Source organism: Bufo bufo, chromosome 9, assembly GCF_905171765.1.
Source record: "Bufo bufo chromosome 9, aBufBuf1.1, whole genome shotgun sequence".
Taxonomy (NCBI): domain Eukaryota; kingdom Metazoa; phylum Chordata; class Amphibia; order Anura; family Bufonidae; genus Bufo; species Bufo bufo.
The window spans coordinates 69,439,132-69,511,220 of record NC_053397.1 but is presented as its reverse complement, the minus strand read 5'-3'; the positions used below and the strand labels follow the sequence as shown (position 1 = coordinate 69,511,220).

The following is a 72,089-nucleotide window of genomic DNA, read 5'->3' as shown; positions in this document are numbered from 1 at the left end:
GTAAGATAGTCGAGGTACGTGGATATGCGCCCATCCACCTTTGGGGTGGTCGCATAGGCTGAGCAATAAGAGAGAGCGGCAGGTCTCATGCAGGGGTCTCCCCTTTTGTTCCTTAGTTGTGGATCCAGTGAGTCATTGTTCATATTGTATTGTCTTGTTTCCTGTACACCATCCGTGACAGGGGGTCTGTGGATGGCACTGTTATAGGATGGGGGGGGTCTGTGGATGGCACTGTTATAGGATGGGGGATCTGTGGATGCCATCCACAGATCCCCCATAACAGTGCCATCCACAGATCCTCCACCCCATAACAGTACCATCCCCAGTTCCCCCATTAACAGTGCCATCCCCATCTGGGGGGTTTCTTTGCTGTGCTGGACTTTTATAGCCCCCCCAAATTTTACTTGCATCCCTGATCTCTAAAGGGGCGGTTTTAGGGGGCGGTCCTAGGGGTGGGTAGGGGCGTGGCCAGGGGAGGGGGGGTGAGTTCCACCACCTTTTCTCTGAGAAAAAAAGCCCTCATCAGGACCATTTTGCTTGTTCAAGATGCCTATAACATAGGTACTTGTAAAAAAAAGGCTACCACTTATTATGCACAGTGGCAATCTTCTATGAGAAGACACTTTTGAATGCAGTTTTGGCATCTCAAAAGTTTTAAGGTACATCCTTTCGCTTTCATAGATGTAGCACAGATAGTTTTGGTTCCCATTCATAAATATAAACTGAAAAGAATGGCGTGGCATTAACCCTCAGTGGCATTAACCCTCAATTTTAACATCAGTTTGAGGGTTTAGTAAGACCGCAGAGTGCACCTGTCTTTGCTATTTTGTTATATTGCTATATTGATTACTACATCCACATAATTGCTATCTTGTGTAGGATGTCTATTGTGGTACTTGTGGTTCTCTGCAGGCATCTTCCATGCATTTTTGCTGGGGATCGTCATTAGCAACGGGCCACAAGTGCAGGATTTGCTCCCCTATATATATGCACAACTGCATGTGGGTTTGAGCACTTCCTGCTTGTTTAATGCCACGCCATTCTTTTCAGTTTGTATTTATAGAGATGCCTGGAGGTGTATAAACTCCAATTCAAATGTGCCAGTTTTCCATCTACAGGCTACATTTAGGTGCACCTGTGAGGCCTGGGCCATACCAGCCAGTCTTGAGTGGGACTCGCAGACTCCTCCCTCCTCCCATTGCAAGCATGGCTACATGCTGGAGGTAACTGGTGAGTTGTTTGTGAGTCGGCCTCATGCTCCTGTAATTTGCCCACTGGCTCCTGGTAGTGCCCATACGGCGCAGGTAGGTGAGTGTTAGGTTCCCGAGCTACTTGAGAAACCTTGGCGCGGTGCTCGGGCTCAGACATGTTCTACACCGTAGGATATGTTGGCTAATCTCTCAATTTTAACATCAGTTTGAGGGTTTAGTAAGACCGCAGAGTGCACCTGTCTTTACTACTTTGTTATATTCCCATTCATAAAGCACTTAGACATGAAAGTAAGAGCTGTCTGACATAGAAGCCATTGATGAAAAAACATGATTACTGGGCTCAAAAGTAGAAAGATAAGGACTGTAGATCATGTTCTAAAAATAATTTGAAGAACAAGCAGTAGAATTGACATAATTATTCAGGGAAAGGGGAGGACTAGAACTTTTTTGAGGAGTGACTATAGTCTGTATAAGGTACTTTGCCCAGGTTTTATGTACACACCACATATATAGAAGTCACTATTAACTTATCTATCCCACCTGATAATGCTATACTGGCTGTTTATTATGGTGATCATGGTGATCAGCTAATCTCTGAAGGCCTGGTTATTGATCCTCACAGGTGATCAAGTGTAGTCGTTGTGGTGCACATCTGCTCAACTCACTACTGTTCAGCAACCTTTAGACTTAAAACAAGTGAAATGTGTTTTAAATGTAAAATTTCCAGCAGACTGTTACAAATTGAGCATTTTATGGCTCATCAGATACAGTAGAAGTCATTAGAAACCATTAATGGTTGCGAACTGTACACAGAAGCAAATAGCAACAGGTACAACACTACTGGGAAGTTGATGAATTTCATGGGGCAAGTTGCAGTGGTAAAACATTTCCAGTGCAATGTGCAGTTCAGATGAACTCTAGTATTACATTGCGACAACTCAGATGAATGGTTGTACATGTACTACAGGGACAACTTGAGCTCAGAAGAGTCTCCATTCTGGTTCATAAATGGATGTTCTCAGAGAAGACCCTCTTGAGGAAAGAAAGGGTGCAATCTGCAATCACTGCACAGCCCCAGGGAGAGTCAAAAGGGAGAGCCACTGTGATCTGTGAGCACAACAACCATCCCTGGGCCACAACTACCACTCATCCTCCCTATCCTGGGCTTCCTGTATAATAAAATCCCAGGGTCATACCATTTCAAGGGAGTTATTATGTTGAGTTAAGGGTCTTAACCTTCTTTGGCAGGGACCCAGAATCTGCCTGGGAGATAGCTTCCCAAACCACGGCTGTTGTTTTCAATTAATAATGTATTTCCTTGTATTTACTTTATGGTTGTCTGGAAGTTAAATATGTCACAGCTTCATAATCTAAATAATTAGGGAATAATGTACTGAAAGAGCACGTACTCCTGTATGAACACGTCTAATATTACAGTGGTGATATAGATTTTATATCGGGTTTGTTCAAAACATAAAACCGAAAAATACAATAATGTTGAGAATTCTATGTTAGAAGTTTTTGTGTTTTTTTTTTTTATCACGGCTAATATGCATGTAAAGTAACATTTCTTAAAAAATTTGATGGTGTCCTCACCAAAGGCAGTAAAGACTAGTGGCACATCCCCAATGCTGGGTAATTTTTAGGACACGGCCTATTTTTATTTTTTTATTTTTGCTTTTTCTTCCTCGCCTTCCAAGAGCAGGACAAGTTGTATTTTTTACTGCGCCATTTCATTTACCTAAACTTGCACTGAAAAATAGGAAAATACATTTTTGTGGTGTGAAATTGGACAAGAAAGTGTCAAGGCTTTTTGGGTTTAGTTTTTATGGTTTTCACTGTGCACAAAAAATGACATGACAGCCTTATTCTGCAGGTCAGTACGATTATGACGATACCAAACTTATTTAGTTTTATTAAAAAAATAAAAATAAAAACACATTTTCCTCTCTTCAGCACAATATTCTGACAACGCATACCTTTTTATTTTTGCAGGGCAAGCTGTAGTTTTTATTGGTACTTTTTTGGAAATACCTAAGATTTTTCTTATCACTTGTTATTCAAATTTTTTTTGGGGGGGGGGTGAGCTGATAAAAATAACTGCAAATCAGCCATTTTTTTTTTCCCATTACAGCATAATAGACGCAGGGGAAGGAACATATATAATCCCACCCAGAGGAATAATAGATACAATCCAAACGGAAATACAAAATGTTCAAATACCACATCTACAAATCAAAGTGGGATGCAATATGGAGGAGATGGGCTACTATCATCACTATCATCACAAATGGGGATACCGACAGGGGACATAGCTGCGGATCAACAACAAAATAAGGGAATGCAGATTATTAATTTAACTAATCTGCTTTTAACATCAGAACATAAAAACCCTATTATGTAAGGGCTTATCCTTTACACCAGTACCATACCATTTCAGTTGGGTTAAAGATATCAATTAATTTGCAAGGAAACTAGCTCTACATAAGGAACATCTAAATTTAGAGAGGGACCCACATAAACAGACTGAAAAAGAAAAAATAGCAATACAGATCCTGGAGGAGTTAGAGAGGGAACATAGGGGTGAAGTTATTCCACCAAGTACACCCCACAGCACACTGACCCCCCCAATCCAAATGCATTCCACCATTTACTAAATATGCGAAAATACAGTCATTCGTAGATCTTGTTACAAGGGACCTCCAGAAAATCAAAACCAGAAAAGCAACCTTGGGAAAGAACCTAACCAGACAGGAGAAAGTAGCCTTGGACCAATTTATAAAAGAAAGAAATTTAGAAATCAAGCCCTCAGATAAGGGTGGTAATGTTGTTCTTCTTGACAAAGATTACTACCTGGAAATGGTAATGACACTACTAAGAGACACAAAAACATACCAACTACTTAAGGAAAATCCAACAGAACGATTCAAAATGGAATTGAAAAACATCTCAGAAACAGCAAAAGAAAAAAATCAAATAACTAAAGATGAATTCAGGGTCTTATATAATCCCAAGCCCACTATAGCAACATTTTATGCTATTCCCAAAGTGCACAAAAAACATGACCCTATACCGGGAAGGCCTATAGTATCAGGCAATCAAAGCCTGTGCGAAGGGATTACCAGCTATGTCGACCAGATGATCTCTCCCTTTGTCCCCAGCCTCTCGTCATATCTTAAAGACACCAAAGATACACTGACCAAACTCCAGGAAATCCAAGTCAACAGGACCACTATGATTGCAAGTCTTGATGTAGAGGCACTCTACACCAGTATCAGGCATGATCTAGGCCTCGTGGCAATAGAATATAATTTAAACACCAAGGGAACACAGTACTATGAGCACAATAAATTTGTTTTGTCAATTCTTAAATTTTTATTAGCACACAACTATTTTATTTTTGATGGAAAATATTATTTACAGACCACTGGGACAGCAATGGGGACGATTTGTGCACCGAGTTTTGCAAATTTATTTTTGTGGTGGTGGGAAGAGAGAACAGTATTTACAGAAGAGCACTATAATTTCACTAAACACATTTTATATTGGGGTCGATTCATCAACGACATCTTAATTTTATGGGAAAGCACTGAGGAACGCTTTTTTGAGTTTGTTGAGAAACTCAACAATAATGTACTAGGCCTCAAACTTACAGCTGAGATAGATAAGAATAGACTGAATTTTCTTGACCTGACAATTATCCTGAAAACTGATGGGAGTGTAAAAACAACAATATATAGGAAACCCACCTCAACAAATAGTTTACTCCACTGGGAGAGCCATCACCCTACTAAGAAAGGCATCCCAAAAGGACAATATCTTCGAGCTAAGCATAACTGCTCCACAAACGAAGGCTTTGAGGATGAATGTAAACTATTGTATAGTAGGTTTTTGGCTAGAGGGTACCCAAAAAAAGTTCTACATAGAGCATACATCAGAGCTAAAAACAGTAATAGGACCATTTTACTCTCAAATGATAAACAACAGGAAGGGAAAAAGAATAATAAAATAGTACGATGTATAGGGAATTTTGATGGTCAATATGAGAGGGTCCGTAACATACTCAGACGACACTGGCATATACTATTGGCAGACGATGAACTAAAATAAATTATTTCCCCTAATCCTGCCATTACGTATAGAAGAGGGCAAAATATAAAAGAAAAATTGGTACACAGCCACTTCACACGCAATGAAAAACAAGATATACACACATGGTTAAGTACAAAAGGATCATATCCATGTGGTGATTGTATCTTTTGTGAAAGAATGACACCAAAGAAAGAATTTACAAATCCAGTGGACAATAAAAAATACCTAATAAAAGAGTACATTAATTGTAAATCCACAGGAGTTATTTATGCTATTCAATGTGGTTGTCCGAAACGGTATATAGGAAAAACTACACAGGAACTCAGAAGACGTATATCAAAACATCTGAGTACCATCAAGACTGACTCTGATACTCCCCTCTCCAGACATGTACAAACAAATCACAATGGTAATACCCAGACTCTTAAAGTATGGGGAATACAAAAATTGAAGTTGGGTCCCAGGATGGGTAACTTGGATAGAAGATTGCAACAGGAAGAAATCAGATGGATCTACCGTTTAAGAAGCTTGGCCCCACATGGTTTGAATGAGGGGTTCACATATGCATCATTCCTCTAAGAGATTACTAGAATAAGATAATAACAAACAGTATCAAAATAAAAGAAACATACCAGATGTCACATGGTTAGAACTCCTTTTTTCTGAGATTTCTGAGTTTGGTTATCTAATCTAAGCAAACACCTTCAATTGCTTTTCAATGGCTTTTGTCTCAAGATAATGAAATGAGTTAAGAAATTTGAGTTAACAGCGAGAGTTCTAACCATGGTACATCTCAAAGTATTCTATGTATTCAATACAAAAACAGTTGGAAAATATGACGGGACAACGGCAGTGAACATGCGAAAATAAGTCCATTTACCTGTAAAACCACCAAGACCGAGTATGATTCAAATAAGAAACTAAGTCTAATGACATGCGCAGTATAGACGGACGAATAAAAATTATATCAAAGTCTGCACGCCAGCGCAATGAGTAGTGATGTTCTAACATAGGCGCGAATAACGTATTATGAAGGCCAAAAATATAAGTCCAATCAGATGCGCAGTGAAAATAGATAGGAAAATCTTGACGTTGGCACAAAGAATAAGTCCAAAGACATGCGCATTAAAAGATAGACTTAGTGAATGTATAAGTATGAAGACATGCGCAATAGAGAGTGGATGATAGAATATCTGTTGAAGTCTGAGCGCAGGCGAAGTCTGAGCGCAGGCGCAGTGGATGAAAGTATATGACAATTTACTAAGTCTGAACGCATGCCCAATGTATAAATGAGATCGGCGTAATATATAAGTCTATGGACTTATGCAAGATGAAGAAGTATAGTTATAGACAAAGATACTACGCATGCGCCATAGAACTCCACCTTGCAAGCTATAAAGATCAAATCCATGCGCAGTGGAATGATAAGATCAGGTCAATATATAAGTATGAAAACATGCGCAGTAGAAAATGGATAACTAAGCAAGTGTTGAGGTTCGAGCGGATGTGCAAAGAATAATCTACCTGAAAAATCCATGAAGTCTGCACGCATGCTCAATGGAAAAAGGTGACGGGCGGTACATACAAGTCCATAGACATGCGTAGTGGCGAGATGTAGAGGATTCTATGTCTAAGATCTGGCGCATGCATCTGAGGAGTAATACCATTCATTGGACAAGCAAGAGATAGGGGAGTGACTATATGCTCAACACTATATAAAACCACCCCTGATAGACTAGAATGTTAACACAGCAACAAAATAGTTATATAGTAGCCAATAGAGTGACGATGTCATCAGAGGGAGGTATTAAAAGCCGTGGTACCGCCCCCTCACCAGCATACTGCCCGATACCCCTCAGGACGCCAAGTGTTTGGCGAAACATGTCGGGGGGCAGAGTGTGTTAGTGTGAATTTTAGACAGTTTGAGCCTGTGAGAGTGTGATGATGGAGATAGTATAGAAGAGTGAGGCTTAACTAGAGGGAACGCATCCCCCATTTCTAGTGCACTGTGAGATAACAGTGCTAGTATACCACGGAAGTAACCATTCAAAGTAGGGGAGCCCGTGAGGCAGGAAGTAATGTGCGTCCCTTAGTTAGCCCTTGTGACACAACAGTGCAATACCAGCGATTAGAATAATAAAACTCACAGACACAGCTGAGAATTTTAATCGTTAGTAGACAATAGAATATTTTAATAGAGGAAATAAATGTTATGTTTTATACCAGTATGGAATTAACACATGTAAATTAAGAGACAATCATTGGTCCACGTGACCATTTGTAAATAAATAGACAAAATCATGTCTATGAGCCCTACAGGCAGTTTTTTGTTCCTCATGACTTGTTTTTTGATTTGATATGCAGCTGTTAGATCTTGTATAGAGAAAGTTATGTCACTACAAATCATGTCCAATCAACTGAATTTACCACATGTAGTCTCCAATCAAGGTGTAGAAACATTGCAAAGATAATCAAGAGAAATCGGAGGCCCCCAAAGCTAAATTTGGGAAAGGCAACCACTATCGGTCCAGTTCTGCAGTCTTACACATAAATGGCGTTGTTAAACAATGGAAGAAGGAGAGAGGTGGGAGTAACAGCCATGTCCACCATTTTCATGGTTATTCTTTCATGGATCTTTGTTTTGCAAGTTAAATGGATATCTCATACACTATACACTATATACACGCTACTCAGTTTAGCACATAGAAAATGTATGGATGTTATCAAGTGTTTAATGTGCAGCTATTTATGAAGGCTTTTATTCATCCTGGCCATGTTTCTATTTTAGTAATAGTTCATATTCAACTGGGCATTTCATTGCTCATTGAGAGAAAAGCCAGACTGGGGGGCAGAGCCTTTAGGAGAGGCGCTCATGATGGGGGGTGGTTTAAGGGAGCCCCCCGGGGAGTAGGGATAGGCCAGTTTAGTTCAGTGAGGTGGGAACCGGGGGGTTAAATTGTGCAGGCAGTGTGGGGACAAGGAGCCATTTTAGGGCAGAACAACAGCGAGCACCTACCGTTATGGAGTAGCTGGAGGCAGCGTTGGGGGAGCTGAGGACAGCAGCAGAGGTCCACGACACCGGCTAGGTTGAGGAGAGGGTGCAGCAGTTGTTAAGGGGGGAGGCTGGGGCATCAGCATCGCCCCAGCCTTCTTCACGCCAGCTGCGGCGGGCCCCCCAGGGCTCAGTGCTGCATGAGGAGCCCTTCTGTGGACCCTTAACGCCTGCAGGCGGCGGGGAAGGTGCCCTCCCGCATGCCCAGGCTTGGAAGGAATCCTGTAAGTAGGCAGAGCTCACAAGGTGGCCGGACCAGGTCTCCTCAACTGATGGAGGACAGCAGCGCGGGGTACGGACCGGGAACTGTGGGCTCCCTTCTGAACCATGGAGTGGGAGGGGCCCCTCGGCATGGTCAAGATGGCTGCTAGAACTGGGCTGCTGCGTGCCATGTGGCTGGAGGCAGCAGGCTTCTTTCTTCAGGAGTGCAGGAAGGGGTGCTCCGCTCCCTCTGAAGACCTGAGTGAGGATGCCAGCTTCAACGTCCCTGGCCTGATCCCAGCCAGGGGACAGTTCCTGGAAGTTCTTCCACCTGGATCCTCTTCTAGATCAGCACCGAGGAGCGGGCAGCGGGAATCAGGACCGATGGCTGATAGGGACACAGCACCCAGGCAGCCAGGTGAGATGAACTGGGGACCTTTAGCTCAGTTGGTAGCGGGTTCGGGGTATGGGGGGAGGGGCTGGGGCCCCTCCATTGGATTTAGGTAGGGGTTTAGGGCAGTTATTGGGCGGTTTAGCGGGTCTGTTGGCAAGTTGGGGCAGGGGGGTCCTCTCCATTGCTAGCGTGGGGAGTTACAGGAGGTCCTGGTGGGTCCGGCGGTTCAACTGGGGCTTTGTTAGGTTCGCGGGAGAACACAGCGTATGTTCAAAAGCAGATGGGAGGTGCAGCAGAGGATGATTCAGTGATGTTAGACGATAAGGCAAAAGGGGAAGTTTCTGTTTGAGGGACCATTGGGGGCGCATTTAAAACACGAGGTGAGGGGGCAGATTTGGAGAGTGGAGTATGTGGATATTTTTTCCCTGCTCCCCTTGGAAAAGTTTGACCTGGATAGAGCAAGGAAGGATAAGGGTAAGAGGGAGGATGAGGAAAAGTGTAGCTATCGGTTGATACCGCAACGTTTGCAAATTGGTTGTACGCGTACGCGATATTAGCAAGCATGATCAGGGAAAAAGCGCTGGAGTGCTGTTCGACGCTTTTTTGCTATTTGGACACAGTTGGCGAAGCTTACCGGGTGTATGGGGGGCAAGCATGGCTGAGGTATGACGAACAGTTCCGGCAGAGGAAGGCGGTGCCTCCGAACAATAGATGGGATCACAAGGACATTGCCTTGTGTTTAAAAGTAATGGCGCCAGTTAGGCCAGTCAGTCCTTTCGAGGGGAATCTGTGAACAGAGGGTCCGCAAAGGGATTGTGCTTCCTATTCAATGAGGAGGGGTGCAAATTTGGAGCCAAGTGCAAGTTCAAGCACGAGTGTTCTACATGTGGTGGGTCCCACGGAGCTGAACGTTGCTTCAGGGGAAAAACAGGCAAAAAGGGGGAGATGGCAATAGCAAAGGGGGTGATTCCGGTTCGTTTGGAAAGGATGGAACCGTTCCTAAGTAGATACCCCGACAAGGGGGCTGCGAATTTGTTGCAGGAAGGGTTCTCGTTGGGTTTTTAGATACCGTTTATTCCGTCGGGTGCGGTCTTAGTTAAAAAGAATTTGAGGTCGGCGATGGAGCATCCAGAGGTAGTTACGGAAAAATTAAGAAAGTTGGGTAGGATGGCTGGCCCGTTTTTGGAACCGCCACTGAAGGATTTGCTTTTGTCGCCGTTGGGGGTGATGCCAAATAAGGAGTTGAATAAGTTTCGCCTTATTCATCATCTGTCTTTTCCTAAGGGGTCGTCGGTCAATGATGGTATCAATCCGGCTTTATGTTCGGTGGTCTGTACCTCATTTGACGAGGCAGGGTCATGGGTTCGGAAGTTTGGTAAAGGGTCGTTACTAGAGAAGACAGATATTGAGGCGGCGTTTAGGTTGTTGCCAGAACATCCGGATATTGGGGTGTTTTTGGGAGGGGGGATTTTTTGTAGACAGTTGTTTACAGATGGGCTGTTCCCTGTCGTGTGTGTATTTCGAGCTGTTCAGCTCATTTATGGAATGGGCAGTGTTGGATTCGTCTGGATGTGAATTGGTCATTTACTTTTTGGATGATTTCCTATGTATTGGTCCCCCGGATTCACGTGTTTGTTTGTTGTTGCTGCACACGTTGAGTACATTGTTTGGGGGCTTTTGGGGTTCCCTTGGCGATGGAGAAGACAACGGGGCCGGTTACAGAGTTAAGTTTTTTGGGCATAGTGATCGATACAGTACAAATGGAATGTAGGTTGCCCTTAGATAAACTGGACGATCTTAAGGTTGAGGTCGAAAGGGCACAGCGGTTACAGAAGATGAAGCTGCGCGATCTTCAGTCACTCCTGGGGAAACTTAATTTTGCATGCAGGATTATGCCCATGGGGAGGGTTTTTAGCAGGAGATTAGCAAGGGTGACAGCAGGTATCATGGCAGAGCACCATTATATTTGGTTCGGTCGTAAACTGAAGGCGGATTTGCAAGTTTGGAGTTCATTTTTGGATAGTTTTAACGGTCGTTCGCTATTTAATGGGGAAGTGGTGGATTAATTTGATTTTGAGCTTTTTTCTGATGCGGCAGGGGGAGGTGGATATGGCGTTTACTGTGGGGATCAATGGTGTGCGGGGGGATGGCCCGATAGTTGGGTGGAAAAGGGTTGGGTGAAGAATTTAGCCCTGCTAGAACTTTTCTCTATAGTGGTGGCGGTTATGCTGTGGGGGGTGGTTTTTATGAATAAAAAGGTAAGCTTCCATTGCGACAATTTGGGAGTGGTTCAGGCGATTAGCGGGTTGTCGGCCTCCTCGCCTTTGGTGGTGAGGTTGTTGCAGCAACTGGTACTAGAGTGTTTGTTGCTCAATGCATGGGTGGTGCTGGTGCATGTGTCCGGGATCGACAACTGTATTGTTGACACTCTCTCTCGTTCACAGTGGGAGCGTTTTCGGCAGCTGGCCGCGGAGGAGGTAGGGCTGGAATGCCCGAGCTGCTTATGGGACATATTGGAGGGACCATAGCAGGGCTCATTTGGTCCTCTTTATCGCCCGGTAAGTGGGAGACATATTTAAAAGCTTGGCAGTGCTGGGAGGAGGGACATATTGGAGGGACCATAGCAGGGCTCATTTGGTCCTCTTTATCGCCCGGTAAGTGGGAGACATATTTAAAAGCTTGGCAGTGCTGGGAGGAGTGGTGTGCTAGGCTGGGTGTTAGGGGAGTAGATTTAGAGGTGCCGTTGTTATTATTTGTAGGACATTGTAGGGAGGAGGGCTGGTCGATTAAAAAAAATTATAGTTGTGTTGTGGGGTTGGCTTTTGGTTTTAAGTTGTGAAAAATGGCTGATTTTACGAAGTCATTTTTAGTTGTGCGAGCGTTGAAAGGCTGGGTGAAGAATTTAGCCCTGCTAGAACTTTTCTCTATAGTGGTGGCGGTTATGCTGTGGGGGGTGGTTTTTATGAATAAAAAGGTAAGCTTCCATTGCGACAATTTGGGAGTGGTTCAGGCGATTAGCGGGTTGTCGGCCTCCTCGCCTTTGGTGGTGAGGTTGTTGCAGCAACTGGTACTAGAATGTTTGTTGCTCAATGCATGGGTGGTGCTGGTGCATGTGTCCGGGATCGACAACTGTATTGTTGACGCTCTCTCTCGTTCACAGTGGGAGCGTTTTCGGCAGCTGGCCGCGGAGGAGGTAGGGCTGGAATGCCCGAGCTGCTTATGGGACATATTGGAGGGACCATAGCAGGGCTCATTTGGTCCTCTTTATCGCCCGGTAAGTGGGAGACATATTTAAAAGCTTGGCAGTGCTGGGAGGAGTGGTGTGCTAGGCTGGGTGTTAGGGGAGTAGATTTAGAGGTGCCGTTGTTATTATTTGTAGGACATTGTAGGGAGGAGGGCTGGTCGATTAAAAAAAATTATAGTTGTGTTGTGGGGTTGGCTTTTGGTTTTAAGTTGTGAAAAATGGCTGATTTTACGAAGTCATTTTTAGTTGTGCGAGCGTTGAAAGGCTGGCAGAGGTTGCAGGTAGCGGAGGATGGCAGACAGCCGGTGTCTTTTCTCTTGCTGCTGAGATTAAGCGAGCAGTTACAGAAGGTGTGTAACTCAGTGGGGGAACTGCAGTTATTTCCACCGCATTTTATTTTCGGGGTACTGAGGTTGGGGGAGCTGGTTTGTCCGAGGATTAGTCGCATGGGTGGGTTGCTTATGTAGGATATGGAGCTGTTCCAGGATAGGGTGGAATTCATCATTCAGAGGTCTAAAACAGATGTGGAAGGAAGAGGGCGCAGAGTGGTGCTGTTTGCTATTTGGGGTGTTTGATGTGTCCGGTACGTTGTATGAGGGAATATGGGGCAGAGGTGAAGGGGGAGAATTTGCCTTTATTGGTGCATGCAGATGGTTCTTTCCTGTCCCGTTTTCAGTTTACGGCCATCTTTAGGAGATGTTTAGATCAGTTAGGGGTAGGGAGAGCGGGTTATTCGAGCCACTCTTTCAGGATTGGGGCAGCGACGGAGGCGGCTAAGTGGGGGTCTTGGGGATTAGACGATAAAGCGAATCGGGCATTGGAAATCCATTAGTTTTAGGTCGTATGTTCATCCAGAGCGAGTGTGAAATTGAGTTCGGGTTGTAGAATAAAAGGGGTAGGTTAATTTTATGCAGTGTTGCTTCTTGGTGTTTTTGCTTTTTCTCTCATTTCAGGTTCGGAACCAGCTTTGGTTTGAATTTTGGGGCATTCGTTTGTCTTCTGGGGAGCCATCCAGGCAGCGGTTCGGCCAGATGGGCAGCAGCTTGGATTTGGGCGATCGGTGGCGGTGGTAAGATGGTTAGGTCGTAGGGGGATGGTTTGGGGAGGAGTGTTGCCTGATGTACATAGGTTTGGGCTCCGGATGTCTTGGTGCTACACGTAGGGGGGAATGACTTAGGAGCACGGCCTTTTCGGGAATTAGTGCACAACGTGAAGTTTGATTTACTTTGGTTGTGGGCGTTGTTCCTGGGGATGGTAACAGTTTGGTCGGACATAGTTCAGAGGAAAGTATGGTGGGGCGCTCGATTGGTAGAGGGTCTGAATAGGGTTAGGGTGAAGGTTAATCGAGTAATCGGGCGCTTTATGGCGGTGAGACATGTTGAGCTGGGAAAAGGCGTAGGGGGTTTCTGGCGGGCTGATGGTATTCACTTGAATTCAATCGGGTTGGATATGTGGTGCCTGGCTCTACAGGAAGGCATCAAAATGATTTCAAGAATGTGGAGGGACTTGCAAATTTAAGAGGTCAAGCCTGCGCGTTGATGGTGGTGGGAGGTCCTTGAAGTTGGAGATATTCGCAGGTGATGAGGATGGGAGGGCTCCACGGTTGGAGCTGGACTTCCATGGTTGGCAGTCGGTCGTGGCAGAAGTTGTGGGGGTCATCAGTCAATCATTTATTTGGGGCTTCAAGGACCTCCCCCTGTATTAAGTACTATATGTTATACATATGGGGAATTAGGAATTTTCATATGCTGTTGCATATAGGGAATTTTCGGTTATGTTAATTGTTACAATAATAAAAGTTTATAATTTTGGTAATAAAAGCGACTGCTGTGGCCGATTTAATCCAACCCGGTGTCCGTGTTTTATTGGGTTAGGGTTTAGCAGGGTAGAGAGTCTGGGGGTTGTATTGGTTGGGATGGTATTAAAGGGGGCAGGTAAGTATGAGGGGGCGAACGGAAGTACCGGTAACCAATACCTCCGTCATGTGTTTTGGTTTATGCCATATTTGTTACTCGCCGTAAGCAGGATAACATGGACAATGTTTTCTTACAGGTGCTGTCCAAGTTTAGAACTGACAGCACCTGGACTGAACACTGACCCTATCAATTGAATGGGTATTTTCATATGATCGTCTTCCTACAAGGACCAAAGGAAAAAAATCACAGTATGTACTAACTTTGTTCTTTTTTCCCTAAAAGACTGAATCATTAATTCAAATGAATGACTCCACATTGATGCAATCTGTTAAAAACCACATATTTTCTCACTGTCTGCAACACAGACAAGTTTCCTATCACCTATCTGAAACTGTCCCTACAAGAAATGAATGCTGAAAACTAAGTCACATCACCCCATGTCACACTGATTGGATTCTAGAAAGCTGAGACATGGGGATTTGTATGGCAAGGTCATCCAAAGTTGCCATTAGATTATCATAGTCATGGTAATTAGATTGTCATTAGTCATGGTGGTTAGTGTTGACAGAATCGAAGTATCTGAAATGGAATTCGATTTGAAGTTTGGGAAAAATTTGATTCGCCGTGAATTTTCTTGCGTTTCGTGGTAAAAAAAATAAATCTAAAATGCGAGGGGGGAGGAGGCTGTGAGTCACCACCCAAGACTGACTGATATGGCCCAGGCCTCACAGGTGCACCTAAATGTTGCCTGTGGATGAAAATCAGGCACATTTAAATATGGAGTTTATTTACCTCCAAACATATCTATATGGAAAGTACAAAAAATGGCGTGCTGTCAAAAGGCAGGAAGTGCTCAACCCCATATGTAGTTGTGCATCTATACCCAGGGGAGCAGATCCTGCACTTGCTCCATATTTAAATGTGCCTGATTTAGCTATTTACATCCACACATTTTTCTATCTTGTGTAGAATGTCTTTTTGTGGTACTTGTGGTCCGCTGCGGGCATCATCCACTGTATGCATTTTTGCTGGGCATCGCAATTAGCAACGGGCCACAAGTGCAGGATCTGCTCCCCTGGGTATAGATGCACAACTGCATATGGGGTTGAGCACTTCCTGCCTTTTGACATTACACCATTTTTTGTACTTTGCATATAGATAAGTTTGGAGGTATATAAACTCCATATTTAAATGTGCCTGATTTTCATCTACAGGCAACATTTAGGTGCACCTGTGAGGCCTGGGCCTTATCAGTCAGTCTTGGGTGGGACTCACAGCCTCCTCCCTCCTCCCATTGCAAACATGGCTGCATGCTGGAAGTAACTGGGAGTTTGCTGTGAGTCGGCCCTTACGCTCCTGTAATTCGCCCACTGGCTCCTGGTATTGCCCATACGGCACAGGTAGGTTAGTGTTAGGTCCCGAGCTACTTGAGATACCTTGGCGCGGTGCTCGGGCTCAGATATGTCCTTCATATAAGGATGTATTGGCTAAATTCACAATTTTAACACCAGTTTGAGGGTTTAGTCAGACTTGTTTGTTTGCATCCACAGTAGTGCACCTTCCTTATGAATGTTTATCAAAATGACAAAACAAAATAAAGTAAGAAGACCACTGCAGGAAATTAGGTACTTTATTGAACATGGCAATGGTGACAGCTTAAAATGCTAAAAGCAGGTGACAGATTCCCTTTAATACTGAGGCACAGTAATTCTATTTATAAACTAACAGATTACCGGAGATTATGGCAGCAGTTGAACAAGATGAACGTGGCTAGGGGGCGGAACTGTTTGCCGGGGCTGTGGGAGGTTATTTCAGGATCAGGAGGTGTTCTTGGGATTCAAATGAAGGCGGGCTGGGCACTGCAGGGGGGCGTCACTGGGCTCCAGAGAGGGGGAAAAACGCACCTTGGAGCTTCATTAGCATGTCAGAAAAAGAGCTTTTTTAAAAAAAATAAAAATGACAAAACAAAATAAAGTAAGAAGACCACTGCAGGAAATAAGGTACTTTATTGAACATGGCAATGTTGAAAGCTTAAAATGCTAAAAGCAGGTGACAGATTCACTATATTGCCACATTTATCTTATTCAACTGCTGCCACATTCTTAGTTAATTTGTTACATTACTGATACATTTAATTTACACTATGGCCAACAGACAGTTGCCTGGGCCTCCAAAGGAACGGGTAGTTGCTGTAGCTGGCACAAGTAGCAGCAGAAGAAGGGGTGGTGGGAGCAGCAGCAGCAGGCCACAGCTGCCACTGCTATCCAGCTGTTGTGTTTTCATCAACAATCCAGCTGTACTAGAATGCTTGACTCGCTCTTCAACATCATCTCAAGTGATAACAGATACACACAGCAAGGAATCAATGGGTTCCTCTGACACTACACTTAGTTGGCATGGCCCAGGAACTGCCCTTGTGACTTCACCTGTCCTGAACCTGCCTCTTGCTTTTGCTGCTCCTTCTGCTAGCCAAGTAATGATAGCTGTGGGCTCTGCTCCGCTTTTCAGAGAGGATGAGCTTGGTGAGGACAGTTAGCAGTTATAGGCCAGCACAGACTTGGAGGAAAGGTGTGCAACTACCGATGATGACAGTCGGGTGGGAGCACATGTTGCGAGAGGTCAGGGACATACTCAAGAGACAGTCAGGGGCGGACTGAGAACCCTCAGGGCCCCCGGGCAAAATAAATCAAGGGCCCCCTTACAGGCCCCACCCATGCTCTGCTGCAAGCCGCACCCTTGTCCCGCCTCCATGCCCCGCCTCCAGCCACACCCTACACAATCTTTAATAAGATTTCAAAGTTAAAGTGACACAAAAGGCACCAAGACCACTTCAGCTCATTGAAGTGGTCTGGGTACAGTGTCCCTTTTGCAAATCGAACTGCAATGTTATAGAGAAACTGCATTGTTTACGTTCCAGCAATAAGTCGGCCTCTAGTCGCTGGCAGCCACCTGAGGGCTTCCTGGATTAAAACAGACCTTTGGTCCGGTATCTGATGCTGGACGTCCTCACACCCTGCATGATGACCCCCAGGGTCAAATTTTTCCACATAGGAAAGCATTGATTCAATGCTCTCATATGGGGTGATCTAATCTCAGCATCCATTAGTGAGCCTCTGTTAGAAGCAGTGTGGGCATAACTACTGTGAAGGGGGCACATATCTGGGCATAACTACTGTGAAAGGGGGGGAGGCCCTTCACAGTAGTTATTAATCCCTTTCAACAGTCACCCCTTCAGTGAATGGGGGACTGCTGAAAGGGGTTAATAACTACTGTGAAGGGCCTAGCCGTCTGGGCAACCTCACAGATCATCCCCCCACCCACCTTGTACTTGTTCCACTGATCCGCTACTTGCGGGCTACATGGGCATGAGTTCAGTCACTTCGGTGCGCAATCCCATCCTGAGGCGCGTGATCCCGCGAGACCCGTGACCTACAGCGGCAGGTCTTGCGGGATCACGCGCTGCAGGACGGGATTGGCCACCGAAGTGACTCAACTCATTCCCGCTCATCCGACAAGTAGCGGAACAATTACAAGAGGGGTGGGGATAGCCAAATAAAAAAATATTTTGAACCAAAAGGTGTTATGGGGGCTCTGTGGATGACACACTGTTATGGGTGCTCTGTGGATGACACACTGTTGTGGCCCCCCCACAACAGTGTGTCATCCACAGTGTGGATGACACACTGTTGTGGGGGGGCTCTGTGGATGACACACTGTTGTGGGGGGGCTCTGTGGATGACACACTGTTGTGGGGGGGCTCTGTGGATGACACACTGTTGTGGGGGGGGGGCTCTGTGGATGACACACTGTTGTGGGGGGGGGCTCTGTGGATGACACACTGTTGTGGGGGGGCTCTGTGGATGACACACTGTTGTGGGGGGGGGATCTGTGGATGACACATATATAGTAGCATATACAGTGTCATCCACAGATCCCCCATAACAGTGTCCCTGTGAGTGAATGATCCCCAATACACTGCGCATGCGCGAAAAAGACGACTAGGCGCAGTAGAGGTTAACAAAATGCAAACAAAAATAAAGGTTAACAAAATGCAAATATCTAGACCTCTTCAGCACCTCTGTGACGTTTAATTGACAGTATTATGTCTATATCGTGGAAAATAGTTTTAAGGAAATGAAATAAAGATTTAAAATTTTATATTAGTCAGCAGTTCAAGCTAGACGTAATGAAAAACTATCTCCCACGATATAGACATAATACTGTCAAGTAAACGGAACACCAGCATCTGGTGTTGTAATGGCAGCGGGGCCCGGTGCAGTCACTGTATTCTATTACACCGGGCCCCGCTCACTGTAATACTAATATTCCGATGTGAACAACTTGAAATCCTCTGCGATCCTCTCCCTCTCTGTACTCACAACCTCAGTAGCAGGCCGGGCGGCAGCGCAACTCACTGACGTCACGCGCCTGCTCCTCCCACTGTATGAATGAAGTAGGAGGAGCAGGCGCGTGACGTCAGTGAGTTGCGCTGCCGCCCGGCCTGCTACTGAGTTTTAGAGATGGGAAGTTCGGATCTTTTTCATGAATTGGATCTTCGGTTCACTTCCTGAGCCGGCAGAAGCAAGTGAACTGAAGATCAATGCGCATGCTCAGCTCATCGAATCTTCGGTTCACTTGCTGAGTCGGCTCTCAAGTGAACCGAAAGTCTGGAGGGACTCGCTCCTGGCAAACACAGCTCTGCTGCAGTGGAGCAGACTGATGTAATTACACTGTATAGTTATTGCAGGGATTTAGAGACTCATTTGATTCTTTGAGTTAAAATAATCCTGTCACCGAGTCCCTGCCAGGCTTCCTGCTCTGCTACATTGCTGCAAGCACCCTGTACACACACAGCTCTGCTACATTGCTGCAAGCACCCTGTACACACACAGCTCTGCTACATTGCTGCAAGCACCCTGTACACACACAGCTCTGCTACATTGCTGCAAGCACACTGTACACACACAGCTCTGCTACATGCAATACTATACCACCCCCCCCCGGACGGACTTGTCAGGAGACAGGGAGCCGCAGAGCAGGAAGTCTGGCAGGGACTCGGTGACACAGTCTCTGACTCATTCGATTCTTTTAACTAATAAACTCAGACGATTCTCTGAGTCCCTGCGACTCCCCCTGTGCTGTGAGTCAGTGCTGGACTGCTGGCTGCCTCTGATTGGTTGGAGGGCGGGGCGGGGCGGGGCTAGCTTCCACTGTCGGCTCTTATTACACTGCCTGCTACTGAGGTTGTGAGTACAGAGAGGGAGAGGATCGCAGAGGATTTCAATATTACTATTACAGTGAGCGGGGCCGGTGTTATGTTATTCTGGGGCGGGCCCCCATCCCGGCCGGGCCCTCGGACCATGTCCGAAGTGCCCGACCGGTCAGTCCGCCCCTGGAGACAGTTGAAGGTGACACAAGTGATGACCAAACAGATGTAGATAATAATGTAGCCAATCGCATGTGGGAGCCGGGTGAAGAGGGGGCATCATCAGGGGGCGAGGGTGGCAGCATGCCTGTGAGGCAGCAGGGTAGAAGCGTGCCCATGAGACAGCAGGGTTGAAGCAGTGGGAGATCTGCAGCCAAACGCTGGAGGGGTACATCGCCTGCTACTTGGAGGAGTACTCTGTGAGGAACACACTAGCAGTACACAGGTTCATACAACCGTGCCACTCTGTCATGTTCGCGGGTCAACAGAACCCCTGAACATATCACAAGCATACAAAAACCAGGCAAACGGATCAGAGAAGACAAAACAAGACTTTATTAAACAAGGCCAAACATGAAAGGCTTAATCCTGTACAAACAGGCAAGGTAAACAGTGGCAGATGGATAACCAGTGGGCCAAAAGCACCAGTTTGACTTGAGGCCAAATCCTAAGGGCATTATCTAAATAAAAACAAAAACAAAACAGAAGCAGGAACTCAAACAACCAGAACATAGAACGCAGTTCAGACATAAACCACATACTGAACTGACTACAGGACATAAAGCAAACACAGGCAGACAAAGACTGATGCCTGGACCCCATGTGGAACTGGATGTATGGCAGTCACAGACAGACCTGCTAAGACATGAGACAGGCAGATACATAGCAGTCACAGACAGAGTTGCTCAGACATGACACCGGATCCTATGCAGAACAGATGCATGACATTACCAGTCAGACAAGGCCAAAGACATATATACATAGTGACATTGATGAACTACCAGGAAACCACACAGATCAGGGTAGAAGGGCAAACACCCAGGTCAGGAGCATAAACCCTGCACACAGCCTAGCTGGAGACAGACTCCCACAGGCACACAGCTCACAGGTCTAAATAGCTGGATAACCAGAGCACCTGACCACGTGCTAATCAAGTACGCACAGACCAAGAAGACATTAACCCTACGAACACAGAGGATACAGGTAACAGGAGACCATTCACTCTAGGCACAGAACACCATAGCCAGCAAGCACCACAAGCAACCAGCATACATGGGAAACGGAGAACAGAGAACTATCCTGTGATACAAACACAGGGAGTATCCACATACACAGGTCCACATTCAGACACAGAATTCCATAGCCAGCACACAGCACCAAAGCAACCAGCATACAGGAGTAAAAGGACACAGCCAGTACGCAGAGCACATAGACCTAGCCTGCATGGCAAGCAGTGTTTGGAACTACACTGTCATGTACACGGGAAGTGCACATTCACAGATCACAGTTTACACACTAGATAGTAGCCAGAATGTAACCCCAAGCAACCAGCATACACAGGAAACAGCCTGCAGCCAGTATGCAAGAGCGCCTGCAGCCAGCCTGCATGGCAACAAGTGACACAGTGAACTGCACTGTGACACACTCATTTAGTCTTACAGCCTCATGCAGCAACCACTGCATCTCCCACCGGCCCACATCCGCTCTGCAGCAGTCCGGGCTCGTCAACGTCAGCAGAAGGAAGCGGTCGTTCCTTCCCCTTGACTCCAATGTAGTATATTGCTCCTTGTAACGGACCGTTCAGCACACAACTCCGTTCAGATGATATTCCCCTTTCCAATGCACAGGCAGCTACTGCAAGCACCAGTCTGGAAACTGGAAACCGCGGAACAGGAAAAGCATACAATCGGCTTACACTCCTGGCAATCAGCATACAATCCAATTCCCCCAATAACGAGACAGCACTTCGTTTTGAGGTCAAGCAGAACTGACTGTCCTGGGGCATACAGCCTCTTTTATTTACAATCCACAAACATAGTACTGCCCACAGGGGTTTGAAATGCAAGCAATCAATCCGTACAATAAACACAGACACTCCCACACAAAATCCTCCTCTCTGCCTGTGATATGATTACTGAACACAATGGCTAATATAATTATCACAGGCAGAGAAATACAGTTTTATAAAACATATCACAGGAACCCCAAAACATGCAATAACCCCATAACAAGTATATCCTCAGAACCGGGGGATCTGGGTGAACAACATATCCAAAATTCACCCAGATCCGTTCAGTAGTTTGGAAGATACAGTTTAATGCAGATTCCGCAGAACATATACAGGCTATATAAAAAATAATTACTGTATAATGTGTCCCCTGCTGTATAGTTTAAAACTACTGCCTGATGTCTTTGTGCACCAAATACCGGCGAGATGGCACCGTGTAGAAAAGTCCAAACAGTGTCTGTGAGTTAAAATGGGCGCCATCCATTGTTCTCACCATGTGTCTCTGATACATGAAATGGTGGCCATCCAGTAACTCCACAGTATGTCCCCAGATGGTTCTTAAAGGGCCATAATCCAGAGGCAGGAGGCGGCAAGCAGTCCTCTACAGGCACAAGTGGCGGAGCTGGTTCCGCCACATTTCTCCCCTTTACCAATCAGACTAACAGGGTATCGGACCTCCTGTCGGTCAGTGCCCTGGTTAGTCCAGCAACCCACCCACAGAACACAATCAGCAGTACAGCCCACCCACAATAAAGAGTTACTACATCTGGGGTAGTGGGTCGCTTGTCCATGTCCAGGAGCTCCACCTCGGCTCTGGGGGTTACTGGCGCTCCAGATCGGTGGGTTGCTGAGTGGGCATAGACCAGTGGTACTCTTCCCTGCTGCCAGTGCTACCATGGGAGTAGCCTGGTTGGAGCCCAGTTGAGAGAGTGGCGTAGTAGGCTCCTCACTTTGGACCCGGTACTGCTGCTGGAGGGCACGACAGGCTGTCTCCCCTTTGGATGAACATCCCTGCTGCCGGGGAACAGGACCGACTGTCCCCAGCCCCTGTGAGGCATGTGCAGAGACTACGGTCCTATCTAAACTGGTGTGGGGCTTATCATCTCCCCTTGGTGGGCTAGGCTGCCACTGGGAAGAGGGGGTAACAAGTTCATCTCCCTTACCCACTTTCTGTCGCTGGGGAGAGGGGATGACAAGCTCCTCTCCCTGAATCTCTCTCTGCTGGTGGAGGGGGGGACCGACTGTCTCCCCTTTCCATATTTTTTCCTGCTGCTGGGGTGCGAGACCGACTGTCTCTGCTCCTGGCAGGACACTCTGCCGCTGGGGAGGAAGGACAGCACCTCCAGCTCCCTGTAACTTACTCGGCCGCTGGGGAGGAAGGACGACACCTTCAGCTCCCTGTAACACACACTGCCGCTGGGGAGGAAGGACGACACCTTCAGCTCCCTGTAACACACACTGCCGCTGGGGAGGAAGGACGGCACCTTCATCTACCTGTAACTCACTCGGCCGCTGGGGGGGATGGACGGCACCTTCAGCTCCCCGGAACTTGCTCGGCCGCTGGGGTATCTCCCCCCTGTCTACCGCTGCCATGGCCTTCAGGTACTCTCTGATCCTCCACTTCACGATCTGTATGAGGTTTTCCGCGGGGTTGGGTCCCAAGAGAGACAGCACCCCATTCACCTCTCTATCAAACTCCTCCTGAGTGTAGCAGGGCTCCATGCTTGCTCTGCTGATTTTGGTTCCTTTGTAGATAGGGGCGCTGTACGAGTACTAGCGTTGCCCTCAGTTTGTAATCCAGGAACTGGTGTTGCCTTGTAGCTGTCCTTCTGGGCCGTGAGAATGATCCCGTCGCTTGCCACCAATTGTAGCGGAGAGGCCGTTTAATCCACAATAACTCCGCTGGAAGACAGGAACAGCATACAATAATCCAGTTAGCCTTACAATAATCCCTTATTCCCAAGAACTAGACGACACATAGCTTGGGCTCCGCCACTCTCCTGATACTCCTCCTCCTCATCACTTGCAAAAAGACAACAGTATACGTGCATTCATCCAACATCGCAGAAGCTGAACGTGCACATGGCCAAGTTGGTGGTACTACAGTCTCTCCCTTTTCTATGTAGTTGACTATGCACATTTCAGATAACTGATGGCTTTTGCCCACCCAAGAAAGTCCCAAGCTGACATTACTTTTCCAAAAAAGCTGTACCAGTCCTGCACACGTACCTTGAGCAGAAGGTGGGCCAGTCCTTGGGCCTCTCGGTGTCTGGTAGAGTTCACGCCAGCGCTGACGAATTGAGTTGTAACTATGGTCAGGAACAATATAGGTTGTTCACAACCCACTGGGTAAATGTCGTTCCAGACCAGGCACACCAGCAATTTGGCCAGGTGATGGCAATGCCGCCTATGCAATGTAATGCTGCAATTTCAGCACCACTGTCCTCCACTGCCTCCTTATCCTCCAACTTGTCCTCACCCTCCCCTCTAGGCACAGTTCATAGCGGTCCTGAAGCATATAAACTATGCAAAGCTAGGCATTGTCACTCGGTTCTTTACTGCTATCACTGCTACTGCCACTGCTACCCCCTCCCCACTCTGTCATGGGGCCACTATTGTCACTGCCACTGCTGATGTTGCCACCCTCCCCACTCTGTCTTTGGGCCACTACTTGATTCTTGGGGCACTGCACGGTTAAGTCCACAGCGATAAATTATACCTGTAGTACAGTGACCTGTAGTACTGATGCACAGTGATTCGACAGCTAAAAGAAGGGATTAAAAGGCATGTGTTTGGATTGCCACAACATGCATTAAAAGAAAAAAAAAATCACTACTTAATTGGCACTGCCTCCATTTCTTTATTTTGTTAAACTAAGGAGCTATTTGGACACAGCTCCTGCAGAGGTGTGCATTTTTTTTTTTTTTGCTTTACTGAAGGGTGCTATATGCTTTTCTTTTTGTTTAAGAGAAGGGATTAGCTATGAATCTTTGTGCACTACAGAGTGATGAAGACTAATAAATTAGACCTGTAATACTGACAGCACAGCACCTACAGAACGGATTAAGGGCTCGTTCACTCGACCGTATGTCTTTTTCAGTGTTTTGCGGGCCGTTTTTCCTGGATCCGTTTTTCCATATATTTATTTTTGTAGTGTTTCTGGTTACGTTTTTCCATTTAGTTTTTCCGTATGTCATATAAAGTATACAGTAATTACATAGAAAAAATTGTGCTGGGCATGACATTTTCAATAGATGGTTCCGCAAAAACTGAATGGATACGGAAGACATACGGAGTACATTCCGTATGTGTTACTGATGAGAAGCAAATGAACAGCGGCACTCACCCATATGCAATCAAAAGCGGCAGCTTTATTCAAAGTGAAGTAAGGCAGGGGGCGGACAATTCAAGAGCACGCATCAAACAGCGGCGGCCGTTTCGCGCTACATGCGCTTCATCAGGCTGTGCGTCAATGCGTGCTTGCGCCAGCACTCCTTTTAACCTCTGGTGTGGGCTGTCGTCATGGAAATAGACAAATCAGACCACACCCGTGCCAAAGGAGGTGTGTTCAACATATAAAAACAATGAACAAGCAACCCATTAGGGACAAGTACAGATACAAAACACACATAAATAAACATGATTCTAGAAATCTATCACAGGAACGGGCTGAGGTCATTTCTGTCGTTTAATCCCAGCTCTCCCAGGGCTTGTGTACGTGCAATCCACCTGGCTTCCCTCTGCAGGAGGAGGTGATGTCTATCCCCCCCTGCAGAGGAGCAGGCACGATTTCTAAACCGGGGAATGAAACACATTTGATGTCGCCACCGTGAACCTCTCTGACATGCTGAATAAATCTCGGACATCCCTTCCCTGTTCTGACCGAGTTCAAGTGTTCCCTAAATCTTTCAAAAAGACACCTTATGGTCTTACCGATATAGAATCGTCCGCAGGACACAGTAGTAAATATACCACATATGTGCTCCTGCAGTTGATAAAGGTGTTGACCCTATGCTGGATCCCTGCAAATTCAATGCATTTTTAAGGGAGTTATGGTGGCAAAATGAGCAACTACCACATCTAAAATTTCCTTTGGGTAAATTACTGTTGAGCCAGTTTTTGCTCCTGCTGGGCTGAAACCTACTTCTGACAAGTCTGTCTTTTACGGTGTGGGCCCTCCTAAAGGAAATCAGTGGTTTCTGCTCAGTAAGCTCACTTAGGGTCGCATCTCTCCTCAACACGTCCCAATTCTTGAAAATAACGGAGCGAATGCGCTCTGCCATGGGACTGTATTTGAATGAGAATGCAAACCTGGTGGGTTTAACATCTACGTGACCCTGTTTATTCCTGCCACTGCCACTCCTAAGTAAATTCTCCTGGGAGAAATCCTCTTCTACTCTCCTCATGTCTTCATTCAATGGTCCCTCAGGGTACCCCCTCTCCATTAGGCGTTTTTTTAGATCTTGGGCCTGGCTCCGATAGCTGCAAATTTTTACAAATAATACGCCTCAATCTGATGAATTGTCCGTGGGGTACGGCTCTTTTGACGCTATGTGGGTGGAAGCTGTCGTGGTGGAGCAAGGAGTTGGTCGCCGTGGGCTTACGGAAGCCCTCCGTGACCAACCCGTCGCCTTCCACCATGACAGCCACATCCAGAAACTCCAATCTAGAGCCTCCAAAATTGAGGGTGAACGTCATACCCATGTCGTTTTTATTGAGGAATTTCACGAACTCGCTACATTCACTCTCAGTACCCTCCCAGACTATGAGCACATCGTCCACAAAACGTAGATATGTTTTCAACTTGGACACATAAGGGTTCATAGTGGAATAAATGTATTTATCCTCAAATCTGGCGAGGTACATATTGGCGAATGTACAAGAGACGGGGGTCCCCATGGCCGTACCCAGCCTTTGCTTGTACCAATCATCCCCAAACTGAAACACATTGTTGGTTAAGATGAACTCCAGTGCTTCACCAATGAAATTGCAATACATCTGACTTTTTCCCAAATTGGCCACGATGTCAAGGACCGCCTCCACACCCGCATCATGTGGGATGCGGGTGTAGAGGCTTTCCACATCGAGGGATACCAATTGGTAGCCATCCTGCCAATGTAACTCTTTAAGGGCTAACAGAAAATCATTGGTGACCTTAAGATAGGCTGGGGCACTGGTAAGGGTAGGTCTCAGGAGCCAGTCCACATATTTGGACAAGGGCTCTGTCACTGAGCCAATCCCCGCGACGATGGGACGTCCCGGGGGATGGCTCAGCGACTTATGCACTTTTGGAAGAAAGTACCAAGATAGTCTAGCTGGGGATAATGGGACAAGCTTGTCCAACATATGCCTGGGGAGGAAGCCAGCCTCCACATATTTGGTGATAAAGGACTTAAGCAACTGCTGGATATTGGCCACGGGGTCCCCCCGTATCCTCTCATACACCTGGGAGTCTCCCAGTTGTCTGAGAGCTTCATCTAAATAATACTCCCTAGACATGAGAACTATGTTACCCCACTTGTCCGCCGGTTTCACGACAATATTATCCTGGGAGTGGAGCCAAGACAAGGCTCTCTGTTATTCCTGGGTAATATTAGGTTGAGCTGTTGAATATATAACTGCCCTGATATCTTTCATAACCTGGTGTTGAAATATATCGATACTGCTACCAGCGAGCATGGGGGGACAAAAGGTGGATTTGACTCTACCTCTGAATGGATCCACGGAGGTATCAAAGGAGGACTCCTCAGTTGTATCCAATCCGGTGAGTAAATCGATACACTCTAATTCCTCTTTACTGAATTTTGTGGATATCTGGAAAGCTGCGGGATCAGGATAAAGTGGGGACTCTCCCTGTGTGGTCGCCAATTTAGTGGGAACATCTCTAAACATTTTGTGTAAATGCAGCTTGCGGGTAGCTTTGAATAGGTCAATTTCAAAGGTCACAGGATCGAACTGCTCTGTAAGACTATAACCAAGTCCTTTGCTCAGGATCTTGATGCAGCCGGGTGGTAACACGCAGTCCGTGAGGTTAATTACTAGGTTGACATCAAGTGGTGAAGGAGGAGTTGTCATTTCCTCCAGGACACCTGTTTCTCCTCCCTTTCCGACTTCCTGACACCTGTTCTTCTTGGTTTTCCGCCGTCCCCTTCTGATCTTTTTCCTAAAGGGTCATATGACTCCCCTGTAATATCCGTTGATGTTTGGTTGGGGTCATCTGAAATACTGGAATCGGAATCCGTGGTCCAGTAATCGTTGTTTTGGCGGCGTTTGGGTTTTCTTTTTTGTTGTTTTTTGAACCTTCTGCCAGTATTCCAATCGAAAATGTGTCCAGACTCATAATCCTGTTTATCTCTTACGAATTTATCCTTTTTTCTTTCTTTTACCTCAGCCTGTGTAACTGTCAGTTTCTTGTTTAATTTTTTGTCAAATGCCTCCAGAAGGTTATCAGGCAGCCTTGATTCCAATTCCAACCTTGCTTTGGTGAGTTCTTCCGTCACCGTGTCATATTCTTTTATGTCTCTTTTTAAGACTGTGTCTAAAATTTGTAAGGAGAAGTTTGCATGCAACTGCTGCCATTCCTTCAGAAACATCTCATCATGTTCATATTGTGCAGGATACTTGTACACCCTTAAACCCCTGGGCACTCTTCCACTCTCTTTATAAGATTTGAGTGACTTAACTGTCCAAAATAAGCGTATCTCTTTGTCAGCTAATTGCGCTACTTTTGCTTCAAGCGCACGAGTGCTGAGGTTCTGTAAGGTGTCCCTGGTGTTGCATAGCGTGAAGAAATCTTCCGCCCCTTCTCTGCCTTCTAAAATAGATTGGCTTGATACCTCTGTAGCCATGATAGCGTGAGGGAAGCACTAATTAATTGTAGCAAATGCTCAGTGACGTGCTACAGCCCCAAAGATAAAGTCCTGAACAGTCCACAAAAATGAGATAAGGGGCGGCACAGTCACACAAGCAATGAGTAGCGTGAAGCAGTCAGTGCGGATCACAAGGCTGGCGAGGATGCATACACTGGGCGGTGCGCAGCTGAGAACAGTAAGTAGAGTGTAACTAATACTGATGAGAAGCAAATGAACAGCGGCACTCACCCATATGCAATCAAAAGCGGCAGCTTTATTCAAAGTGAAGTAAGGCAGGGGGCGGACAATTCAAGAGCACGCATCAAACAGCGGCGGCCATTTCGCGCTACATGCGCTTCATCAGGCTGTGCGTCAATGCGTGCTTGCGCCAGCACTCCTTTTAACCTCTGGTGTGGGCTGTCGTCATGGAAATAGACAAATCAGACCGCACCCGTGCCAAAGGAGGTGTGTTCAACATATAAAAACAATGAACAAGCAACCCATTAGGGACAAGTACAGATACAAAACACACATAAATAAACATGATTCTAGAAATCTATCACAGGAACGGGCTGAGGTCATTTCTGTCGTTTAATCCCAGCTCTCCCAGGGCTTGTGTACGTGCAATCCACCTGGCTTCCCTCTGCAGGAGGAGGCGATGTCTATTCCCCCCTGCAGAGGAGCAGGCACGATTTTTAAACCGGGGAATGAAACACATTTGATGTCGCCACCGTGAACCTCTCGTAAGCCCACGGCGACCAACTCCTTGCTCCACCAAGACAGCTTCCACCCACATAGCGTCAAAAGAGCCGTACCCCACGGACAATTCATCAGATTGAGGCGTATTATTAGTAAAAATAGCAGCTATCGGAGCCAGGCCCAAGATCTAAAAAAACGCCTAATGGAGAGGGGGTACCCTGAGGGACCATTGAATGAAGACATGAGGAGAGTAGAAGAGGATTTCTCCCAGGAGAATTTACTTAGGAGTGGCAGTGGCAGGAATAAACAGGGTCACGTAGATGTTAAACCCACCAGGTTTGCATTCTCATTCAAATACAGTCCCATGGCAGAGCGCATTCGCTCCGTTATTTTCAAGAATTGGGACGTGTTGAGGAGAGATGCGACCCTAAGTGAGCTTACTGAGCAGAAACCACAGATTTCCTTTAGGAGGGCCCACACCGTAAAAGACAGACTTGTCAGAAGTAGGTTTGTATCTGTACTTGTCCCTAATGGGTTGCTTGTTCATTGTTTTTATATGTTGAACACACCTCCTTTTTGGCACGGGTGCGGTCTGATTTGTCTATTTCCATGACGACAGCCCACACCAGAGGTTAAAAGGAGTGCTGGCGCAAGCACGCATTGACGCACAGCCTGATGAAGTGCATGTAGCGCGAAACGGCCGCCGCTGTTTGATGCGTGCTCTTGATTGCTGATTGCATATGGGTGAGTGCCGCTGTTCATTTGCTTCTCATCAGTATTAGTTACACTCTACTTACTGTTCTCAGCTGCGCACCGCCGAGTGTATGCATCCTCGCCAGCCTTGTGATCCGCACTGACTGCTTCACGCTACTCATTGCTTGTGTGACTCTGCCGCCTCTTATCTCATTTTTGTGGAACATTCCGTATGTGTTCCGTTTTTTTTTTTGCGGACCCATTGACTTCAATGGAGCCACTGAACGTGATTTGCGGGCAATACTAGGACATGTTCTATCTTTCAATGGAACGGAAAAACGGAAATGGAATGCATACGGAGTACATTCCGTTTTTTTTGCGGAACCATTGAAATGAATGGCTCCGTATATGGAACGCAAAAAACAGCCCATATACGAAACGCAAAAAACTTTTGTGTGAACGAGCCCTAACTATAAATGTGGGTGCACTAGAACGTAATGCACACAGCGATACACTCTCCCTGCAATCTTCCTGCAGTTTACAGTAAGTTCCAAACCTTCACACTGAGATTGGGCCACCAAGGGAGATGAATATGATTAGGAAGAGCGGCCCGGGAATACTTGATTTATCACGATTCGTGACAAATAAATTTGTAATGTTCGTAACTAATAGCATTTCTTGTCAAAGTTCGGTGATTCGACCAAATCAAATTTTTCAAAACTCCGCTTATCTCTAATAGTGGTCACCAATGATTTACTTTATAGCTGTGGCTTTTAACCCTGCAGAGCCAAGGAACATTGAGAACATATTCTAAGTGTCTACTGTAGATAGAATTAGATAGATAGATGTACTAAAGCACACCCATGCTTCCTAATTGTTTTATACTACCATTGCAGAAATAAAATTGAAATAGTATTGTATGTAATTGGTACTATTGTCGTTTTTGTTATTCATTTGTTAGTAGAGTCCCATTAAACACCAATAGTTTGTCCATTATGCTAAAAGGGTTCCTGACAATAGATAGTTTATACGGTATAACACTATTGTAATCCCTAGTGATTAGCTCTAATCTATTAGTGCCCCCACAGGAAAAATGATTCAATATTAAACACGTGAACGACCCCTTTAAGTGATTTCCTATTTGGACATTTGTGATTGGCGTAAGAGAATCCCACAGCAACTATACAAAAAGTCATCACATCGTCAATGTTCATGGTTTGTCCATAGGAAACATCTTTATTTCAAGTAATACGATACACAATCTGAAATCCAGCGACATATGGCATTACCCGGGCACAGAATATAGAAAATTCACTGTTAACATTCATGTACTGCACACTGACATTACAGAAGATCTAATCACGAATGTAATAGGGAACATATGTACAGTCGGGATTAGCAGAGAAATACCATGTTAACCAGTGAAGCAAGGTCCTGCTGTGAACCACGGCTTCAGTTTATGGCATGCTGCTAGTGCCGGGCGTCTCTGTGATGTATCATTTATAGGCAATAACCCACAGTCTATCCACTTTCCTGGCACAATTAGGCACAGATGAGTCAATTTCACAGTAACACAAGGCTGTGGGCATCCTGTGAGTGCTAATAAATTGGAGGGTTATTGCCAGCGTTCTCCCAAGTAGAAACGTCTCCAACATGTGCCCTTTATTTTACACTAAATGAAAGGAATTAAGGCCTTCTCATTTAATGGAGTGATGCAAAAATATGGGCACTGTTAAAATAGAATGTGCCTGTATGTACTGCCCATGGCGCGTATTTGTCAGGATTTTTATTATTAGCGCATGCTTCAGAATTGGATTGCAGATGTTATATCATAGGATCCTATTAGGCTACTTTCACAACTGTGACAGCCTGATGGAATTCTCCGAATCCGGCACTGCCAGATGCAACAGGAATGCCCACCTATAATGGGGTCTAGCGGAGATCCCACCACAATCAGGCAAATATGGAGGAGATTTATCAGAACTGGTGTAAAGTAGAACGAACTGGCTTCTTTACCCATAGCAACCAATCAGATTCCAGCTTTCATTTTACAAACTCCTTATGTCTACGTTGCGGTAGAGGTTTTTTTTAAACTTATTTTCAAGCACCAGAATGGCTTCCTGGTAGTACTGTATATCTAGTCTAACTGAAAGAAATTTTTCCTTAAGGTTCTTCATTCCTTTTCCGTAGATTTAGTTAGTGTTTAAGAGTATACTCATCACACAAGTCCAGGGTGTGTGCACTAGGACAACATATCCCAGGGTGCCATCTCAACAATATAACACTATTTACAGGACACAGTTTATTTGGCATCACATATTTTTTGGGAAATCACAAACATGCACACACTACCTAGGCAGATACATGCTTGTAACACTATTGGCTTAAAGGATTGTTCCCTGCCATCACCAGCAATAGTTGCCAGCAGTCATCGCTACACTTGTTCTGCTTTTATCCCTCTCACTTGTTCATTGACACGGTCTTTGATCAATGAGAGGTCCGTTAGAACGACTCTTTTCATCTTGACAATATAAATTATAAAAGCTTTGCAAACCAATGCAAAAGAAACTCCAAATATGCTTAGAAAAAGGCGAATGACTGTAACTTAAAAACAGCATTGTCAAAATAAATATCTGTAATAAAATAAATGCAGTGTTGCCTGCTTCAGTCAGTAGTTCTAGCTTCCGTCTATAAATATATGACACTATCAATACAGCAATAAAATATTGCCATCTATTGGCTTCCCTGGGCTGTAGAAAGTTGAACATCTCCTGACCATGACCTCTTCATAAAAGGGAAGCTGTTTCTTATATGCCCTTGAACATGTACAATTAAAAAAGCTTCATTCTCTGCCAGTTAGTATCATGTGGACCTCTATAGCTTCATATCATATCTTCTACAAGATAGATTAGCTGCTAAGTCCTTCAAAATGAAGGCACCTTTAATCTTTCACCTGAGAATATTGTATTAGACATGCCTGTCCCATTTGTGATTGAGTCCGGAGTCTGTACAACATTGCACGGGTCTGAATTACTCTTCCAGCTCGCCCCAATAGGACAGAAATGCATGCAAGACACACACATCTAATAAATAAGAGGAGCTAGCTCAGGACTGGATCTGAGCCATCGTAGGGTATAGATAAGAGCACATAGACAATCAGTTCTTGGCTGTGGCCATGCACAGTCTGCGTCTTAGGCGCACTGAGGAATGAAGGGGTTGCTGTCAGTGCTAAGACCTTTCATCTTCTTAGTACCTCCATTGGTGGTCAAGTGGACAATGTCCAGGTAGCAATGTGACTTGAGAAAGCGTCGGTATGAATCCTTCTCCATTAAGATAAATATTTTGTGCTGGGCCTGCTCAAAAGTAGAATAGGTAGGGTGAAGAATACTCTTGATTGTCTCTTCTCGAGTAGCTGAATCTAGGTTGACCTGAAGAAAGTTGAAGAAAGATAAATTAGTAAGATGCTATTGCCTGGGAAGCCTAGGACATTGGTTTTCATACATGTATATTTATAGATGAACTGCAGTTCAAAAACATCCAGCTGGGAGGTCTGATGTACTATATTTAGGTCTCCTCAAAAAAAGTAAAAAAGAAACAACCAGCACAATTGGTTTTCAAAATGAATGTGACTACATGATTCCATTCTGGTAGAAGATTACCATTGCATCTAAGCTCTTGTTGAGTTAGGGGTGTTGCTCCTTTAATATCAAGTTTCATGGGTAAGGAAAATATAGGCCACTTACTTCTCTAGGAGCCTCCACAGAAATGAAGTCCTCATAGATTTTTTGTCCTTTGCTTGAAAGCTTTGCTGTTGATTTTGTCTTCTTGTAATTTTCACATGCAAGCCAAAAATCAAGGTTTTCTTCACTGTACTCCGATTGAAGAAAGGATCGAAAAGCCACTATACCACCTAAAAATAACATTGGTTCCATTTATTAGAAGGTGAATAAGACAATTTACATTTTCTTAATTTAATTTAAATACTTTAGTTTAATTGTATAGCAGTGTCCTTCACATAGTGTTCTAAGTAGTAGAAGAAGTACAAGTGCTACTTTACACGTCCTGAAGTACAGGAAATCTTAAACAAATTACCCAAGTGAAGATGTGTCTTATGTGATGATAGTATTTTATTGCATCATTCAGTTTCTTGACCTCCATCGTACAGTACAAAATAAACAGTGAAGGCTAGAATGAATAATAAGGGACCAACCAACCGCTCTCACCATATGTCTAACATCTCAACATCTGACTCACATAACGTGGGTCAGGAAGAGGCAACAATCTTTAAATCTTGAAACCACGGCACAGTTCAACTAAAAGCTATTAAGCTCTTCCGATCTCTGGGGAATAGCAGCAACACTAAGTGTCTTGTACCACAGCCAAACTAAGGCCATTTGAGAGAAGAGGTGACCTTATCCTGACGTCATTGAAATCTGTCGTGAAGTCCTAAAATTCCAGATACACTGAGAGCAATATCTCTAGGACAGTTGCATTTCTCACGTCCCAGCTCTTTGGGTTTCCTTAGCTGACTCAAGTCACGTATGGATAATTACAGACTATGGAAAGATCTACATACCAACTTGTCTACAAAGCCTTCCAGTTCAAAATTATATTCACTGTTAAACCAAGGTGGTGAAACTGTAGAACATGACACAGAATATAAGCCAAAGCTATTAGTATGTGTAGTACAGTCACCTTACAAACACATTAATCAATAGTAACCAGAAACTGGCCAACCCCTTTAAGATCCACCTTGTCAAACAACCAATGAATGCTAGAAGAAATGCACTGAGCTATTATTTCGGATTCCAGTGGGCATTGGAGAAAGACTGTGGGGAGCTACATGAACTCAGTGATTACGCCATTCTTGATCTCCCTGCGCTGGAGTAAGAGGCACCTAGTTTATTAGTGGCAGAGATATCTACCCTGCTGTGCTCCAGAAACTCGATTCTACACCAGCCAGGGGCTGGCGTAGACAAACTAAAACGTACGCTAGTTTTTGGCGTAGGTTATAGAAAATCTGGCGGGTTTTGCTAAGCCTCTGCTCACGAGTTACAGTATACATTTTCCGAATATGCAAATGAGGCCTTTATTGCAGTGAGGGCATCACCATTTCTCTTGTTGCATCCAATCTCCACTCCATACTTTAGCCAGCCCCATCCTGGCTGCTGGCTTTGGTTGACAGGGCCAGGCAATGGCAAAGCAGCTCGGAAGGGGCTGGCCACAGAAAGGGGCGGAGATTGAGTGCAACAAGAGCAAAGGTCACTCCTTCACTGCACCAAAGGCTTAGTTTGTGTATTAAGAAAAAGTATCATAACTCGGGAATAGAGCCTCGGATCAAGAAAAGAAAAACGGGCGTTTTCATCAGGTGAACCCCAGATATGTGTCTATGCAAACAGCTGGATAGGGAGGTTGCTGGTGACAGATTCCCTTTAAGAAGCATATATATTTATGGTAACTTGATTTTCTGGTTTTGATTAGGACTTCACAGTTACTTACATTCATTGTTGATTAGGTTTTCCAAGCTTTCTGCCCATTTCTTAATCTCTTCCTGAGTTAGCCTGGAAAAAACAAGAAACATATATTCTTTGAGTTTTACAATTGGTATGTAGATTAGACTAGTGTACAAGTCAGCAGCAACCGAAAGCTTCTACCACTTACCTACGATAAGTGTCATTTATTGTAATCAGCACGTCCTATTTTTATTCTCTTGTACGTGTTTAGATGGCTGTGCTGGATTCTTGGATATTCTATACTATTCTTTGTGGTCCCATAACTGTATCAGTGAGCTTTGCATAATTTTAGTTGAGGTACTTTGTGTGGTCTGACACTGTAATACAGGTTCTGCCTGTTAAAGCCTCGTCTCTTTCAGGGGGATTTCACACAGAGTTTTGGGGCATTTATGCCTGTTTTAGTGCTTTTCAAGGCCTGTTGCTCTAGGTATGGCATTTTTACTGGTGCTTTCCTATAGACAATTCTACAGGCTTGATAAAAGCCAGGAGAAAAGTGGAATATTTCTTGTTCCAAGAAAATACCATTAAAAGCTCCACAAAAAAAGCTAAAATGCTAAAAAAAAAAATTACCTTTTTACAAGCAAAAACCACCAAAAACAATATGTAAGAAATAACCTCAAGGAGTTTTCCCATAATGACAACTATTAAACTTTATGGGACTGATGTTCTTGAGATCGGTGGGGATCGAACCCTCAGCAGTCAGTCCTCTGGATAGATGATAAGCTGTCGCTCTGGGACAGAGATCTCTGAGTTACATACAAACTATAAATGTACTAAAATTGCAAACAAATCACTATTGTCTTCTTTTCTACACCTTTCCTTCCTGCGCAATGCTCTGGTCCTCCGCTGATGTCATCTTCCAGGCTGTAGCGAGATGTTGCCTGCACACAGGTCACGCTGCATACACTATCTGGCCTCAGCAGGGCATGGGACATCACTGCCGCAGCCAGGAGGACCAGAGCTCATTGCAGAAAATGGCAGAAAAAGGGTGACTGCTGGTTTTCTTTTTTTGTTTTGTTATTTTTGAACATTTACAGGGGCTGTGGAAGTTATTCTTAATCCTAGACAACCCCTCTAGGACAGGACTGGATGTTCATTTCACGTACAGTGCTTATTGTGCTTTACAACAGCTGCACATCGCAGTGTAATATTGCATATTACATCTCTAACCTATGGGACTGATAGAAATCACATATGTATACGATGTTTCGTGCACGCTTTGCATTCATTGTATGTTGTACGCAGCCAGACTCATGAACTTACATAACCCAGATCCATTATTCTAATCCCGATCATTGACTAGTCTTACGTGCTGATTTCACTTCAGGATCCAGACTAATTTTTAGAGCTCAATCGTCGCAGCTATTGGCGGTCCTGGCTGAGCGTGCACGGATGCAGTCTTACATAATACCCTGCACCAGATGACTATCTCACCGGCAGACCACAGATGTGATTAGTGAACAGCTCTGCTTATTATACTTTCCTGAGATGGATTTCCCTTCCATAGAATTACACAGAGCTACCCATTAACTAATTTACGGGTAATTGCCAATTATCATGTAGTTAGTGTGAAGCATGAACGCACACAGGGGACAGGACGGCTCACCTCTGACAACCAGGTTTGTCTTTCTTCACGCATGCGCTGTTGTCGCAACTGTCAGTTTTCTGTAGAAGAAATCCAAGTCGATGCTTCATATCTTTGGCGCTGTAAAAGGACAAGATGATTGTGTGAATGCTAGTGATCGCTGACTGAGATTCTATGCGATGCAAACCAGGCAGACATTATACATTACACAGAAGATTTAGGGCCTTTTCAATAGGATAGTCAAAGAAAGAAACAGACAGTCGAGGGCCCCCGTGCAAGAATGGTATATGGTCCCTTTGCTCACCAATAGACCGGCCCCTTATGTCTCTCTAAGGCGACTTTCACACTTGCGTTGTTGTTTTCCGGTATGGAGATCTGGCAGAGGATCTCACCACCGGAAAAAAAAAGTTTCCGTTTAATCCTCATGCATTCTGAATGGATCCGTTCAGGGTGCATCAGGATGTCTTCAGCTGCAGTTTTGTGTCCAATCATGAAAAACCAGCACTGAAAACAATGTAAGTCAATGGTGACAGATCTGTTTTTTTAGGAGCCTCCCATTGACTTTCAATGTATTTAGTGAAGGATCCGTTTTTTTTTCCTTTTTGATTTCACACAAACGCAACCTAAAGGAATCAAAACTGATCCGTTAAGTTCCGGTATTGAGATCTTCTGCCGGATCTCAATACCAGAATTAACAACGTAAGTGTGAAAGTAGCCTAACAATCCACCAACATTTGGAGCCATGAATTTCATGGGTTCAGTCACTTACAGTATATATATATTCTAAAAGAATGGGTATGGAGCCCCTGTTCTCATGATCAGTGGGGGTCCCAGCGGTAAGACCCTCACCGATCTGATAGTTATGCCATATCCTGTAGATTGGGGGTAACTTTTACCTACTACAATACTGCTTTAACTTGAATGTGAGCTGAGCTGTAGTACCTAAGAATGGCCACTATGCAATGCACAGCACTGCAGTGTTCTGGCTCCATACCCTACCCCACCATCCTTCTTATATTGGTCCTATCCTATTAATACCAGTCCTGAAAATCCCCTTTAAATGAATAAAGCTGTACTTGGTATTTTACCACATTTTCATCCAATCCTCCTGCTCTATAACCTACTGATTGGAAAGCAAACTCAGCGTGGCATTCCCTTTAAGCTTAAAAAACTCTACTCCACCTGCAGGCTGCAATGCACTATACCTTAAATTAAATCAGGATAGCATTACTTCCTTAATAATTAACTCTTTGGTGACCACACCATAATGTAGTGGCTGCTTGTAAACTGTAGTGAGGCAGCAATGTCCATCTGAATCTGTTCTGCAAGTGGGAAAAGCTTACTGATTCATCCAAGATAGAAAAAGACCTTGGACTTTGTGCTACAGTAAACCGCCCGTCAGTATGATGTGATATGAGCACACCGACTCTTTAATTGAAGGTGAGTTAGTATTTGAAGAAATTTTACAGATAACTCAGGGGAAAATCCAGTGGAAGCTTGAAGTCCCACGTCAATAAGAGCTGATGCCCTATAATTTAATATTAGAAGACAGCAGGGATTTCCGTAATCTAACATCGCAGCATGAGGTAACACCTATTACTCTTCACAGTGTCAAATAGAAGTTGCTCAATAAGAGGTAATCTCCGTGAAATTAAATATACATTTCCCATGGCACGTAGAGTGATGTAAGACTGGACTATCCCGACAATAATTCATTCAGCGTCATGTGAAGTCACTGATATCAGGTATGGTGACGAAGGGTGGCAGCATAAAACCACTAAATCCATGTTTATCAGACTGTGCCTGCTTTCTTATATCTCACCGCCATAAAATACGGTTAATGCCCTGTCATATAGTGACATAGACCAGTAGCGGTAACTCATCCTACACAATACAGTCTTAGTTCACTGTGACACAGACAGGGGCTCCAGGCACCAGATCTATAACAGCTAGAGATGAGAACATTTCCCTAAATCCGTTTCGGGTCCTATTCAGTCGAGTGAGCCTAATCTAAATTCATTCAGTCCAGATAAATTCTACCCAAATCGAAAATGCTCTAATTGCAATGGAACTTGTGTACGACGCTAAGAGGTCTCCTAGGACTGTATCAAACCCTTTCCAAACTCTTTAACATCAAGACAGCATTAGTAAAGTCAAAGTGACGGAAATAGAAATGGCTATGGTTAAGTGAATAGCAACCGGTGGTAACAAAGAACCTGTTTGATAACACACTGTGCTGCCAGATTTTTCTTTTAAATAAATAAAAATGGTCAAAAAATTGTCCCTTTTTGGTAGCAGACACCTTCTTCTCTGCCTTCTGATTTATAAAATGGTGGCCGCCATTTTGAGCGATTCGCTTGGGACAGATCACAAGAGTTTCGGATTTTTTTTTTTGCGAGCTATGTAACTAATGTGATTCATGCAGAACTGATTTTCTCATCTCCAATAACATTATCCTGCATGCCCATGAACAAGATTAGAATGCCGTGATGACATATTGATTGTAAGTAGAGATGAAGGAATCACTCAAAATTCAATTTGGCCGAATCGGTCAATCATTTCGATCAGGGTCTGAATTGGTTCTGCCAAAAGTGCTGCAATTGGACTGAAAATTCCTATATGACACTCTGAGGTCTCCTAGGACTCCTATTTTATCTCCCTTGTCTTTTACTTCTTCTTAATTATTTCTGTCTCCTCTCCCCAAATTCGCCTGAATCAAACCACCAAAAAAGCGGATTCTGATACAGCTTGAATTATTAGAAAATTTGGGTTGCATCTGATCTGCGTAGAATTGATTCACTTGTCTCTAATTGTAAGCTCTCTGAGACGGATTGATTATCAAAGGAAACTGTTTGGTTATTTCTTATGAAAACTTGCGCCCCCTTTGGGTTCAATAAGAAAAATTGATTTAATCCTGCAATATTAACCGGCTATTCACCTGTCTTTATATTTAAACACTTGGTGGGTTGTTAAAGGAGTCTCCTGATTGTCTCTCCTCCTTTTTTTTTTTTTCTTACATGTTTTATGTTATGACCAAGACCACGTAGTTGGTCGAAATGCGTCAACTCTGCGTGTATCCTGCTTTGTAATTCAAGTTATCTCCACCAAAGTCTTCAGGTTTTAGATGCTGAATTCCTCCATCATCTTTATCACCATTAATATAGATATAAGCATACCGCGCCATGCCATCTGTATACATTATAAGCCGTGTCTCTGAACCTGTCTCTGAACCTCCCACACAAAATGCAGAACGCTAGGGCTCATACGCAGTACTCTAGCAGAGGTGGGAGCCATATTTGTCATCAAAGGGTGGTATTCTGTAACCATTGCTTCCAGTGTCTGTCAAGGACAAGACTGTATTCAATCTCTGTAGTACCGTGGAGCATTTTCTATATACTACAGTACAGATGTAGCAGAGCCGAGCTTGTCCTTGGCACAATTCACTACATGGTTAAAATCATAATGTGTTTTTGCTGCTGGAGAACCTGCTACTGGACAGTAGCTTAAGTTAATGAGAAGATAATGTAGCCCTGAGCACTTTCAGCTCTGCTCTATCTGAATGTTTTATCTAAAGTGCATTTCTTCCACGATATATGGTAGTAGCCTAGCCTCTTAAATGACCATGAAAGCATTCAATGACGACAGCCAGAGTATTTATGTATGTAGAGTATGTTATTTGTCTGTATTATGCATGTATGTACGTACTTGTATTTAGTAAAGATTGTGGAAATGTGTATTCATATGTAGCAGAGCTGAGATTGTCACTCGGCTCAGACCTTAATACTATGCTGTATGGAGCTGCAGGTAAAGCAATTGCATTTTCTTATCTCGGAGCTACAAATATGCACAAAAGAAGCAGTTCAATGGCAAGTTCAGCACTGCTACATCTGCATTTAGAGCTAGTAGCACCGTTGCTTTACAGCACAGGGTCAGGGTTTTGAAATGAACCAAGAAAACATCTGCATGAAGTCTGAAAGTTCTCCTGGGTATGGCATCCTCTGCTTTCCTCCTGCGCTCTAAGGCTAGGTCTACGCGACAACATTTGTCGCGTGACATTTTGTCGCACCAATGTCGTGCGACAATTTTCATAATGGTGGTCTATCTGCGACATGCTGCGACTGCGATGTGACAGTCGCAAAAAATCCATTCGAAATGGATTTTTCTGCGACTGTCGCGTCGCAGTCGTAGCATGTCGCAGTGCGACACCATAGACTATTATTATAAAAATTGTCGCGCGACATTGGTGCGACATCAATGTCACGCGACACATGTTGCAGTGTAGTTGTGCCCTATGTGTCGCGCGACACATGTCGTCGTGTAGACCTAGCCTAAAGGCTTACTGATAATGTGCGTGTACGTGACCTAGGGAATTCGATTCTGAGCGATTATGGTGATTATAGCAATAAAACTGAACGGAATGAGATAAAACTTAGTTTTATGCAAAAGCCTTAAATCCAAATGAGATATTACCGTACATCTTACTATGGAAGGGAGAGAGAAAAAAATGGAGACACCAATTTTTAGGAATTCCCAGGCAAAAAAAATTATAAAATAAAAATACACAAAGGCCTCATGCACACGACCGTTGTGTGCATCCGCGTCCGTGGTTCCGTTTTCCGTTTTTTTTCGCAGACCCATTGACTTTCAATGGGTCCGTGGAAAAATCGGAAAATGCACCGTTTGGCAGCCGCATCCGTGATCCGTGTTTCCTGGCGTGAAAAATATATGACCTGTTCTATTTTTTTCATGGTCAACGGTTCGCGGACCCATTCAAGTCAATGGTCCGTGAAAAATCACGGATGCACACAAGATTGTCATCCGCGTCCGTGATCCGTGTCCGTTTTTTCTATCATTTCAATGGCAAACTTGACTTAGATTTTTTTTTCATTTTTCATGTCCGTGGATCCTCCAAAAATCAAGGAAGACCCACGGAAGAAAAAACGGTCATGGATCACGGAACAACGGAAATCCGTTTTGCGGACTGCAAAAAAAAACGGTCGTGTGCATGAGGCCAAACTGTCACAGATCTGCAAACAATTGGATTCATTTATGCAATCATTTTTTCACTCGTCGTCCATGCATTGCCACGTCCGTCGACACTTTCTACAGCTATACGGTCATTGCTCTCATCAATATTACTCCGGATATTCAAAGCCTATTCAATATTAATAGATTTCTATGTGTTATTTAGTATCACCAGTGCACGCACTAGTAATATCTTCCTTCCCATAGATTCACATAGCTTTCAATGAGACACATTGTACTGTAAGCTACCGTGGAACTGGTTAGGTAATAACTGCGCCATTATATAACAGGGTCTGGGACTGAATAGCTTCATTTGGTTCCCAGGCTAGGGTTACGACACTAAACACTGGCATTAGTGTTACACGTTACGGCCAAAGGTTTCAGGCTGCTTGCCAAAGCCTTCCATGAATGCAGGACACACGCCAGTCACTTGCGGTATCACAGCTGCTTACCTAAGGGGGTGCAAGCAAACTTTCCACTTTCTACTACATTGGTCAACCCGAAAAGGTGATAAAATCGATCTCATCCGACCAATGGAAATCATGAAAAGTGATTGCACGCCCCCATCAATATAGCAGATCACATTCAATCGGAATTTTGCCTGAGATTAAAATTTTGAATACTTCGGATAGTTGCAAAATTTGCACAAGCGAATCTCCTAATATTCCAATATTCTGGAATCACGGCCCAAACTTGGTGCCACTTTATATACCTGTCAAACAGAGCCTGAAAAATGCACATCCAAACCCGAAACCAAATAAAAAACTGATCCTAAAGAACTGCCATGCAGCGTAATCAATAACCAAGCCTCGCACAATGGGTTAACACCTCGGAAATCAGGAGCCAATGATGTTCGCAGCTTGGAAGCAGCTGCTTAAGGCTCCCTAAACTGGGATGAAATGCTCTGCAGGGCTGCATAGAAGCCTAGCAAACCCTGCCACAGGAGTGCAATGCCCTGCTCTGATACGGAAGGTCCCGTATACCCCCCCCCCCCCCCTTTACATCGAAATGGCCATAGTGCGTTGCATCGCGGATTGCAGCCTCACCTTTTCAGGCAGGTGGCGGGGAAGGAGGTCACCCCAGCAAGTCCTTTGCACATCTTGGCTGATAGATCAGGTTCCCAGACCTGGGTAGTGCTAGTTCTCTGTCTGCTGCCTGTCTCACCGGATCTGTCTGTCCAGCTTGTCACTGCTTTGCTGCTGCTGATTCCCATCCTCTCATCTTTTTATAGCCTCAAACAGCAGGACTCAGATGGCGGCGGCATCCAATCACAGGCTCGCCGTCCTCTGCTCCCTGCATCCCTCCTCCCTTCTGCATCCCTTCCTTTCTCTTTTTTTTTTATTCCAGATTCTCTCTCTCCTCCTCTTGATTTAGTAAGCCTCACACATGACGTGTGGTGAGGAGGAGGAGGAGAAGCAGACGCCACTGAGGTGATCAGGGAATACTTTCTAACACTGAGCCTGATGAGGAGCAAAGTCTGGAAATGTTTCTCCTACGCAGAGAGTTATGGGAGTAATAAGAGGAATATTTACACAGGGAGAAGGCGAAAAAGTGCTGCCACTTCTTCATGTCTGACTCATGGTCCTTCGGGTGGGTACCTACCTGCCTGTGATTCAGACTTCATGAAGTTTCTGACCAGGTGGGATGCTGAAGTTGTGTCCAGAACAATGGTGGATATCCTGACAGAAACATAAGAGGATAGTCCGCTCATCTCAGCCCGGTCCTAATAAACCGGAAGTTTATTCACTCCATGTAGTTAAAAAAAAAATCTATTGCTCTCTGTTACCTGCCATGTCAGCCCTTTTAATGACTACTTTGTGTCACGTATCACCACAACCTCCGGAAATACAGAAGGAGCAGGGTTAGCACTCCAGATCTTAACTCTAATTTCTTAACTCATTGCTTTATCTTGAGACAAAAGCCATTGAAAAGCGATTGAAGGTGTTTGCTTAGATTAGATAACAGAACTCAGAAATCTCAGAAAACAGGAGTGTTAACTCTACTCCATCCGTATGTGCATGGGGATATCATATTATCTAATATATCTATATACAGTATATATATATAAATTCATATCCCGGCAGCACTCTCCTAAAAGGCTTGTTCCATGAGGGGACAGAAACGTCGATGTGACATGTGCAAATAAAGAACACTTGTTTTTTCACCATATCTTTAGGAGTGCCGTGGAATTTTTTCCTTTAATATATATATATATATATATATATATATATATATATACAGGGAGTGCAGAATTATTAGGCAAGTTGCATTTTTGAGGATTAATTTTATTATTGAACAACAACCATGTTCTCAATGAACCCAAAAAACTCATTAATATCAAAGCTGAATATTTTTGGAAGTAGTTTTTAGTTTGTTTTTAGTTTTAGCTATTTTAGGGGGATATCTGTGTTTGCAGGTGACTATTACTGTGCATAATTATTAGGCAACTTAACAAAAAACAAATATATACCCATTTCAATTATTTATTTTTACCAGTGAAACCAATATAACATCTCAACATTCACAAATATACATTTCTGACATTCAAAAACAAAACAAAAACAAATCAGTGACCAATATAGCCACCTTTCTTTGCAAGGACACTCAAAAGCCTGCCATCCATGGATTCTGTCAGTGTTTTGATCTGTTCACCATCAACATTGCGTGCAGCAGCAACCACAGCCTCCCAGACACTGTTCAGAGAGGTGTATTGTTTTCCCTCCTTGTAAATCTCACATTTGATGATGGACCACAGGTTCTCAATGGGGTTCAGATCAGGTGAACAAGGAGGCTATGTCATTAGATTTTCTTCTTTTATACCCTTTCTTGCCAGCCACGCTGTGGAGTACTTGGACGCGTGTGATGGAGCATTGTCCTGCATGAAAATCATGTTTTTCTTGAAGGATGCAGACTTCTTCCTGTACCACTGCTTGAAGAAGGTGTCTTCCAGAAACTGGCAGTAGGACTAAGAGTTGAGCTTGACTCCATCCTCAACCCGAAAAGGCCCCACAAGCTCATCTTTGATGATACCAGCCCAAACCAGTACTCCACCTCCACCTTGCTGGCGTCTGAGTCGGACTGGAGCTCTCTGCTCTTTACCAATCCAGCCACGGGCCCATCCATCCGGCCCATCAAGACTCACTCTCATTTCATCAGTCCATAAAACCTTAGAAAAATCAGTCTTGAGATATTTATTGGCCAGTCTTGACGTTTCAGCTTGTGTGTCTTGTTCAGTGGTGGTCGTCTTTCAGCCTTTCTTACCTTGGCCATGTCTCTGAGTATTGCACACCTTGTGCTTTTGGGTACTCCAGTGATGTTGCAGCTCTGAAATATGGCCAAACTGGTGGCAAGTGGCATCTTGGCAGCTGCACGCTTGACTTTTCTCAGTTCATGGGCAGTTATTTTGCGCCTTGGTTTTTCCACACGCTTCTTGCGACCCTGTTGACTATTTTGAATGAAACGCTTGATTGTTCGATGATCACGCTTCAGAAGCTTTGCAATTTTAAGAGTGCTGCAACCCTCTGCAAGATATCTCACTATTTTTGACTTTTCTGAGCCTGTCAAGTCCTTCTTTTGACCCATTTTGCCAAAGGAAAGGAAGTTGCCTAATAATTATGCACACCTAATATAGGGTGTTGATGTCATTAGACCACACCCCTTCTCATTACAGAGATGCACATCACCTAATATGCTTAATTGGTAGTAGGCTTTCGAGCCTATACAGCTTGGGGTAAGACAACATGCATAAAGAGGATGATCTGGTCAAAATACTAATTTGCCTAATAATTCTGCACGCAGTGTACAGTCCTGATCAAAAGTTTAAGACCACTTGAAAAATGGCAAAAAATCATATTTAGCATGGCTGGATCTTAACAAGGTTCCAAGTAGAGCTTCAACATCCAACAAGAAGAAATGGGAGTGAGACAAAACATTTTTTGAGCATTCAATTTAATGAAAACAACGAATAAACTGAAACAGGCTGTTTTTCAGCTGATCAAAAGTTTAGGACCACACCTCCAAAAAAAAACTAAACCCCCCAAAACAGAAATCCAACTTCCAAACATGAACTCAGTAATGAGTAGCTCCGCCGTTATTGTTTATCACTTCAAAAATTTGTTTCGGCATGCTTGATGCAAGCGTTTCCATGAGGTGAGTGGGAACATTTCTCCAAGTGGTGAAGACGGCCGCACGAAGGCCATCTACTGTCTGGAACTGTTGTCCATTTTTGTAAACTTCCCTTGCCATCCATCCCCAAAGGTTCTCAATTGGATTTAGATCAGGGGAACACGCAGGATGGGCCAAAAGAGTGATGTTATTCTCCTAGAAGAAGTCCCTTGTCCTGCGGGCATTGTGTACTGTAGCGTTGTCCTGTTGAAAAACCCAGTCGTTACAGACGAGGGCCCTCAGTCATGAGGAATGCTCTCTGCAACATCTGGACATAGCCAGCAACCGTTTGACGCCCCTGCACTTCCTGAAGCTCCATTGTTCCAGTGAAGGAAAAAGCACCCCAGACCATTATGGTGCCCCCTCCACTGTGGCGCGTAGAAAACATCTCAGGTGGGATCTGCTTGTCATACCAGTAACGTTGGAAACCATCAGGACCATCAAGGTAAAAAAAATTCTCATCAAAGAATAAAACTTTCTTTCACCTTTGAATGTCCCATGTTTGGTTCTCTCTTGCAAAGTCCAAAGAAGCAGTTCTGTGGCTTTCACGGAGACGAGGTCTTTGAAGACGTTTTTTGTTTTTGAAGCCCTTCAGTCTCAGATGCCGTCTGATGGTTATGGGGCTGCAGTCAGCACCAGTAAGGGCCTTAATTTGGGTCGAGGATCGTCCAGTGTCTTGACGGACAGCCAATTGGATCCTCCGGCTCAGTGCTGATGAAATTTTTTGGGGTCTTCCACTTGACTTTTTTGTTCCATAACCCGCTCGTGCGCACCGTTTGAAGGGGCTCACGAGCGGCCCCGAACGCATCCGTCTGGCCCCAATGCATTCTCAGTGGAGGCGGATCCACTGAGAATGCATCCGCCTGCCAGCGTTCAGCCTCCGCTCCGCTCAGTGAGCGGACACCTGAACGCTGCTTGCAGCGTTCGGGTGTCCGCCTGGCCGTGCGGAGGCGAGCGGATCCGTCCAGACTTACAATGTAAGTCAATGGGGGCGGATCCGCTTGAAGATGACACCATATGGCTCAATCTTCAAGCGGATCCGTTCCCCATTGACTTACAATGTAAAGTCTGAACGGATCCGCTCAGACAACTTTCACACTTAGAAAATTTTCTAAGTTTTAATGCAGACGCATCCGTTCTGAACGGATGCGAACGTCTGCATTATAGGAGCGGATCCGTCTGATGAAACATCAGACGGATCCGCTCCGAACGCAAGTGTGAAAGTAGCCTTATGCAGTTCAACAACCCGACCACGTTCAAAAAGGGAGAGTTTTTTTGCCTTTGCTATCACAACATAAGTAAAGTGACAACAAAAAAGGCAGTTTCAGTGAAAACAAGTCACCTTGAGTCTGGTGTTTGTTCATACCAGGCTGCAGCACATAATTTGTCTACGTGCTTTTTCCCAAACAATATAGCAGGCCTTAGTCCCAGCCCAAACTCTCAGGCTCCAACACCCAGACTGACATAGCTCCACTATCAGATGGAGGATAATCCACCCAGCTGAGACTGCTGGCTGGGTTTTTATCCCAAACCAAAACCCAGCCAGTCACTGTTAAAGGGACGATCACTGTGAAAGTCACTGTTAAAGGTGCGGTCACTGTGAAAGTTACTGTCAAAGGGGCGGTCACTGTGAAAGTCACTGTTAAAGGGGCTGTCACTGGGAAAGTCACTGTTAAAGGTGCGGTCACTGTGAAAGTTACTGTCAAAGGGGCGGTCACTGTGAAAGTCACTGTTAAAGGGGCTGTCACTGGGAAAGTCACTGTTAATGGGGCTGTCACTGTGAAAGTCACTGTTAAAGGGGCGGTCACTGTAAAAGTCACTGTTAAAGGGGCGATCACTGTGAAAGTCCCTGTTAAAGGGGCGGTTACTGTAAAAGTCACTGTTAAAGGGGCGATCACTGTGAAAGTCACTGTTAAAGGGGCGGTCACTGTGAAAGTCATTTTTAAAGGGGTGGGCACTGTGGAGGTCTCTGTTAAAGGGGCGGGCACTGTGGAAGTCACTGTTAAAGGGACAGGCACTGTGAAGGTCACTGTTAAAGGGGCGGGCACTGTGAAAGTCATTGTTAAAGGGGCAGGCACTTTGGAGGTCAATGTTAAAGGGGTGGCCACTGTGGTAGTCAATGTTAAAGGGGCGGGCACTGTAGAGGTCATTTTTAAAGGGGTGGGTACTGTAGAGGTCACTATTATGGGGGAAACTGTCGATATCTTTTTACGACACACGGAAACATAAAATGAAATATGAAATATACCCGTGCAAAACCGGGTCCTTCTGCTAGTATATATATATATATAAAAGTATATGCATATTAGACATACTTTTTATAAGCTGCAAATATCAATACGGCAGTGAATCGCATACTCTGAATTTTGAAATAACCTATTAGGCCTCACTCACATGTCAGTGAATCACGGAGAGCGCACATATCCATTAATTTTTATAAGTATATTCACACAACCTCCGACTATGGACCAAACACGCCATTGACCCATCTATGGGTTTATGAAAACTACTGAGAAAGAAGCTTACACAAACATAGGGAGAACATATAAGTTCTGGGAAAAGGTTGCCCTTGGTTACAGTGGAACCCAGTACCACAGCGCTAACCACTAAACCTACATCCATATGTATAAGGCTAGTTTATGTGGTGCAGCTCTCTGGCATAGAATGCTATGTATTGGCCAGACAAAAACCACTACATGCAACAGAATCCCAGCATATTTGCTGGGTACCGGCCGAATCTCCAACAGACCCCATTATAGTCAATGGGGCCGGCGGGGATTCTGATAACATCCGGTAATGCTGGAGTCAGGTGAGTCCGACAGGCTGTTCTCTGATGGAATAGGCTGCCGGAGAGCTGTGCCACAAATGTGAAACTAGCATTACCTGTTCAAGGTACATACATGGCTGAGCATCTTCGGCCCCTTTGTTCTAGCAATTGGTGTGTCTCTACACTTTAGTAAATGTAATTTAAAATGGCAGGAGAAACAACGCCACTCTGGAGTATATGCTCTGTCTAGTGGTGCAAAAACTCAAAATGTAGTTAACGTTAGGGTACGTCCATGTGGTCATGTCATGGTTGTGATGTGGCTGTGCTGAGTTCAGGTACCGGGTGACTGAAAGGACTGGTGTGGGCTCTAATTTAATGCAATGCACTGTTCAGTGGGTCTGTATTGTTAATGGCCGCGCAATATTGTAGGGGTCGCATGGCCGCTTACAATATGAAACCCCTAAACAATGTGCTGTTCACTAGTTTTATTAGAGCGTGCTGTGGTCCTTTTGTCCGCGCGGTACTTTAACGCAGTACAGCCACTACCGCTCCATGCGGTCGTACCCTAAGTGTGTTTTTTTGACAAGTTCCACTAAGATTCTGCGATGCCAGGATAACGCCAAGCCTAATACATTCAGGGTATAGTCATATGCGTCAGATTTGCTGCAGACATTTTGGGCCACTGTCAGTGATCTGACGCATATGAACCCACTGTACCACTCATCAGAAGGATAGAACTGATTTTCCGTAATTCCGAAATTTCTGCAAACAAATTTGCCCCATGTGAATATAGACTTGGTTAAAGGTATGTGTACAAATGACCATTCAGTCCCATTCACTTGAACGTGCAGCCGCTAAACAGTGTACAGCACCATGCTAGTTCTGGCGGCTCCTTCTATCAGATGATCATGGGGGTCTTAGACTCGGGCTCTCACCAATCTGATATATCCTAAGGATAAGTCATCAATAGTTATGTCCATGAAACCCCCTTTACAATATGATTAATTGTGTAGGCGTTTGAGGGGAGATTTATCAAACTGCTGCAAAGTAGAACTGGCTTAGTTGCCCATAGTAACCAATCAGATTCCACTTTCATTTTCCAAAGGAGCGCTGAACAATGAAAGGTAGAATCTGATTGGCTGCTATGGGCAACTAAGCCAGTTCTACTTTACACTAGTATTGATAATCTGCCCTTTTATTTCTCCTGTAGATCTTGCTCATGACAGCAATAGCAGGAAATTCTAGAACATAAACTACGTCTTTTGTAAACTTTTCTGTTTTTATGACATACGGTGGTAGATTGCTTTTTTAGAGCGTTTTGATCATTTTCTGTCACCACTGGGAAAGATAAAAACGTCAGAGGCAGCCAGCTACGTGTTCCTATCAACATGAAGGGGCTCATTTATTAAGACCAGTGTTTTCCGTGCCAATCTTAAGCCTGTCTGCGCTGCTGGAGTAAGCTCCAAAGTTAGGCCTCATGCACGCGACCGTTGTTTTGGTCTGCATCTGAGCCGCAGTTTTTGCAGCTTGGATGCGAACCCATTCACTTCAATGGGGCCTCAAAAGATGCGGACAGCACTCTGTGTGCTGTCCGCATCCGTTGCTCCGTTCCGTGGTCCGCAAAAAAAATATAATCTGTCCTATTCTTGTCCGTTTTGCGGACAAGAATAGGCAGTTATATCAATGGCTGTCCGTGCCGTTCCGCGAATGGCGGAACGCACACGGACGACATCCGTGTTTCGCGGATCCGCAATTTGCGGACCGCAAAACACACAATGGTCGTGTGCATGAGGCCTTATGTAGAGGCATCGTCCTCAACATAAGGTTAGCGCTTCTTCCAGCAGGCCATGCAACAAACTTAAATCCACACCTGCTCCCTTGCTGATATACATTTAAGCCATTTTGTACACCAAAAATTGGCGTAGAAAATGATGAATGAGATGGGCGCCCTCCTCCCCGCCCACACCACGGCAAACTTTTCTCAATCTGTCAGAAAAGTGGCGTAAGAGGGAAAAAGTTGCAGATTTTGCAGCAAAATGGCGTGGAACAAAATCTGCTACTGATATAAGCCACAAAAGTGGTGTACATTAGTTCATAACTACTGTGAGGGGGCACATATCTGTGTAGTCTCTGTCCAAAGATGATGAGGTATGGTGGCAGGATAAGTGGCAATTTATGAACCTCAGGTATGCTAGCTTTGTAATGATCCGGAGTGCCATTACTACTTACTTTGGCGCCCTGCTACCATTTCCACGTGCTAATTCATATAATCTAATGTGTTTCCTATAATGTGCATATCTATTCCTAAAACTGATATGTACAAGTGTAATAACCTGGTCCACCAGCAGATGACGGCAACAACATTGGCAGTATTAGCTTCCCTGGAGAGGAACCCTCTGTAGCTATAGGGAGGAGTTTTAGTTAGTTAGGGTCCTAACCCCCCCCCCCCCCCCCCCCCCCCCCCCGGGAAAGGTTAAGTGTTGACTAGCAGAGCACAGCCTGCTCTGCTAGGCCCAGAGGCCCTGCCTCTAAAGTCTACATGGTTGCTTGTCCCCTCCTAAGCTTGCATTTCCTCCTTCCAAGCTGAGCCGAAGCTTGAGGTACTCTAAAGCCAGGACAAAAAGTTCCTAGGATTATAAGTAAGAGACAGACTACTGCTAACTAAAGTTGGAGGAGAAGAGGAAGAGTTTCCTATTTATCCAGCCAAGCATAGCAGAGTTGAGAGAGCTACCGCAAAGTTGAGCTGAGATTGTTGCAGAGGAGTATTTGCCTGCCAAAGTTAAGCCACCAATACCTGCTGATGACCAAGATACCGTTTGAAAGCTGCTTGGATTACCAATTTTTGCTAAGTAAAAGCAACTGTTTAACGTTACTACAAAGTCTGGACTCCATTTATTCTACTCGTCCACCATCCAAGTTCAACTATACCTTTTGCACTGCTTTGGACCACATCATGTCTGGGATCCACGGATATCCAGGTAGGAGCACGTGACACGTGTACATAACATCTACAGAGACTGTAGGCCACCCTGCACCGCTCTGGCAATCATACCTCTGGGTACCAACATTTCCATCTACAAAGGGAGCCTTGTGCTTCCGCTGCTGAACCGCAGCTAGAGTCACGTTTACTTGCTCTATAAGAGTGACATATTTCGTAGAAACCTCCTAAGGTGCGAGGGATACCCCAGGTGTGGCCCTTTAGTGGGACGTTGCACCTTGCTGATAACTCTTTCTTGTACTTCTGGTTAACCCTGTTTCTGCCAACCATACCTCTGCATCCTGGTTTACTAACATACTGTAATATTAAAATACATAAGGTGCCATAACATAAATAAACATAGCAATGCAGATACCCCCAGGTTAGGCGTACATGCACTTTGATGTAATGATGATTTGGATCCAATAATGTCCTTGTGGTAACACTGACCTAGACATCAGAAGTGTTGTCATGAGGATCTAGCAGTAAAGCTTTCACACTGACATGGAAAAGGATCTAGGAATTTTAATAAACAGCAATCTAAGCTGCAAAAACCAGTGTCAGGCAGCTGCTGCCAAGGCCAATAAGATAATGGGTTGCATCAAAAGGGGCATAGATACCCGTGATGAGAACATAGTCCTACCATTTTACAAATCACTAGTCAGACCACACATGGAGTACTGTGTACAGTTCTGGGCTCCTGTGAACAATGCAGACATAGCAGAGCTGGAGAGGGTCCAGAGGAGGGCAACTAAAGTAATAACTGGAATGGGGCAACTACAGTACCCTGAAAGATTATCAAAATTAGGGTTATTCACTTTAGAAAAAAGACGACTGAGGGGAGATCTAATTACTATGTATAAATATATCAGGGGTCAGTACAGAGATCTATCTCATCATCTATTTATCCCCCGGACTGTGACTGTGACGAGGGGACATCCTCTGCGTCTGGAGGAAAGAAGGTTTGTACACAAACATAGAAAAGGATTCTTTACGGTAAGAGCAGTGAGACTATGGCACTCTCTGCCTGAGGAGGTGGTGATGGTGAGTACAATAAAGGAATTCAAGAGGGGCCTGGATGTATTTCTGGAGCGTAATAATATTACAGGCTATAGCTACTAGAGAGGGGTCGTTGATCCAGGGAGTTATTCTGATTGCCTGATTGGAGTCGGGAAGGAATTTTTTATTCCCCTAAAGTGGGGAAAATTGGCTTCTACCTCACAGGGTTTTTTTTTTGCCTTCCTCTGGATCAACTTGCAGGATAACAGGCCGAACTGGATGGACAAATGTCTTTTTTCGGCCTTATGTACTATGTTACTATGTTACTATGTTACTCTTTATGCATCCTATCACATATTTATTCTGGTGGATTTTCTTTCGTGTACAGGAGTCTTTCAAAGAGAACCTGTCAGCTCATATCCACGTGAAATAACAATTCTGAAGCATTCCCTTTTAAAACTCTCTGTTGTGCTGTTTCTCTATTATTTCTACTGAAAATGTATGAATAATTGACAACTTGGCCTAACTATTCCCCTTGTCAATAGGGTGCTACACAGTTGGACACCATCCGCACTGATTAGACATTGCCTGTGTGTAGAAACAGACCCTTTGCTAATGGGAATGGTAACAACCATTATTCATAGATTTCAAGGAGGAATAATGGAGGGAAACAAGAAAGCCCTAAAATGGCATTTCTTGGGGCATACAAATGTCAAGAGAGGTAACAGGGATACCCAGGATAGGGTTAATTAGATAAAAAATAAAAAAAATGCAGCTTGCATAGGATGTTTTGTTCATATTCTGCCCATAAAGCCAGCCATGCTTGTACTAGCTGGTACAATCCTGCTCGCAAGGCTCCTGCACCTCAGGAATGTCACCTCTGATGATCAATGCAGAATAGTTTGAGGGCTGCCATCCATTTCAAATGCCAAACATTCATAAGGTACAGCAGGCTGGGCACAGGCTCTCTGAATAGAAAAAAAGCACTTTTTTTAAATAATTTTTATCATTATTTTTATCATAATTATAATTATTGCTACCTCCAGGCCACTGACTTTTAATGAATTTGTTTCTGTTATTTGCTTTGTTGTAAAAAATCAAACAGCATGTCACCTTATTGATGAAAAGGATATATTTTCAGCAAAATTTTAGTAGCTACCTTTCCACTTTTGTATCTAGATATGACCCTTAGGCCTCTTGCACACGACCGTATGCACTCCGAGACATACGGGTTATGATCGTGCGCACGGGAGCTCACAGCATCATCATAGATTGCAATGATGCAGTGCACGTCGGACCACCCGGGGGACTATCGTTCCACACTCATATGATCTTATGAATGCGGGACCATAGTCCCGGCGGCCCGACGTTAACAGCATCATTGTAATCTATGATGCTGTGTGCTCCAGTGCGCACGATCAATGTCGCTCCGGGAAATATGGCCCGCTCACCGTATGTCTCGGAGGGCATACGGTCGTGTGCAAGAGGCCTTAGTTTTACAAACCTACCAAATGTGACATTTTATACACACTGGGGTTGAAAAATAGAGTTTTCCCTGTACATGAAGAAGACACATTCTTATGCAGTTACCCGATGCTTAACCACTTCCACACTGGGCCATTTGCCCCCTTCCTGACCAGGACTAATTTTGCAAATCTGACATGTGTCTGGAGTGCTTTTACTTATCCAAGCCATTCTGAGATTCTTTTCTCGAGACACATTATACATCATGTTAATGGTAAATTTGAGTCAATATGTTTTACCTTTATTTATAAAAAAAAATCCAGAAGTTAACGAAAATTTGAATCGCTTTTAAGACAGATAGTGACACCTCATAAAATACTCATTAATTAACATTCCCCATATGTCTACTTTATGTTGGCATCATTTTGGTAATGTAATTTTATTTTTTTCGGACGTTAGAAGGTTTAAAATTTTAGAAGTAATTTTTTTAATTTTTTAAAAAATTTCCAAAATCAGCTTTTTAAAGAACAAGTTCAGTTCTGAAGTCACTTTGAGGAGCTCACATAATAGAAACCACCCATAAATGACCCAATTTCAGAAACTACACACCTCAAACTATTCAAAACTGGTTGTAGAAATGTTGTTAACCTTTTAAGTATTCCACATGAATTAAATCAAAATAGATGTGAAATTTCAAAATGTTACTTTTTTTGCAGATTTTCCATTTTAATAAATTGCAACACATCAAGGGTTAACAACAAAACAAACCTCAATATTATATAGCAGGGGTCAGCAACCTCCAGCACTCCAGCTGTTGCAAAACTACAATTCCCAGCATGCTCCATTCATTTCTGTGAGAGTTCTGAGAAGAGCAGAGGAAGTATGCATGCTGGGAGTTGTAGTTTTACAACATCTGGAGTGCCGGAGGTTGCCTACCCCTGTTATATAGGCACACGGCAGGGCCAGGAGCCAAGGAACCATATGGTTTTTGGTGAGCAGGTTTTGCTTGAATGGTCTTAGGGCACTATGTTGCATTTGAAGAGACCCTGAGGTATCCCCACAGTAAAATAAAACAAAAAAGTGACCACATTTTCTAAAATACACCACCCAAGGAACTTATAAGGGGTTTAGTGAGCAATTTAAGCCAACAGACGTTTCATAGAATTTATAATACTTGGCTGTGAAAATGAAATTTTTTTATTTTTTTTTTACAAGAAAATTGTGCTTTTTCACAAAAGATAACCAGAGAATATCCCCCACAATTTGCTACCCATTTTCTCCTGAATACAGTAACACCCCAATTGTGGTCGTAAACTGTTATTTGGGGATACGCCAGGGCTCAGAAGGGAAGGAGCGGCATCTGGATTTTCTAACATGGAATTTTCTGTCATGGTTTTTAAGAGCAATAACTTTAAAAAATTTTGGCTGACTGAGCTGCGTGAGGGCTTTTTTTTTGCAGGGCAAGCCGTAGTTTTTATTGGCACCATTTTGGGGTAGATTTGGCTTTCTAGTCGCTTTTTATTAACATTTTTGGGAGGTGAAGTTACTAAAAAAGCAGTTTGTTATCTTACAATTTATTTTTTTACACCATTCACTTGATGGGGTAGATCATGTGATATTTTTATAGATCCGGTCGTTACGGATGCAACAATACCAAATATGTCTAGTTTTTTTTATTTTTACGTTTTACACAATAAGAACATTTTTAGAAAAAAAATCATGTTTTTGTGTTGCCCTTTTCTTAGAGCCATATTTTTTTAAATTTTTCTGGCTATGGTATTGTGTGAGAGCTTGTTTTTTGCGGCATGAGGCGACATTCTTATCGCTACCATTTTGGAGTACATATGACTTTTTGATTGTTTGATATTATGTTTTTGGTAGGTGAGGTGACTAAAAAAGCAGTTTGGTGTCATTTTTGAATTTTTATTTTTACACCGTTCACTTGATGACCCCATCATGTGATATTTTTGCAGAGCCAGTTGTTATGGATGTGGCAATACCAAATATGTCTTTTTTTATTATTTTTATTTTACGTTTTACACAATAAGAGCATTTTTAGAAAAAAAAATTCCTGGCTGTGGTCTTGTGTGGGGGCTCATTTTTTGTGGGATAAGGTGATGTTTTTATTGCTACCATTTTGGGCTACATACAGCTTTTTAATCTATTAACATTATGTTTTATGGCTGGATTGCAGGAAGTATTTAAAGGCACTAGCTTGTCTAGTTCCTAATGTGGAGGTGTTTTTGGAGTTTCTGATTTCCTGTGTAATGGACCCTGCTTTTGGATTTAATGGATTTTGCTTGTTTGCTGCCTGCCTCTGACCTTGGACTTTAAGGACTTTGCTTGATCGGCGCCTGCCCTGACTTTCTTACTAAGTCTTTCCCCACGGTGCTGACTCGGGGACTGCTCTGCAGTGGCACCTGGCAACTACCCTAATGGCCCAAACCTATCCTTGCCATCAGAAGCTCTAGTGAAGACCAGGTAGATGCTTAGTTACGCCCCTCATACATGACCTTGTATGCGTTTGATCTTTACCTGCAGTGCTGGAAGTCCGGAGAAGACAGTGGTGGACTCAAGGAGCCGGACTAGAACAACTGGGATCAGGTAAGTATGATTCATCTATCAAAAAACGGCCCCCCACACAGGACAGAAGCGTTTCGGTTTCTGCCTTAACCCTTTTCAATGACCAGGGGCGTAGCTAAAGGCTCATGGGCCCTGGTGCAAGAGTTTACCTTGGGCCCCGCATCCCTCATTGCTTTGTGGCCAGGGGCAGGGAAGTACATTGCCTTCCTGCTGCCTGAGGCAAAAATTTAAACTGCACCCCCCACCATGCCAAATTCTTGACCTAACACCTTCCCTCCAGCCAGAGGTGTAACTTGACCAGCATGCACCTTCCATAAAATAGGTGTCTTCTCATGTGGTACAAGGGTATTTGGGGCCCCTCAGGCTCCTGGGCCCGGTAGCGACTGCTACCTCTGCACCCCCTATAGCTACGCCCCTGTCAATGACCCTTGGACCATTTTCCCACTGCTTCATTTGCTAAACGTTGTTCCTTTAGAGGGTAGCGTCCTGACCAAGTTTTCACCTCCAGTAGAAGAGGAGATAATCCCAGCTACGACTGGGCCCCCTTTTGCCATGGGTCCCATGGCAGTAACACAGTCTGCCGCTATGATAGTTACGCCCTTGTGCACAATAAAATGTATTGTACGGTAAATGTGACAATTTTTTGTGGGGGAGAGGGATTTATTTTATTTTACATTATTTTACATTATTGATCTTTTTATTTTTAATCCCATTTTGAGATTACCATTTTATGACTTTAGTTCACACTTATAATATATTAGTATAGTCCTGTCTGCTAATACATTATACTCTGCGTCAGTATGACACCAGCTGCTGCAATGATAGCCCTTGGGGTCCTTAATAGGACCTCAGGGCTGACTGCGGATCGCTCACCCAGCCTGCATCTGGTCACTAGGAAATCTGGTGACCGATTGCAGAGTAGAGTCCTTTTTGAACATGCCTTGGTATGGACTGTGGCATTATCAAATTGTTAAAAGCAGAGGTCAGAGGAAGTGCACTTTTATTTAAGTTGGGGGAGGACACACCTATTATTTGATACTTAGCTTGGAATTGACCTGGCCCGCCTACTAACCCGCTGTGAAATACACAAAACGTAACATGAGCTTCAACTTTGGGCCCTGTTTGTATCAGTGGAGTCAGTGATTATCATACAAAATATCATTCCTAATAATTGCCACGTGTAAAGTTGCCTCCAATCCCGACAAATAAGCATTCCTTTTCATGGGTAATCCTTCATGTGGCACCAAAAATCCTTGTTTGTGGCAACACATCAGCCAGTGTAAACAAGAACTGAATGGGGATGAATGATTGTAGCAGTGATTGTTCATCCCCATATAATATAAGAACCGGCAATAACCAGGAATGAACTTTCTCATTCCCAATGACTGCCTGCTCTTTCGGACAATATAAAAGGGGTCTTACAGATAAGTTGGGCCTTACATGGACAGTCAACAAAATGGCCGCCATGTAATCCTACATTTGAGTTGGAGCAGCAGCCATCAGTATGCTGGGGTAGCTCTCACATTAAAGGGATTATTGCCGATGAGACAACCCCTGTAAAAGGGTTATCCCATCTTAGACAATGGGGGCATATGGCTAGGATATGCCCCCATTGTCTGATAGGTGCAGGTCCCACCTCTGGGACCCGCAACTACGAGGAGAACGGAGCCGGGGAGAGTTGTGGCTGGAGGACCCTTGGTTTCCTGGGGTCCGTCCACCACCAGGCGCAGCTCCCCGCCTCTCCCATTGAAGTGAATGGCAGCGCACCGCGCATGCGAGGCCACCGCTCCCATTTATTTCTATGGGGCCGACAGAAATAGCCAAGCCAGCACTCGGCTATTTTCGGCAGCTCCATAGAAATGAATGGAGGGTGGCTGCGCATGCGCAGTGCGCCCTCCTCAACTTTCTCCACTCCATTCACTTTGTAGGTGCAGGTCCCAGAGGTTGTACCCACACCTATCAGACAATGGGGGCATATCCTAGCGATATGCCCCCATTGTCTAAGATGGGATAACCCTTTTAACAGTTTAGACATCTGTGTTGTCTTATTATTCAGATATCTGGCACTTGTATCCCCTATAACTGGAATTCACACATTGAACTGCTTATCCACAGACACCATTACAACAGAGTTTAAACTGGAAATTAAGAAACGTATTAGCCGTAATTTCTCCCCCGTCATATAATAAACATCTTATAGTGATTAAAGTATGTTTCTATAGTATGGCTGTTTCTGGAAATGAGCAGAGCGGAGGCCTTGTCACATGCCGCTGATTTACAACACAGAGATATTGCTCGACTTGTCGCGGAAACAAGGGATATTTTTAGCTGGAGGATTTTCATATAAGGACATGTCATTGGAAATTCGTAGCCAAACACAAGTCTGAGCCTGTTTGAAATATTCTTCCAAGGTTGCTGAAAAACTTTCCCACTGGACAGTGAGGGGGTTTTACTGGGTTAATTTACAGGTCTCACTCCCATTACTCTCTAGTTTGTATACAAGCCGGATCAATAAGGGGACATGTAGTATCTCAAGAACTGAACTAAAGAAGCCATAAGATAACTGAAAGTAAAAAAAGTAAATATAAGTTTTTCCGTTCGTATGACTTTTTCCCCAAAAATAACAGATCTCAGACGGAAACAGATGCAAAAAAAAGCACAAAGGGCGCTCCAAATAAAGGATCCATTTTTGTCTTTAATCTAATGGATCTGAAGAACGGTAAACTAAACGGTGATGTGAACCTGGCCTATGGTGCTTCGGTTGCATGTTAATGAGGGAGACCAAGGTCATGATCACACTACTTTTAATGTAATGCATGCCATGATAGAGCTAGTAAATTCATATGGTATCCATTATATGCAACTATGCATCATTTATACCTTCCATTACCCAAAAAGGATAATCTACAAATACTATAAACACAAAATTATTGTGTACAGTGTGTATATTTTTGCAAATTTCCCAGTGGGCCGATGCCCAGGGGCCCCCCAAGCCCTCCTCACAGCCGCCGGCCAGGTATATAACAATCTGATGCTCTCAGCATTAATTAATGCAGGAGCATGAGGTATTTATGCACCTGGCCGGTGGCCGCAGGTGTCCTCCTGAATTAAAGTCCTCAGGATGGTGATACAGTTGAATATTGCGATGGGCATGGTAGTATTTTGTGCTGTCCTGTGAATTTGTTTCTGCTGTGGCAGTATTTTGTGCTGCACTACAGAAATTCTGGCCCCATCTACTTCTGTTGTCCCTGCTTACTTTTATTGCCCCCTTTCTTTCAACATGGACCCGCCTACAACATGGGGCTACTTTTAGTTTGTTTTTTCCAGGGCCATTTTTAGTTCCCAGTCCGCCCCTGTACAAACAAGTCAGATGTCCGGGTATATATATATATATATATATATATATATATGTAAAAAAGAGAGAAGCACTCCAGCATAGGCTAAAACAAAATCCAAAAGATTTATTCACCCATAGTGTGGCGACGTTTCGGCTCTACAATTGAGCCTTTCTCAAGCTTGAGAAAGGCTCAATTGTAAAGCCGAAACGTCGCCACACTATGGGTGAATAAATCTTTGGGATTTTGTTTTATCCTATGCTGGAGTGCTTCTCTCTTTTTTACATATGATTATTGGGTAAGCTTTAGTCCTCAGAGCGTGCACCAGCTATTTCATATTGCATCGGTGCTGCCTCCTGTTTTTTGTTTTATTGTATATATATATATATACTCAAGAAAAAATGGCGGCACTGGCTAAAGAGACAAAGTTCGGGTGCACGTTCCAGGGGAATGGACTTCTTACCCTAATAAATGGATCCAGAAAATGAGCGGCACTCCGGTAGATAAAAGCAAGTGAAACCTTTATTCACCCAGGTGGTGCAACGTTTCGACTCCAAACATGAGCCTTTTTCAAGCAAAGATACAATTCAAATGATAGCAATTATATAGGTGAATCAATCAACATACAGGTCATGTGATCACGCTCCACCCAGTGGGTGTGTTGCAAAATGTGACAATGATGTGATAAAAATACAATAAAAAACACTGAAGATAGTGAAGATACATATTATATAGTAAGAGACATGAACATGCATGTCATATATTTGCGGACATAGTGATGATGAAAAAAACAAAACATCGATCAGATACAAGAAGCTCATCGAGCAGCGTATATAATAATCATATGACATACGGGGGGAGGAGCAGAGAAGTGATATCGCAGACATACCCAATCGGCAGGGAGGCTCATTCAATGCCGCTGTTCGGCGTTGTGTACATCACACTGCGCAAGCGTGGCGCAGCACCAATCAGGGACTAACGACGGAAGGGGAACGCCGAGCGTCATCGGACCAAGCCAACGCTCATACGTCACCCAGGCGTCGCTCCATTCAGCCTCAGTGTGTTTCTCCTGGCGCATGCCCAGTGGAAATCCATTCTCAGAGCGCCATCTTGGTAACTGGAAAAGTTGCCCATAGACCATACCACTCTGTGTAACGCATCAAACGTACTGCAAAATCGGGTATTGCAACTTTGACAGGTAGTGAACTCCCCTGAGACCAGGGTGTCCACATACCCAACCCTGGCAAAAACCCACCGCAACCACGGAAAACCGCGGTTTGTACAGGGGTATCGTCAAGGGTGCAGATAAAATATTGTGTTGAGACACTACACCATCAAGGCTGTTATGTCACAATAGACCAGTCCCACGGTGCTCACCGAGCCAAGCAGGGCCAGATGTACAGTAATGCAAAAATAAATATAAGAAAAATGCAAAATGCATATTGGAATGACCCCCTCCCAGATGGGATACTGCGTCCACTTCATCCATACGCTCCATCCCGCCTGGTGCTGAACACAAGTGATCTATAAGAAAAAAAAATCATATGCTCCTCCCCCTGTATGTCATATGATTATTATATACACTGCTCGATCAGCTTCTTGTATCTGATCGATGTTTTGTTTTTTTCATCATCACTATGTCCGCAAATATATGACATGCATGTTCATGTCTCTTACTATATAATATGTATCTTCACTATCATCAGTGTTTTTTATTGTATTTTTATCACATCATTGTCACATTTTGCAACACACCCACTGGGTGGAGCGTGATCACATGACCTGTATGTTGATTGATTCACCTATATAATTGCTATCATTTGAATTGTATCTTTGCTTGAAAAAGGCTCATGTTTGGAGTCGAAACGTTGCACCACCTGGGTGAATAAAGGTTTCACTTGCTTTTATCTACCGGAGTGCCGCTCATTTTCTGGATCCATTTATTGGGGAAAGAAGTCCATTCCCCTGGAACGTGCACCCAAACTTTTTCTCTTTAGCCAGTGCCGCCATTTTTTCTTGAATATTTTTGGCTTATTGGCTGAGCACGGCACACAGTTTTTCGCATATCCGATTGTCCGTTATTTTTCATCATGTCTATATCTGAACCTGCTTCACCCAGTGGTTGTGTGTACACAACTGAAGATGCTGAGCGCATCCTGCGCGACATAGGAGGAGATGCCGCCTTCCTCAATACCCCCTCTACCAAGGAGTTGAAACGGAAGTTTGAAAATATCTCTAAACGCATAGTATCCCTTCGCCTACACATGATGACGTTGGGGGAATATCACAGAATGCAAAAGATCCCCAGAGGGATGCGGTCCAATATTCGATCGAATATTTTTTACAGTAATCCCATGTTTTGCAAGAAGTTTGATGCTCTGTCTAATCGGTATTCTTTGGACATTATTTTGCTCAACATTGAGTATTTGCAACATGAATTGTCAACTTTGCATTGTGAAATATGTGATATAGAAGTTAATCTGCAGTCTCTTTTACCCTCTGAGGACTTCACCAAATACATGGATGATACATCCGCTCAAATGAAGCACTTCCAGGCAGAGTCGGAGGAGAATAAAAGGGTCAAGTGGTGCAGAGACACCGAGGATTACAAAGAGGGTAATGTCTACAATTGGCAGACCGAGAGACAGCACAACACGCAACAGAGGGACATTAGGAAAAGGAGAAAGACAGCGCAGATATCTCCAAATGGTGAACGGGCTTTTTTAGACAAAGCTCCACAGATGCCGGAGAGACGCGGCGACGCATCAGGAGAGGTGGTCGCAGACGCAGAGGGGCCAGGCAGGCTACGCAGCAATAAGAATCGACCCACAGCAACCAGGATGAACGTGGGGAGGAGAAAATGACCGTTGTCAACTTATCCTCCAAGGAATTGACTCCCGCTCAAGTGAGTGTCCTGTCCAGGGGATTTTCATTCTGTCCCAGTTCACATGTGAACTGGTTTGAACTTGAGTCTGATTTATTTTCTTTTTTTCGCCGCATTAAGCTTAAAATATGGTTTCATTAAAAAGATGGAGCCCCGAGACCTCAGACTAGTGATTTCACTCTGGGATCCCTTAATCTATTTCAAAAAAGCAATTTTGTACCAATTATCAATGAACCTGCAGTTGAATCTTATATCAGTGCTGTCCGACGGGGGATGTCTGAGCTCAGGTCTTCCTCCCAGGGAGATCTGGACTTCAGACACCCTAATCTGACTACTACTGAGATTGAGGCTCTTGAATTACTTAGATCCGACCCCACCCTCACTTTAAAGCCGGCCGATAAGGGGGTTGCGGTCGTGGTAATGGATACCAACAAATATGTACATGAGATCATGCGACAATTAGGAGATCCACAAGTATACAGAGTCTTAGACTCTGACCCCAAGTTCATGATAGCTGCTATTATCCGCAGATGCTTGAGGGAAGCTATGGCCGCTGGTACCATCAATGGGTGTCTTTGTGAGTTTCTTGAGGTAGTACATCCAGTCACCCCTGTGATTTATGTGCTGCCCAAGATTCACAAGACCCTCATTGATCCCCCGGGACTCCCCATCGTCTCGGGGACTGATTCGATCTTCAGCGGCATAGCTATCTTTCTTGACAAAGTTCTACGAGATTTTTCAACCGGGGGGGTCCTCCTATATACAGGACACATCCGATTTCCTTGTCAAGCTTCGGGATACTGATGTGTCGCAGGTATCTTCAATGTTACTCGCATCATTCGATGTGACTTCACTGTACAGTCTTTAGTACATGAAAGGGGCATCCAGGCCGTTGAGAAAATGTTGATGACATCATCATATACTCCTCATGCTTCTGAGTTTATAATTGATCTGCTTAAGATTGTGCTCCAGTACAATTATTTTCTTTTTAAAGATGTATTTTATTTGCAGCAACGCGGTGTGGCCATGGGGTCTCACGTGGCCCCCACGTATGCAAATATTTTCATGCGGTGCTAGGAGGAGGATGATGTCTATTTGTCCCACCACTTCAGAGATGTGCTGAGGTGGTGGAGATACATCGACGACATCTTCCTCATATGGACAGGGACTGAGACTGATTTGGCCGATTTCCATGGCTTTTTAAATAGCCATGATCTGAATCTGCAATTCACCCTCATTTATTCCAAATCTGAGATCCAGTTTTTGGATACTAAAGTGGTGTTAAATGAAGGTGTGTTGCACACCGAGCTATACACAAAACCTACTGACACCAATATACACAAAACCTCCTGACACCAATACCTTCCTGTGTTACAACAGCTCCCACCCTAGGAGAATGATCCAGTCGCTGCCGTTCTTTCAGTTCCTCAGGGTTAAACGTGTTGTGTCAGAGGAGAATAAATTGGATGCGACCCTGGATTCCATGGCTACCAAATTTTTGGATAGGGGTTACCCCAAACGACTGTTGAAGGAACACATGGACAGGGTTCGTAGTCTCAACAGGGGTGAACTATTGTCGAAACGGAAAACTGTCCAAAAATCGGACAGAATTCCATTCGTTTCAGTTTATAGTGAACTCAGCCCTTCAACAAATAGGATCCTCAGGAAACACTGGGATCTGCTAGGCTCATGCTTTAAGGAGCTTCCAGAGTTTCAATGTCCACCACTGCTCTCTTACCGGCGGTCTATGAACTTGCGGGATCAGTTGGTTAAATCCGACATTGGCTCTAAGGGGTCCTTGAGACAAACTACGTTGACGCAACCCGGCCTGGGCTGTTTTCCCTGTTTGAATTGCATCAACTGCAGATATATCCGCAAAGGGAAGAGTTTTAAGCACCCCAGCACTGGTGTATCTTTTGACATTTTATTTCATTTAACCTGTGACTCCATTTACGTCATCTATGTGTTATCTTGCCCATGTAATTTGCTTTACGTGGGTGAGACGACGACTGAGTTAAAAACCCACCTAAATAATCATCGCTTGAGTATCCGGAAAAAACGTCTTGATTTACCGGTATCCAAGCATTTCATTGAAGCCAGGCACAGGGAAGGTGATTTGAGGTGTTGGATCCTCGATCACATACCTCAACCCAGACGCGGTGGCGATAGGTCCAGGATACTTAAGCGTAAGGAACTCAGCTGGATCCATAAGTTGGACAGCTAGAAACCTAATGGTCTAAACGTAGAGTATAATTTTGGGGATATTCTGTGAGGGGTGGTTTGCCTCCTTAGTCAAACTAGGTGCATCTCAGTGATTTGTGTACACACTAAGAGAGTTGTACAGCTCAATATTTTCTTGTCCTAATACTTTTTTCTTTTTTTTCTTATAGATCACTTGTGTTCAGCACCAGGCGGGATGGAGCGTATGGATGAAGTGGACGCAGTATCCCATCTGGGAGGGGGTCATTCTAATATGCATTTTGCATTTTTCTTATATTTATTTTTGCATTTCTGTACATCTGGCCCTGCTTGGCTCGGTGAGCACCGTGGGACTGGTCTATTGTGACATAACAGCCTTTATGGTGTAGTGTCTCAACACAATATTTTATCTGCACTCTGTGGCATCTATGTACCTACAGGAGGATATCCCTCTCGGGTATGACGGCGGCTGGGTACCCTTTACGATACCCCTGTACAAACCGCAGTTTTCCGTGGTTGCGGTGGGTTTTTGCCATGGTTGGGTATATGGACACCCTGGTCTCAGGGGAGTTCACTACCTGTCAAAGTTGCAATACCCAATTTTGCAGTAGGTTTGATGCGTTACACAGAGTGGTATGGTCTATAGGCAACTTTTCCAGTTACCAAGATGGCGCTCTGAGAATGGATTTCCACTGGGCATGCGCCAGGAGAAACACACTGAGGCTGAATGGAGCGATGCCTGGGTGACGTATGAGCGTTGGCTTGGTCCGATGACGCTCGGCGTTCCCCTTCCGTCGTTAGTCCCTGATTGGTGCTGCGCCACGCTTGCGCAGTGTGATGTACACAACGCCGAACAGCGGCATTGAATGAGCCTCCCTGCCGATTGGGTATGTCTGCGATATCACTTCTCTGCTCCTCCCCCCGTATGTCATATGATTATTATATACACTGCTCGATGAGCTTCTTGTATCTTTTGTTTTTTTCATCATCACTATGTCCGCAAATATATGACATGCATGTTCATGTCTCTTACTATATAATATGTATCTTCACTATCTTCATGGTTTTTTTATCACATCATTGTCACATTTTGAAACACACCCACTGGGTGGAGCGTGATCACATGACCTGTATGTTGATTGATTCACCTATATAATTGCTATCATTTGAATTGTATCTTTGCTTGAAAAAGGCTCATGTTTGGAGTCAAAACGTTGCACCACCTGGGTGAATAAAGGTTTCACTTGCTTATATCTAACGGAGTGCTGCTCATTTTCTGGATCTATCTATCTATATATATATATATATATATATATATATATATAAAGGAGGCAGCATTTAAAAATAGGTTTCTATACTTTTTGATACTTGGACCCATTGTCGCCAGTCTGGGAGGACTTGTACCTGCCTTATCTGCAAACAAATGCTCATGGACCGGGCAAGGATGGCATTATTATAAAAGGCAGCACAGAGACCTAAGGTCACCCTGGAGGAGCTGCACAGTTCCACAGCAGAGACTGGAGTATCTGTACATAGGACGACAATAAGCCGTACACTCCATAGAGTTGGGCTTTATGGCAGAGTGGCCAGAAGAAAGCCATTACTTTCAGCTAAAAACAAAAAGGCACGTTGTGAGTTTGCGGAAAGGCATGTGGGAGACTCCCAAAATGTATGGAGGAAGGTGCTCTGGTCTGAGGAGACTAAAATGTAACTTTTCGGCCATCAAAGAAAACGCTATGTCTTGAGGGGGGTGAATAGTTATGCACATTGATTTTTTCTGCTATTCAAAGTTGTGGGCATGTTCTGTAAATTAAATGATGCAAATCCTTAAAACAATCCATGTTAATTCCAGGTTGTGAGACACCAAAACACGAAAAAAGTCAAGGGGGGTGAATACTTTTGCAAGGCACTGTAGATATATATATCCATTGTTAGCCTATGTTTAGAATATTTTATATATACAGTTTATTTACATTCTCTATACCACTATGTTTACCATGTATCAATTGTGTTCACCGTATACACTTGTCCGAATTTTAAGAGGACATGCATTGTACATGAACAGTGATGGCCAGTTCGCAGTGTTCGCCGACGAACACATGCGATCTGCCATCTTTATTCCCAAGTCCGACGATGCAGAGGTAAGTCCTTACCTGTGCCTGCGCCGCGAGCCGCTCTGAAACACATGCGGTCACTGGGAGCAGGCAGTTCCGAGAACAGCCTTCACCGGGCTGTTCTCGGAACTGCCTGTTCCCGGTGACCGCATGTGTTTCAGAGCGGCTCGCGGCGCAGGCACAGGTCCTCTTAAAATTCGGACAAGTGTATACGGTGAACACAATTGATACATGGTAAACATAGTGGTATAGAGAATGTAAATAAACTGTATTTAAAAAATATTCTAAACATAGGCTAACAATGGATATATATATCTACAGTGCCTTGCCTCTGCATCGCCGGACTTGGGAATAAAGATGGCAGATTGCATGTGTTCGTAGGCGAACACTGCGAACTGGCCATCACTGTACATGAAGGGAGTTAAGTACCAGCACCGTACTATTAGAGGGCAGTGATTGAGTGACAGAAGCTGTGCTCACTCGATCAGTGTCAGGGGCCTGGCAGTTACTAATAGCTAAGCCCTTTCTATATCCGCTGCCATCAGTAAAAACTCTGATGCTGGCGTAGTAACCCCATTGATGCCACTGTCAATGCTGACAGCGCTACATCTAAGGGGTTTACAGAGAGAGGGGGCTACTTCTCTCACCCCATCAGCTCGCCGCGATGCAAGCTTCATCAGTCAAACTTTTAAGCCTAGCCGTGTTAGCTCTCTCATCATTCGGCGTACGCTCTGTCCAAGTTCCCATCAGTACATCTCTTTCTGATGTGGAAACCATTATCTGGACTTAATCATATATGGGAGCTAAGTATCCTTTTCTTCCTTCACTACTATCTATGTTGCACGACTTTATTATTACCCCCTGATGAACCGCTGTTGCGGTAGAAACGTGTTGGGGTTTATGTGTTTCTATATATCATTATATTTCTAGTATCCCTCCATAAGCATCCCTAGTGACTACCTTACTAGTTTAACTTTTGGTATTGGATTTAGGGCAAATTTAGGGGTGCAATAGATCTAGGTACGGGGACAGGGCACCCCCACCATTAGGAGGTGTCCCTGGGCTGAGTAAGCCATAGGGTCATAACTAGGGACAGATTCTTAAACCCTTTTACATCAATAACCCATGTACCTCTACCAGCATTGCTTGTTCATCTCCCCTTGCATTTCGATCCTTGGTTGGAAAAAAACGTCATTATTTTTTGTTCTTCTGTGGGAGTATCTGGCACGGTATTCGTCTGTGTAAGTGATTCACCCTATGGCTATTTTGGCCTATAACCCATTTACGAAATTAAAGCTATTTTTAATTTAGCACGTTAAATTTAGATATTTAATTACCTACGTGTGTACTACTGATTATCATATGATATAGTTTTGTTACGTCTTCCTCATCAAGTCCAACCTTTAATCCTACAGTGTTTATCAAGAAGAAGGCAAAGAACCCTATGAGGTGAATTCTAATTGACTCATAATAGGGCAAAATTCCTTTTCCCCAAACATGGCAATCAAAAAACATCCCTTTGAGGAACATCACTGTACTGTCTTGGCTGGACACCTTGGGGATAGTTCCACTGTCGATCTCATCTTGAGCAGATTTTGGTGGCCGGGGCTGCGTAAGTGTGTTGAGGACTATGTGTCAGCCTGTTGTACCTGTGCTCATGCTAAGGTGACACATACTCAGCCTTCTGGATCTCTTCTTCCATTACCCATCCCTTCCAGACCTTGGACGCCTTTGTCCATGGACTTTATCACGGATTTACTGAATTCTTTGGGAAAAAACTTGATCCTGGTGGTAGTTGATCGGTTTAGCAAAATGGTGCATTTTATAGCATTGCCTGCTCTACCTAATGCCAAAATTATTGCACAGGTGTTTATCGATAACATCGTGAAACTACATGGCATTCCCTCTGATGTGGTGTCTGATCGGGGGACTCAGTTTGTTTCCAGATTCTGGAAATCGTTCTGTACTTGACTGGGGGTACAATTGTCCTTTTCTTCGGCTTTTCATCCTCAGTCGAACGGACACATGGAGCGCACCAATCAGAATCTGGAGACCAACTTGATATGTTTCGGAGAACCAGGAGGAGTGGTCTTCATTCTTGTCGTTAGCTGAGTTTGCAATTAATAACCGTAGACAGGAGTCCACTGATAAGTCGCCGTTTTTTGGGGCATATGGATTTCATCCGCAGTGTGGCACATTTTCTGGTTTGCAAACTTCCGGTATTCCTGAGGATGAACGATTTTCCTCTTCTTTGTCTTCAATTTGGCGGAAAATTCAAAATAACCTGAAAAAGATGGGCAACAGGTATAAGCTTGTGGCTGACAGGAGACGTATAAATGGTCCGGACCTGAGAGTGGGTGATTCTGTGTGGCTGTCCACAAGAAACATAAAGCTTAAGGAACCTTCTTGCAAGTTGAGCCCAAGATTTATTGGTCCATATAAGATCACTGCCATTGTTAACCCTGTAGCCTTCCGTCTTGAACTTCCTCAGGCTGTGAAAATTCTTAAAGTATTTCATAAGTCATTGTTGAAGAAATTTGTAGAACCTGTTGAGCCGTCCTCCTTGCCTCCTGCTCCTGTCATGGTGGACGGTAATTTAGAATTTCAAATCAGCAGGATTGTGGACTCCCGAGTTCTCCATAGATCCCTCCACTATCTCGTCCACTGGAAGTGTTATGGACCAGAGGAGAGGATGTGGGTTCCAGCGGCCGATGTTAATGCGAATCATCTGGTGAAGAACTTTCACAGAGCCCATCCTGATAAGGTCGGTCCTGTGTGCCCAGAGGTCACCTGTAGAAGGGGGGTACTGTCACGATCTCTCAGGTGACTGGTGTCAGGAGATCAGAGAGACTGGCTGAGCGTGGATGAATCTAACAGCCTCCTTGATTTCTCTTTATTCAGTGCTGATAGGGTTAATGACTACTTCCCTTTTCTCAGCTGTTGCTCAGTGGTTATCACTTTATAGTCTGACCCCACCCTTCTGACTACTGAAGTTAAGTGTTGCGTTTGTTTGTATTTGTTATATTCCCTGTTGTTGTATCTGGGGCTGAGACAGAGACTTCCATTCGTCCATCTGGGGAGGAATGGGTTGTCTCTAGTCCTTAACTTATTCCAGGGCCTTATAGGGAAATCAGGGCCTAGGTATCCTGCATATGAATATTCCTACCTTCAAGGTCTATTCACATTGATAGGTAGTCAGGGCCCGGATAAGGGTAATCTAGGAGGTAACATAGTATATAAGGCCGAAAAAAGACATTTGTCCATCCAGTTCGGCCTGTTATCCTGCAAGTTGATCCAGAGGATGTAAAAAAAAAAAAACTGTGAGGTAGAAGCCAATTTTCCCCACTTAAGGGGAAAAAAATTCCTTCCTGACTCTATTCAGGCAATCAGATAACTCACTGGATCAAAGACCCCTCTCTAGTAGCTATAGCCTGTAATATTATTACACTCCAGAAATACATCCAGGATCAGATTGAACTCTTTTAGTGAACTTACCATCACCACGTCCTCAGGCAGAGGGTTCCATAGTCTCTCTGCTCTTACCGAAAATAATCCTCTTCTATGTTTGTGTACAAACCTTCTTTCCTCGAGACGCAGAGGATGTCCCCTTATCATAGTCACAGTCCGGGGGATAAATAGATGATGGGATAGATCTCTGCACTGACCCCTGATATATTTATACATGGTAATTAAATCTCCCCTCAGTCGTCTTTTTTCTAAAGTGAATAATCCTAATTTTGATAATCTTTCAGGGTACTGTAATTCCCTCATTCCCGTAATTACTTTAGTTGCCCTCCTCTGAACCCTGTCCAGCTCTGATATGTCTGCCTTGTTCACAGGAGCCCAGAACTTGTACACAGTACTCCATGTGTGGTCTGACCAATGATTTGTAAAGTGGTAGGATTATGTTCTCATCACAGGCATCTCATCTGTGCGCCTTTTGATGCAACTCATTATCTTATTGGCCTTGGCAGCAGCTGCCTGACACTGGTTTTTACTGCTTAGTTTGCTGTTCACTAAAATTCCTAGGTCCTTTTACATGTCAATGTTACCCAGTGTTTTACCATTTAGTATGTTCGGGTGACTTGTATTATTCCAACCAATGTGCATAACCTTACATTTGTCAGTGTTAAACCTCATCTGCCACTTCTCTGCCCAAGCCTCCAATCTATCCTGATCCCTCTGTAGTAGTATACTGTCCTCTTCAGTGTTAATTACTTTACACAGTTTAGTGTCATCTGCAAAAATTGATATTTTACTATGCAAGCCTTGTACAAGGTCATTAATAAATATATTGAAGAGAATAGGGCCCAATACTGACCCCTGAGGTACTCCACTAGTGACAGTGACCCAATCTGAGTGTGTACCGTTAATAACCACCCTCTGTTTTCTATCATTGAGCCAGTTACTTACCCACATACAGACATTTTCTCCTAGTCCGAGCATTCTCATTTTATATACTAACCTTTTATGCGTCTAGATATACAATAGCGATTGATTCGCCGCTGTCAAGTCTAGAACTTACCTCCTCAGAGAAACTGATTAAATTAGTTTGACCTTTTTCTTCCCTTGTTTCCAGGCCCAGTTACTGTTCCCCTTCCCTCCTGTGTTCAGTGTGGAGTTCCCCCCCCCCCTCCACTGATTGTGACATCAGTGTTTAATCACACATGGTGCCAAAAACAAAATGTCACTTTTGCAGTGTTGGTGTTACTTCACAGACGATGGCAAATTAATATAACAAAAAGTCACCTTGGTGGCAGTTCTGCCTCAGAAAGTCCAAATACAGGCTTTAGGTGGCCTGTTCCCCTGACACACGGGTCTCAGCTCTCCAGCCCAGCACAGGCCTCAGATCCCAGCACACAGACATGGCTTCTGAGCCCAGCTGCCTATTTAACCACTTCAGCCCCCAGTGC

General features: G+C 44.2%; 1 protein-coding gene and 1 long non-coding RNA gene across 2 annotated transcripts; both read right to left on the bottom strand.

Moving 5' to 3' along the window:
• Positions 1–998: 998 nt before the first annotated feature.
• LOC120978796 lies at positions 999–15,410 on the bottom strand. The gene is made up of 3 exons (XR_005774192.1): positions 15,330–15,410; positions 4,957–4,960; positions 999–1,119 (listed from the first exon to the last, which is right to left on the bottom strand). It is a non-coding gene; the product is annotated as an uncharacterized LOC120978796 (long non-coding RNA).
• Positions 15,411–31,659: 16,249 nt separating this feature from the next.
• RGS4 (regulator of G protein signaling 4) lies at positions 31,660–42,914 on the bottom strand. Its single transcript, XM_040407368.1, has 5 exons — positions 42,737–42,914; positions 36,687–36,785; positions 35,067–35,128; positions 33,311–33,477; positions 31,660–32,995 (listed from the first exon to the last, which is right to left on the bottom strand). The coding sequence occupies exons 1-5, from the start codon at positions 42,901–42,903 to the stop codon at positions 32,759–32,761; spliced, it is 732 nt and encodes a 243-aa protein (XP_040263302.1). The 5' UTR covers positions 42,904–42,914; the 3' UTR covers positions 31,660–32,758.
• Positions 42,915–72,089: the final 29,175 nt, after the last annotated feature.

Bases quoted from the DNA above. Each gene is read 5' to 3' on its own strand.
- RGS4 (XM_040407368.1), bottom strand. From the start codon at position 42,903: ATGGGAATCAGCAGCAGCAAAGCAGTGACAAGCTGGACAGACAGATCC. The intron at 33,478-35,066 runs GTAAGTAACTGT...TGTTATTTTTAG, and splicing joins AAACCTAATCAACAATGAAT to GTGGTATAGTGGCTTTTCGA. The intron at 32,996-33,310 runs GTAAGTGGCCTA...AACTTTCTTCAG, and splicing joins CTGTGGAGGCTCCTAGAGAA to GTCAACCTAGATTCAGCTAC.